Source organism: Trichechus manatus, unplaced genomic scaffold, assembly GCF_000243295.1.
Source record: "Trichechus manatus latirostris isolate Lorelei unplaced genomic scaffold, TriManLat1.0 scaffold00104, whole genome shotgun sequence".
Classification (NCBI taxonomy): Eukaryota; Metazoa; Chordata; class Mammalia; order Sirenia; family Trichechidae; genus Trichechus; species Trichechus manatus.
In genome coordinates this window covers 2,383,932-2,442,963 of record NW_004444040.1, presented here as the reverse complement: position 1 = coordinate 2,442,963, position 59,032 = coordinate 2,383,932, and the positions used below count along the sequence as shown (strand labels likewise).

The 59,032-nt window shown below is 41.6% G+C and overlaps 2 protein-coding genes across 7 annotated transcripts in view; one reads left to right on the top strand and one right to left on the bottom strand.

Annotated features, from left to right (window-relative positions):
• Positions 1-12,202, top strand: part of RNF24 (ring finger protein 24) — an 85,095-nt gene extending 72,893 nt beyond the window's left edge. For all 5 annotated transcript variants that reach the window (XM_023737520.1, XM_023737519.1, XM_023737518.1 and 2 more), the window contains 4 exons: positions 1,264-1,306; positions 3,174-3,215; positions 8,810-8,889; positions 9,700-12,202. In XM_023737520.1, the coding sequence (XP_023593288.1) occupies positions 1,264-1,306; positions 3,174-3,215; positions 8,810-8,889; positions 9,700-9,838 (304 nt within the window). In that variant the 3' untranslated portion in view covers positions 9,839-12,202. The remainder of the gene's footprint in view (positions 1-1,263; positions 1,307-3,173; positions 3,216-8,809; positions 8,890-9,699) is intronic.
• A 7,094-nt stretch (positions 12,203-19,296) lies between these two features.
• PANK2 (pantothenate kinase 2) lies at positions 19,297-49,441 on the bottom strand. Of its 2 annotated transcripts, none has more exons than XM_012557471.2 (7): positions 48,812-49,441; positions 34,078-34,430; positions 30,272-30,525; positions 29,069-29,245; positions 24,893-25,016; positions 23,176-23,301; positions 19,297-19,780 (listed from the first exon to the last, which is right to left on the bottom strand). In XM_012557471.2, the coding sequence occupies exons 1-7, from the start codon at positions 49,068-49,070 to the stop codon at positions 19,730-19,732; spliced, it is 1,344 nt and encodes a 447-aa protein (XP_012412925.1). In that variant the 5' UTR covers positions 49,071-49,441; the 3' UTR covers positions 19,297-19,729. The 2 variants fall into 2 exon arrangements, with proteins under 2 accessions (XP_012412925.1, XP_023593284.1); XM_023737516.1 differs by having other exon boundaries at positions 48,831-48,902.
• Between the last annotated feature and the right edge of the window lie 9,591 nt (positions 49,442-59,032).

The window sequence follows — 59,032 nt, the reverse complement described above, 5'->3', positions numbered from 1 at the left end:
CTATTTCTAGCTTTTTAAGGAAGCGCCAAATCGATTTCCAAAGTGGTTGTACCATTTTACATTCCCACCAACAGTGTATAAGTGTTCCAGTCTCTGCACAACCTCTCCAGCATTTGGACAACTCATTTTTTTTTAATGGACAAAAGACTTGAACAAGCACTTTATAAAAGACAATATCCAGATAGGCAATAAGCATATGAAAACGTTTTAAACATCATTCGGGAAATGCAAATTAAAACTACAACAATGAGATAACAACTGCACACCTACCACATTGACTAAAATTTTTAAATCTGACCTTACCAAGCAGTGGCAGAGATGTGAAACAACTAGAGCTCTTATGAACCACCCATAGGAGTACAAATTGGTACAAGCACTTTGGACCAGGATTTCTACTCCTAGGTGTACGTATACTCAACAGAAATGAGTCTATAATATGTACTCCAGAAGACATGTAGAAGAATTTGCGTAGCAGCTTTATTCATAGTAGCCCAAAGCCGGAAATAGTCTAAATGTTCATCAGTAATAGAATGGATAAATTGTACTGTATTCATACAATGGAATACTATGTGTTAGTGAAAAAGATGGAACTACTGTAACCATATGGATGAATCTAACAAGACATTGTTGACCATAAGAAGCCAGACATGAAAGACTATATACCAAATAATCCATTTATGTGAAGTGCAAAAACAGGCATAGTTAGTCTACAGTGACAGAACAGGATAATGGTTATCTCTGGGGGAGTGGATATTGATTGAGCGGGGACATATCAGAGGCTTCAGAAGTGCTGGAAATGTTCTATATCTTGAGCTGGGTGATAATTACACAAGAGTACATATGTTTTTTAGAAATTATTTGAGCTGTACACCTAAGTTTTTTTGTACTTTATTGGATGTATGTTATACTTAAATTTTTTAAATTTGGGAAAATGTAACATTAAATATTGAAACAAGTAGATTATCAGTATAAAAATATTTGAGCCTTCTTCATTGAAATGCTTGTTGTACTGAGATTTTGTTTTAATGAGATTTCACTAGGAATAATATTTGTAACTTATATTTAGGTAGCATTTCATGGTTCACCAAGCACTTTCTCATAGCATGTTAAGAGATATGTCATCTGGGCATATTCCAGGATAAAGAGTCTGGATTTTAAACCATAAATAATATAAATTATTACCAAAACTTAGCAAGTTTTTTGTTGTTTTCAAGTTGTTATATTGGAAATGTCAGTGTCACATTGCTCGTTTCTGTCTTTTAGGCTAAGACATCAAGCACACAAAGAATTTTATGCCTACAAACAGGTGAGACATTTACTTCAGACTGGCTTTAATCATGATTTTTTTCTTTTTTCTGAAAAATGAGAACTCTGATTTCTGTTCATATTTTAAACGGGGACTGGATTTACTCGTGTTCATTTTAGCATTCCATTTGCCAGTTTACAGTACAAAATAGATGAAATTCACTTTCTTAAGTATTCTTCTTAAGTATTTGAAGGTATAGAAAGATCAGGTGATATAATTTAACAAAGAACTTTAGCTAACATTTGCTAAAGGAAATGCTGCAGCTTGTAATTTTTAAAGTTACTATGGAGTTCATGTACTCCATAAGTAAGTCAATTTCTTACCTCCTTCTCCATTGCAAGAGATACCAGCTCCCACAGATGACCAGCTGTGTTATGGTGATCTCATTTACTCCTCTTTGTACTTCAAATTCAATTTTAGCTCATGTCACGCCCCTATAAATCTACATACTTGGATCATCACTGTTAACACCTACCCCTTTATACTACCCCTTCACTGGTTTCTTTAAGTTAATAAGCTTAGCTTTTATTGAAAACAAAGTGGAATCAGTACTTCCTTCCTTTGTGTCACCCATTAACATTTTACACTGACACCAAACAGTGGGTCTAGGTGTTCCTTAATTTTCTTTTGCCCTAAACATAAAATTATTTTTGTTGTCCTTAGCTTTTTTTTTTTTTTTTTAAAGCTTCAGCTTATTTGCGATTTTAGCCTTGCTGACAGTGATATTACAAGTCCATGTCACCATTTTCGGATTACATGTCTTTCTGTCCATGTCTTTTTTAAATCTGAACTCATTAGCGAGTTTCCTAGCTGTACGCCCTGATGTCCTTGGGTAATCCCCACTCTCTGTCTTCCCCGTAGGTCCCATATGGGATTCATAATCAGAAATGAATGTTTTAGTTTCCTAAGTGAATCTTTTTTGTTTCTTGTCTCAGTTCTATCATCATCTTGACAGCCTACAAGATATTTGTACGTAGGCTAACTAGAAAGTAAAATTGGCCCTGGTAGTCATTTAAAGGATGAAGTTGACTGGGAGAACTAATCAAGTCACAAAACAGATGGTAAACTTGATCTTTAAATCATACTGAATTGGAAATTTATACATCTCTAAGCAGCTGAATGATAGCTTCTGGTTATGACTTCTGAAAATGTGATTTGCCCTCGAAACCATGTAATGAGTGTTAGACACCCAAACTTTAGAGCTTTTCTCCACATTTCACTTGCCTATTTTTTCACTTTAAGATGAAATACAACTCTAATAATCTAAATGTATTCTCAGGAAAAAAAATATTTGTAAGTAGTACTCTGCCCTCTTATCACTGGGTGAAATGTTTTAACTGATGTTTGGTCACCACAGAGTCAGGTTAGGGAAGCACCTGGATAAATTTTAAGCCCATTAACATAGCTCTGGCTAGAGCTGAAGTTTACTGAGGACAGTGATATGTAATAACAAGCAAAACTTCCAAAATTAAGATTGAGTTTACTTTTTAATCTTTAATGAGTTACTAATCAAACCCATCATCCGATGCTGTGTTTTACTGAATCAGAAGGCAATTGATGCCATTTATTTTCCCACCATATTAGCACTTAGTCTAGATGGGCTTGTGTTAACATCTTTTCCCAAAATTTACTCTGCTGTCAAAGAGATTTCAAAATTGCTTTTCAGAAGGATATTATATCATTGCTCAAGTTTAAAAAATGTTGTTAAAATGTTCTCTGTCTCTAAACTGTAAAAGAGATTCTCTCCAGTACTGAATATGAGGGAAAATAAACTACATACACAAAAGAAAAGTATTTATGAATATAATGAAAAATTTTTTAAATCACAGATTTAAATGAGTGTAAGAACATACTTTTTTTCTTGCAGGTTATATTAAAAGAAAAAGTAAAAGAACTAAATTTACATGAGGTAAGTTGATAGAAGTAGAATACTGTGGTATTTAAACATTTTCATTTTCAGAAGTCAAAAAAATCAGGCTTAATAGAATATTTGTGGGTGAGGTCACATAACAGTCGACTGTATGAAGGCCTTAAGAGAACATCATAAGGCCTAGGAGAAGCATAATTCGTATTTTTAATAGGGGTGATGCCAAGTGTAAGATTTCATAGCAGCAGAGATGTACTAACTGTCCATGGCATATGAAGAGGAGACGGATATAAATTAGTTTTTCTACTCAAGATGAATTGTACACTAATTTCACTCTTGAAAATGTTGCCAGTATTCCCTTCTTACAAGTAGCACACACAAGGTAGTGATTACATCACGGGGGTATTAGGGGTGGAGGGTGAGGCAGAGGGATTGAATAGGGGAAGAACACACAGAGATAAGAATCCTTGGCATTGTCTAGCTATTAGGGCAAGTGGTTGGTTCACAGGTGTTCATTATGTTTTTATGCTTTGTAACTTAAATATGCAAATATGTGTGCATGTATGTGTGTGTGTCCTGCTGTACACCTTAAGACACAATCTGTAAGAATTTCTTTTCCTTCTATTCATAGTTTTGCCTCTGACTAAAAACGTTCAGGATTTTTTTTTTTTAGTTTTATCAGCTTTACTATTCTTCCTTCTCTGAGTTTTTGAAACGGTGTTTAAAGGAAGGACTTGGAAATCAGTATGTTGTAATATCTGTGTTTTATATAGCCTAACTGAGGTGAAGCTACATTGCCAGTCCCTTAAAGAGGGTTAATTTGTGAAATTATTTGAATACTAATTAAAAATATTAATTTGTATTATTGTCAAACACTTTGATATCTTCTCCTACTGCTGTTTGGCTCTTTTTCATGTTTTTCATCAAAGAGTTGATATATTACTGTTTAACAGCATTTTAGACCTTCCCTTGGATTAAACTGTGTATGTAAGCAAACATTGATTACTGTTTGATTTTTAGCTTTTGCCAAAAGTTAATTTTGGCGCGTGGCCAAAATCAACATCCAACAATAGAGAGTGTTGCATTTTCTGTTTGATATCTTTTTGATGACCATAAATGAAAAGATTAAATTCTGACATACATTAACAATGTTGAATAACCAGTTTCTTCAGGAACGAAAAGTCTTCCTTAGTGGCTGGACCTGTTAGTTTAGAATCTTTATCCTGAATAAGTATGTTATGTTGCATCATTATGTATCAGAGTTCGTATCACAGCTACACCCACCAATTCTAGTTTTGTTGAGTCTGACCACACTGCTGACCCTCCGCTGTTGCTTGAGAATATAGCTGGGAAAGCCCAACCTTGCTCTACAGCTTGTTTCTAGAGGTCATCATGGGTTTTCCTCAGTTCATTTGGTCCTTTTCTGGTTGCATTTCTTGGTGATTAAACTATTTTGTCAAACTTGTTTTTTGTGTGTGCATTTTTGTAGCTTACCCATACAATGATAAGTAGCTTATTTCTGTGTAAGCACATGGAATTTTAATATGGATAGTGTTATCAGTGAATAATTATAATAGTGAAAAATTAGAGAACAGCTGAATGTTCTTCATCACTAATGGAATGAATAAATAAAACATGATATACTGGAAGATCATCTACCAAAATATTAAAAATTAATAAAAGTAAAGAAGAAATGATATAGTGATTGACACAATTAAATACTATACGAAGCCACAATTAAGGAGCGAGCTCTGTCTGTAAATATGTCAACCAGGATAGATCTCAAACAGGATCTTGAACAAAATGAGTTGCAAAATGATATAAATATTTATATTACATATGTAAACTAAAACACACACCACATTGTTCATGGATGTATATGCATATGCAAAGTATCTTACTGCGTCTTAGAAGGATGCATAATGAACACACTGAGGAGGAAAGAAAAGGAAAAAAATTGGAGGAAGTTAGTCAAAAGGGACATTAATGTTAATTAATTAATTAATGTTAATTTCTGTTAAAGAAAAATATCCTCTCCTAAAACCCATAGTCTTCTGTCTTTTTTCCCCATCTTGTAATAGAGTCATACATATAGAGAAGCTTGTCTCAAGAGAAACAAGACAGCATCAGTGCAAGTGGAATAATAAATGGCATCTGAGGGAGTCTTGGTGTCAAGAGAAACAGAAAGGTGCAGTGTAGACCATAACATAGTAGGCCGTGCAGCCCCTGTGTAAAGGAGTTGCCACAACTCAGCTCTGGCTAATTGTTGTCATGGGGGAATACAGGCCAGTTGTTGCCAGATCTTCTGGGTCTTTTCAAGAGAAGCTTGAGAGTCTTCTACTTGTGGCCTCTGCATTAGTCTGTGATTTATTTGCCATTTGCATGTAGTCTCTAATTAGTTCACGACAGTATTCCCTGCCTTGCTTATGGTGAGTGGTTGTTTTCTCCATCAAATTCCTTTTGCACTTTGTTAAAAATCAAATGGCCATATTTTTCTGGGTCTTTTTCGAATTCTCTATTCTGTTCCATCAGTTTATGTGCCTATCCCTTTATCAATACCTCAGCCTTGATTATATAACTTCATAGTAAATCTTAAAATCAGGTAGTGCAATTCCTCCAACTTTATTCTTCCTTTCCGAAATTGTTTTATCTAGTCTAGTTCCTTTGCCCTTCCATGCAAATGTTAGGGTCAGCTGACTATATCTACAAAAAGTTCTGCTGGATTTTTATTGTTGTTGTTAGATGTCTTCGAGTCAGTTCCAACTCATAGTGATTTTTATTAGTATTGCATTAAATCTGTAAGCAGCTTGGGAAGAATTGACATCTTTACCATGTTGACTCTTCCAATCTATGAGCACATTATGTCTCCATTTATTTATTTAAAACTCTGTTGTTAAATGCATACGCATTTAGGATTGTTATGTTTTTGGTGGATTGACCTTTTTATCAGTATGTAATATCCCTCATTATCCCTGGTAATTTTCTTTTCTCTGAAGTATACTTTGTCTGATATTAATAAAGCCACTCCAGCTGTCTTTTGAATAATGTTTGCATGGTGTATCTTTTTTCTATCATTTACTTTCAACCTACCTATATCATTATATTTGAAATGAGTTTCTTGTAGGCAGCATACAGTTCGGTCGTGTTTTCTTATCCACTTTGCCAGTCTCTGAATTTTCATTGATGGGTTTAGACCATTTGCACTTAATGCAGTTATTGATACGTTTGGGAATAAGTCTATCATTTTATTGTTTGTTTTCTGCTATTCCCTCCCTTTTTCATTCTTCCGTTTCTCTTTTCCTGCTTTCTTTTGTTTTTTTTTTTAACATATTTTAGTATTCCATTTTAATTTATCTTTGTGATTTTTACTTTGTCACTTTGTATAAATTTTAGTGGTTGTTCTAGAGATCACAAAATACATACTTAGAGTCAATATTTTGCTTCAGTGGAATGTAGAAACCTTACCACCATATAGGTCCCTTTACCTTCCCCACTTTGTGCAATAACTGTCATATATTACATCTATATATATTGAAAATCCTGTCAGACAATGTTACCTTTTTTGCTTTAACCATCTGACTTGTTTTAAAGAACTTAAGAGAATAGCTTGTTATATTTACCCAGATATTTACCATTTCTACTGTTTTTCATACCCAATGTTCTGAGTTTCCTTCTGATGTCATTTTTCTTCTTTCTGTTGAACTTACTTCAGCAGTTCTTTTAGAGCAGGTCTGCTGGCTATGAATTCTATTAGTTTGCTTTCATCTGAAAATGTCTTTATTTCACCTTCATTCCTGAAGGATATTTTTGCTGGATATAGAACTCTTGGGTTGACAGTTCTTTTCTTTAAGGACTTTAAAAATGTTGTTCCACTTCCTTCTGCCCTCCATGGTTTCTGATGAGAAATCCACAGTCATTCAAGTTGTTGGTAATGCATTGTTTTTCTCTGGCTGCTTTCAAGATTTTTTCTTCATCTTCAGTTTTTAGCAGTTTGGTTATGATGTCTGGGCACAGATTTCTTTGGATTTATTCTGTTTGGGGGTTGCTAGTTTCATGAATCTGTAGGTCTTTTGCCAAACTTGAGAAGTTTTCAGTCATGATTTCAATTTTTTTTTTTTCCCTGCATTGCATTCTTTCTCTCTCCTTCTGGGACTCCAGTGACAATGAATGTAGACCTTTTGTTTTTGTCTCACTGGTTCTTGAGGCTCTGTTCTTTGTTTTTTGTTTTTGTTTTTTTTTTTTTCAATTTTTTTTCTCTATTGTTGTGATTGGGTAATTTCTATTGTTCTGTCTTACAGTTCTATGATTCTTTTCTATGTCCCCTCCATTCTGGTGTTGACACTCCTGTGAGGGGGACAGGGCAAGTAGTGTCCTCATTTTACAGATGGAGGAACAGAGCTCTGAGAGGCATCATGATAGCAGTGGTCCCACAGCTAGTGGGTGTCCAAGCTTAGGCAAGAAATCGTGATGGCTTGCACCAAGATCCTTGGGGATGGACAGAGATGCAAACAGGGAGAAGTTCAGGCATTGGTCAGGAGACAGAAGTGGTACAGCTCGTCAGTGCAACAGATCTGGGCCCACATCCAGGCCTGGCCACTTATCAATGGAATGGCCTCAGGCAACACAGTTACTTTCCTGTGCTTCTGTTTCCTCAGCTGTAAAGTACATAAATGTGATGACACATGGTGTCCATGTGCACTGCTAAATACACAGGAAGTAGTGGTTGGAACCTAGCATCTGGGTATGAAGGAGAAGGGCACCATCGCCTCCTTTCATGTAGACCTCCTTCAAAGCAGTAGAAGCGAGGCATCCATCAGAGCGCAATCCTGGCCGCATTTGTACATTTTCATAAGTTTCAGTTCAGTGGCTCTTTAATAACTTTTTATATGACAAAGACAGACATGGACAGGACAGTGTCAAAGTGGGAGGACTCAGGAACTATAAATAGCAGGTTACTGCAGGCTGTGCCGTCTGTAGTTTCCATATTGCAAGAACTGGATAAAGGAGAACTCAGTATGTGCCTCCTGGGCATGAGCAGTCTCCTTCTAGTGAGATGCCACACCATCCTGAAGGTTTGGACAAGGCCACCCTTACAACCACGTTTGCTCTTCTGCATGATACCCCAGGAAACTGGAAGAGTAACATTTCTGGTTTTGTAGACGAAGGTGGGGGTTGACTGGCTTACCTGGATGACTCGGCAACACCCTTTGACACCCTGAGTCCAACCTCATGGTCCAAGACTCTTCACCAAGTCTGGGTCCCAGAGTCAGGGGCTGTGCCACTGAGCAGGCAGAGCATGCCCTGGAGAAAGTGCAGTCCCTCTGCACACTGCAGGAAAGTTAGATTATGTTAAACCTACGTTTGTGAGAAAAACCTACATCACTTCTTGGATGCTCTGGAGTAAAGGAAGTTGCTTCTTGCTTTCTGTCTTCTCCTGTCTGCCAACCATCTTTAAGATGTGTGATAGAAAGAGCATGAGACTCTGCTTCAGGAGACGGCATTCCTTTGAGTCCTGTGTCTTTCACTTAATGAGCTTTTTGCGACATTTAAGTCCCTTCAGCTAGCCTGCACTCTACCTTGTGGGCTGGGAGAATACTTAGCAGACACGTTCCCTCACTTGTGAATTTGCCTTTCAGCTCTGTGCAGTGTGTCTGGAAGACTTCAAGCCTCGCGATGAGCTGGGGATTTGTCCATGTAAGCACGCCTTCCACAGAAAGTGAGTATTGGTGTGGAATTATTTGTTGGGACCCAAGTTTGAGGTGCCTTAACTGACTTACTTACGGGCTTTTGGGCAATGCCAGACAAGCTTGGTGACTTTGCAGTTGGTCTGTAATGCAGAAAGTTGGGAGCACCCTTCTCAGCCTCACGAGGTGGGGCATGTATGTGTATGTGATGTTAGGAGGGATGAGGTTGGCCACCACAGCAGCACTTTGGGCAGAGAGCCAGACCACCCCACACCTCTATGGAGCCCAAGCTATTAATAGCTGTTTAGCTGGAACTTTCCAATGAGAGCTTCCATCTCCTAAAAATGTGTTTTAATTAAAACCATAGTTATATCAAGATAAATAAAGTCTGGATATAAATAGTTGCGTGGAGTCATCTCCTCCCCCTTCCTGCAGACATGTTACTATTCCCCCCTCTTCTGCAATCTTGATGCACTTCGTATTTCTATTCAAAAAACTATATTTCTCCTACTTCCCACCCCCTCCTCCATGTACTTCATTCTTCTTTAGGAAGTTGGGCGTGGCTGAGGGTATAGCATGCTCTGCTCACTGTGGCTTCTTAGTATTACCTTTTGGAAGATGGGTGGCTCTGGTTCCTCCAGAGGGTAAAATGCCCTCTACACCTAGTGGTGGAGCTCCTCAGGACCAGACATCAGACTGCTAAACACTTTGGCTGTCCACAGCAGCCCCCTGGCTCTGGGCAACAGATGTGTTCAGTATACACACAACAGCCAAGAAGTGGGCAGTGGGCTGCCACGAGCCTGGGCCTGACGGCTTCCCTCTTATGGTGTCTTATTCTGCAGGTGCCTTATTAAGTGGCTGGAGGTGCGGAAAGTGTGTCCACTGTGCAACATGCCAGTTCTGCAGCTGGCCCAGTTGCACAGTAAGCAGGACCGTGGACTCCCACAGGGGCCCCTCCCTGGGGCGGAGAACATTGTATAGCTCACCACAAGGATCAGACTGTTGCAGGATATGCCATTCGTGTGGAGCCAGGAGGAGCACAAGCAGTCTCTGGGTTGGCTGCTCTCCACCTGAGGTACCAGCTGCCATTTCCTTTGCCTCATGAAGCACTCTTAGGCTAGCCAAGCTAGGAACCCATACATCTGGGTCTTGTGACAACCAAAGCACTCTACCCTGCTGACACTACCCCATGCCAGGAGAAGAGGAGTGGATGAGGCTGCAGGTTTTGTTCAAGAAGCTTCATGAGGGTCTCTTACTACCTTCATTACACTCTGTCTCCCAGACACTTATCTCCATGTCAACGTGAATCTTTACCAAGCAGAAGGGAAGATAAACACAAGTGTTAGAGAAGGGAACCGAGGGCAGGTCTTTAAAGCCACACACCCCACACTGTGGACAGATGCCCTTCTATGCAGACCGTGCATGCCTTTGCAGCAGCAAACCATCCCGGCAGTCCCTGAGCCAAGTAAACCAGCGGTACCTCATCCGAAGCATGACCAGGTGCCAGTGATTGGTGAGGCAGTGCCAATAAGGCTTTTCACGTATGTTCCTTCAATAAGGCCTCCTTGGACCCCAAAGGCTTTAGTCACAGCAGAGCAGCCATGCCCCTCACGGGGCCCTTCTCACTCAAGTTCATGGCACCCGCCATCAAATCAGCTAAGCTCAAAACATTAGACACGCTTGGAAAGTCCTGGTTGGAAGCCATTTCCTCCTGTCATTTCCCCCTCATACTCACCACTGAGGCACCATAGCCAAGTCACCGGTCAGGAACCCCGGCAGGAGGTGGGCCTCTGAGCCCGCGCTGTCCCTGTGTGACCCAGGGGGGTGCCAGAGTGCTGCCCACAGGCCCACGTGCTGCATGGCTCCAGGGTAGCCGCTGGTCTCTGCCCACTGCCCTGCAGAAGCCGCTGTGAGCCCCTCAGGCTACTCCGAAGAGGAGCACCTTCCTGAGAATGGCCAGTCCTCCTGGCCCAGCTAAGACGGGAGGAGGAGGCTGACCCCCTTCCTCACCTTTCTCCCTTCCCTCTGTCCTCCCCGAAGGCACAGGCTCTGCCTTTTCCTTCCCTCTCTTGCGCTGTTTCACTTAAGGAAGAATGCCTGTCACTGACTTTTTAACACTTTAAAGCATCCCAAGTAAGATCCCTCCATAATTCTGAAGCCAGCGATCCACTTGAAATTGTAAATAGTTTCAGGAAGCTCCTGCCAGGCTGCTCACCCTTTGGTGGTACCTAGTCAGTGTTTGGACTTTTGATAACTAATTTAAGTGTCTTTATAGGAGAGAAATGCATGCTGCTCTTTGGCTCTTTCTGTCCAACTTTTCTAGAAGTGACTCAGAGTCCCTTAGGATTCGTGAATTTTGTATAAACCAGCTATGTAAAGCAGCAGTGGGTCAGATAGGAAGTTCTTTCCACACTCCTGCTCTCCACCTCTCTCATCATAAGGAGTGCCTGCCTCAACTCATCCCCAACTGCTCTGCCTCTGCTCCGTCCCACAGTTGTGGGTGGGGATGTTTTTACTCACAAATAAGGTCTGCATGATATGGAGGGAGCTTTGCTGCTCTGTTCATGGCATGTCTCCAGAGATTTTTTTCTGGAATCCAACCTCTGCCATCTTAGAATGGGAGAGGGAACTTGACCGTGGCTCAGGTGGCTGGGGTCAGATGAGGAAAATTCCCATTAGCCTAGAAAGTGCTGGGCAGAATCCAGTTTGGAAAGTTACAGCTCCAGTTGGTCAGAATTGGCTGTTTCCTATGTATGACCTACTCGTGGTATGCCGATTGGACTGCTTCCTAAGCAGGGCCAGGGAAGTGTGGACTCTTTTTATATGAAAGCCTTAGCCTGTTTGGCGCCCATGCAAAGAACCGTTTGTACTCTCCTACCTTCACCTTCTGTCTCTGTTCTCAGTTTGTAGCACAGCAGAGTTGAACGCTGCGAAACGCTCAGTTTACAGGGAAATGTCTTCAGTGACCAGTGTCAGAAGTAGGCTGGCTCCTGGACTAGCCTCCTTAGTGGCCAACCCCCATCATTTTCCATAGAGTGGCCTTGAGACAAACATCACCTCTTTATTATGGGGCTCCAGTAGGAAAGAGAATTTTTTTTTACCTTCAAAGGAGGAGTTCCTGAGCTCTATCCTGCAAATGACTTCAGCTCACAGCTTTTGTAGGACTATAGATTTCGCTTGCAGCTGTTTTCTGTCCCTATGAGTCAGTACCAAATAGCCTCAGCAAGTCCCCGTATTTGTAGGGAGACAAATGAATTCATCTCACTGCGTCAAAGCTAAAGGGAAGCTGTCGTGGTTGATGCGAAACACTAGACCAGAGGAGCACAGCCAAAGTGAAGACGGCTGCTGGAGAAAGCACAAGAATGCGGCCCTCCCCCCTCCCAGGGCCTGCAAGTGGCTACTGCTGCCAGTCCTCGCCCTGCTCCTGGCGCGGCCTGCTTCACCGCAGCTTGTCCAGCGTCACTCTTAGGGGTCCCTGCACCTCTTAGCTACACAGCCAAGTGTTTGCTCCCCACTTCTGGATCCTCCCCTAGGATTTGCCTGCGCATCTGCATCGATGTGGTGCAAACAGCAGGGTTTTGTGTACGTATGTCTTCCTTTAGTTCTCATTAAAATCACAGAGCAGGGTTTTGTTTGAAGAACAAGATCAAATCTCCGTCAGGATTTTTTTCTAAGGAAGGAGTTAGGGATCCCTTTATACTTCTGGCTTAGGCTCAGACTCCTCAGTGAGCCCGCCCCTTTACTGCATCTATCTCGGTGAGTTGCTAGTGACCTTCTGTTAATGTATAGACACGTGGGGACTCTGATCTGCTCTTAGGCCACTGGCTGCACTTCATCTTAAAGGGACTTGAGCAGCTCAAAGATTGGATGTTACATGCTGTGGGTTAGTGGACCATAACTCAGCCCCAGCTGGACTCCCCGGGTGGCTAAACTATTATCTAGTTCTGTTGCAAAGGGGATGATTAAATTCAGCTGGCTTTAGAAACCGGGAACAAAACCTACCTGACTTGATTCCTGGTTGGGTAGGCAGAAGACACCAGGAGTTGTCATCTGGCACCTTCCTTTGCTATAGTGTGATTTGATTAGGCCTGTCCCTGGCAGATACGGGCCTTGTAGCCTGTGGTCACTTAGCCAGGGAGCAGGACAAAGAGAAATGACCAGACGGAGGCAAGTGGCCCCTGGAGAAGGTCTGGGCTGAGGGATACCAGGGGCCTCCCATCGTTGCCAAGTACCATATTCTTGACAAGTTTTGACAAATGAAGATCCTTTTCCCCAGTGCTAACCCATCAGATCCATCTGAGGAATGACTTCGGGCCCTGTTCTTTCCACAGCCCCACTCCAAGCATGTCCTAGCCTGGCCATGCCCTCCTGGGCCACACTCAGGATAACTGTTGTAATTATTTTTTCTAAGAAGTTTTCTGCAAATTACTTTTCTGAAATGTATAGAGGTGTCCCACAAGTTCTGAACATAAAAAGTGCTTGGAGTGCCTGGAATCAGCCCCTTGCCACTGGCTAGCCATGTGCCTTTTTGCAGGTTAGCCTCTCAAGGCCTCCTTTTCCTCATTTACCACCTTACTCACTACCCAGGGATTGTAATAACAACGGCCTTCTTGAGAGCTCTTGTGAGGATTAGCCACACTGTTTAGAGCCTGGCAGGCAGCAGACCTGTGCTCATCTCGGTCTCGGAGAGCTCCTGTTTTCACGGTAGAAACCGCCTCAGCCTGAGAGCCTCCTGGGCCCACCTGGCTCCCTTCCCTTTCCTCTCCTGAGCTCCTGTGTGCTCAGTTCCATCTGCCTTTGCCCACAGTGCATCCTGACTTGATTGCTCAGTGCTGAGCATTGATTTCTTAATTTTTTTTCAATAGGTAATAAATACCTTCACATGGTTCACGAATCATAAAGTTAAAAATCCTCCTTGCATCCCTGACCCCCAGCAAGCCCAGGTGCTCCCTCTTGAGCACCCACTCTTCAGTTTCTTGTGTACCCTTCGAGATCATTTTTATCCATATATACAAGCAAATATACACACGTGTGTGTATGTGCATGTGTAATTTTTCTCCTTTCTTACTCATGATGTGGAGCAAGTATATTCAAGGGAACATTCATGTTCACGTGGGAAGCGCCATCCTGAAAGTCAGAATATCTGTAAAAAGTGAACCCAGACTTGGGGAACGTGTTTGCAATCACATTCCTTTTGAATAAGGCATATTTTTACTGGATTGCAACATACTGGAATTCTAGTTTTCTATACAAATCAGAAACTGCAGTCCCTCCCTTACCCTGTACCACACATGCCCAGCTAATCCAGGTGCATTTCTCAGACTGATCCGCAGGCTCTAGCCAAGAGCAGCAACCACAGCCTCTCTTCTATATCTGAGCAGCCTTTGCAGGAACCTGGACAAGCTGCAAGACTCCCCCGCAACCCTGGCCAGGTCCAGGTGAGAGCCAAGCAGTGATGTCCGGTTGCATCACGGTCTCTTAGGTGAACACCCATGTTTGAGGCAGGGGTTTGAGAAGCAGCAGCAGCTGAATGCTGAGGCATCCTTCAGTTTTGTGAGCAGCTGTCTCAGCTGCTAAGCAAGTGGACGGTGCATCTCCTCAGAATTAACCACAGATACGCCTGAGTGTCAGCAAGTTCACAGGTTTGCCTCTCCCTCCCCACTCTTTATGCACACACTTTTAGAAAGATGCTTCCTGCAAAATTTTCCCTTTGCCCAACTTTCCCATTTGACAACAGAAATTATCCCACCAGTAGTCTTTCCTTGTAGGGGCCCTAGTGGCGCAGTGGTTAAAGCGCTCGGCTGCGAACCGAAGGTCGGCAGTTTGAACCCACAAGATGTGGCAGTCTGCTTTCAAAGATTAATGCCTTGAAAATCCTATGGAGCAGTTCTACTCTGTCCTATAGGGTCACTATGAGTCAGAATCAACTCAAGGCAATGAGCTAGTCTTTATCGAAAAAAAACAAAGAGGGGTTCATTTTTGACCCTAAAGGAGATGAAAGTTAAATGTAAGCTGCTTCCTCCAGGCAGCCATGAGGGAAAGGGCCCCGGACTCAGGCCTCCTCTGGCTGCCCAGTGCCTCACCCAAGCCCATCCTCACGTATGGGGTCCACCCACCTCCCTGGTGTACCTGCCACCCAGAACAGCCCAAGTCTTCCCCTGGATCAAAAGTGCCGGTCGGGCCCCTGACCGGAAACTTGAAATCGTGTGAGCCCCACTCTTCCGTCACTTGTGGAAATCTCTGGCCCTGAGCTAGTGTCTTGCTTTCACTGTTAGGAATTTCTTGAGTAAAGGAGATAGATGCATGTTAAGATGACTGAATTCTGGTAGACTTTGCAGTTGACTAGGAAACGGTCGTGGTTTTTAGTAAATAAGATTAATGAAGGATCCCATATACCATGGAATGTGCTTCCACTTTTTGGAGTGGGAATACCAGGAGAAAAATAGACGGGCTTGTTCAGTAAATGTTATTTTCCAATCCAGCTTTGAAGCCCTAATTGTTGCAAGATGCTAATGTTTTATTCCACTTTTAGACCAAGTGTCAACACTCTTGGCTTACCAATCCAGTCCTCACTTCTGTGGTTCACCCTCCCAGCTCCAGGGACGTGTACCCAGCATGTGGGCCCCCCATGTGGGGATGAGTCTGTGTACCTTGATGACCCTCTCGGCTCCCTGTGTCAGCACCAGCCCAGGTATCCTTCATCTTAGGCCGCTGCACCCTGCTACTCTTCACCTGACCCCCTCCCCAGGCCTAGCTAGAGCGGGGGGCAGGTGTGGCCAGTGTTTAATAATAGAGTCCCTCCTGGCAGCAGCCCAGTCTTCCAAAAGAATGTTCCTGGTGACTGTCATCTTGGGGTCTCCTGACAGATTTTTGCCAGTCTTGTGGTTTAGCCCTTTGGGATTTATTCACTAGAAATTGTATAACTCCTTCAGAAAAGGTTTATGAAATGCTGAGCTTCAGGTTTCATAGACGTGTTTGTACACTAAGAATTCTGCAGCAGAATATTTTTAAACATTGTTTTTGTAAGCTATATTTTTGTATATTTAATTGCTATTTTAAAATTCTAATGCAATTTTTGCTAATCATTCTTGTTTAAAAAATAAAACATGCATGTAATTAACAAAATGTAAATAAAAAGCAGATTTTGAAAACACATCCTGTTGAGCTTGTACCCTTCAACACTCAGGACCCTGTGGTCGGTCACTCACACCCCCGAAGCCTGCAGAGCAGGAGTTGTAAACCCAAGTGAGTGGTTCTGACCAAAAGGGGCCAGTGGCCAGTGACAGGTGATTGTGATGGAGAAGCTTCTGGAGTGGCCCCTGGGGTGGGGCAGGGGCTGGCCTGGGCAGTAAGTGGCCATGAGTACCCTGCCACGGGAGAGGGGAAGGCAGAGTGCTCACACTTGGAGAGCCACGGCATCCGCCTGGCCTAGGCTCTGCAGATGCAGCCTGGACAGACAAGCAGTCTCCCAGGCGTGAACCCCCAAGTGCTCAGGGGTTTTGAAGGAACAGAAGTGAGCTTGGTCCCTCCGTAGCCCACACACCCTAAGAACTCCCCACACCACCACCCACTCCATCCCTGGCCTGGAAATATTCTGTCTGAAGAAGAAAAAAACCTTCTGGCCCAAAATCCTCCTGTGGCCATTGCCATTCTCCTCACCACCCCTCACTTAGACCTGTACAGTTTAGCTTCTGCCTCAGCTTCGGGGAAACTGTTCATCATGACTCTACTACCAAATCTGGGCAACATCTTGAACCTCCTCTTAACTCCACCAGCCTGGAGAGCTCCCCCCGCCCCAGCCTCCTGGCTGCTCTTCTCTTTCCTGTCGGCCTTTTCCTTCTCTGCTCATCTCCTAATTGCTCTCACTCTGCCCTGCTATCCACTGAATCCCTTCGCTTTACCCACCTACATGTACATCATCTTCGGGTCAGTATCTCCAACCCTAATATCCAGATGTCTACTCAGTGTCTCAAATCAGTAAGTCCCAAACTGAACCTCCCCGCCAGGCACGAGTACCCTCATGAACTCTCCTTTCCCTCATCCCTGTATCGCCACCACATTCCACCACTAAACACTTCCCCTCTCCCCACTTCGGGCCATCCACCCCCACCTCAGTTCAGGCGCCCTTCCTTTCTCACTTGGACAATGACCACAGCCTCCTCACTGGGCTCCCTGCCTCTAAGAGGGGGGAGGGTAGGGTGTGACCCTCAGACAACCACATACAAGGAGGGCAGACAGGAAGGCGCAGCTGCTAAGATGGTGGCTTAGACCAGGTGGTGGCAATCACTGGAAATTCAGTTTACATCCATCCCACAAGCCAGAGCTGATGAGATGGCAAATAACTGGGACGAGGCTGTCAGTGGAGGTTCAGGGGACAGCATCTGTACATTTCTATGTTGATAGATGAAGGGCAGGCAGTGTCTGGGCTGGAGTGCAGAGGGCAGGTGACTGCTTAGGATGGTCCAGGATCGAGCCTGAGGAGTGGCAGTATCTGTCTTTAGAGGTGTAGGAGCTGGCAGGGAAGACAGGAGTGGCCGGGGCGGGGGGAGGCGGAAGGAAGGTCTGCAGTGTTGGGCAGAATTGAAGGTGAGCTCATGAAACAGCCATTAGATAGATTAACATGGGATTCATGGGGACTGACCTATCAGGAACCATCCCATGCAGTGATAGGCGGGGCTGAGCACAAAGTGGAAGTGAGGAAATGGAGGCAGCTTTTCAAGAGAAGGAAGGTGAACGGAAGACTGAAGGGGTTGTTACAGTGTCGGATAGACTCAGAATCGAAGCTCTGAGGTCAGAAAGTCCTCGGTTTGAGTCCAGCTCTGCCTGTTTCCAGCTGTGTGACTTAAGCAAGTTTGCTCCACTGGGCTTTGGTTTCCTTCTGTTAAATTGTGGGACTAACAGCACCTATCTTGTAGGATTGTTGGGAGGGCTGAATGAGACGACCCACGTAGAGCACCAGTTACATCATCGGTAAGCAGGGGAGAGGCGGCAGGATCCACAGCAGAAGTGCCTCGGAGGGGAAGGCCTGGATGAGCAAGCCCCCAGCTCACTTTCTTTTTTACCTTCTCTGGAAGCAAGGGAGTCATCTGCTCATCCTGGGGCCCAGAAACGGGACGAGTGGGTGGTGGTAATGTCTTTGGTGGTCCTGGGGGAAAGAGCAGCGGAGGGAGGGACGCAGGACCGAGGGGCCCGAGGTGGCTCAGGCTTAGCCTGCGGAGCTGAGGGCGTGGCAGCAGCAGAAGAGGAGCCATCAGTCACCACCCAGGGGACCCAATTCCCATTCCTGTGGCCTCCTTCCAGCTCTGTGGCCCCTACGAGGCCCCACCTCAGCAGCACTCACAACCCACAGAAGACCCCCTCACCCTGCACCCCAGGAGGCAGCCTCGAGGGTATAGCTCTCATCCCCACCCCCTGGAGTGGGTTCACTCCTCTGCTGGCCCACACAGGCCACAGGTGAGCCAAGTACAAATCAGAACTAAGGACCCAGACAGAGGCACCATGCGTGCTGAGCCTGGGAGCCCACCCCTCCACCTCCTCTCTGAGGGACTCAGCCCTGCCCTCCTATGCCCCTCCCATCCCTCGGATCTTCTTTCCTGGTCCCGCGGCCAGCCCCAACCCCTGCCTCACCAAAGGGCCCGGCACCGGGCCTGCCCGTGCAGAGATTCATGCAAGGGACTCGAGGAGGCCACAGAGCAGGGCCTTGGGGTTTTCCTTCTAGTTCAAAGGCTGGTTTATCCAGGACCTCCCTTGCCTACAACAGCAATGCAGCCACCAACTAATATACAAAAGTTATATTACCTCCAAGAAGGATTTTAAATTATTTTACATAGTATAAGAAAAGGTTCAAAGTAAATCCCTACACCAAGACTCCCATCTCAAAACTTACCACCTTCTCCAGTTCTGAGCTTAGCACAGGCAGCCCCATGCTCAGTCCAACAGAACCAGCCTGCCAGGCTGTCGGCAAGTACTTAAGGCCTGGGACAGCAAGAGAAGAGAGGAGAAGACACCAAGGCCGAGTGCCCTACGAACACCCAACCTGCTCTCCATCATTTAATCACTGGACATCTCAATTCCAGGTTTTCTACTCAGCCTAAAAGAATAACCAGATTCTCTGTAGTCCCCTGAAAACATCACTTCCAATGGCCCTTTGTGTCTTTAGTCTCAGTCTTCCAGACTGTGCTTTTTCTACTAGTTGCTCTTATACATGAGGTCAGTAGCACTCCTCCCCCGTTTCTGCCCAGGGGAGAAGTCTTGTCTTTCCAAACAGACCCTTCCCGGGATTTACAATGTAATGTAAGCTGGAACTGCCCTTCCAAATATTGCTTGTCCAGTTTCAGGTACAGATAACCTGACCATTTAAATCTGCAGAACCTTGGAATAAAACACATTTTTCAATACTTTCACACAAAGACTGAACGCAAACCAGAGTAATACACAAATGATCTCCAAGGCCATACTGACAAAATTGTGATTAGACTACATACAACACATGGTAGCTTGCCATACATTTAGCAAGTTCAAACAGGACACAAAACCACAGTCAGCTGAACACAGAAGAGCTCTTGCCTGGTGTCTCCAGTGAGTGCTGCTGAGATGAGAAATTACACAGCAGATTTAACCGTGTCATACTGAAGGGAAACCTACATCAGCAAATCCTCACTGCTTCCACTTTTTTTTTTTTCAATATATCCTTAGTGGTTACTAGTTTATACTGAATTTTTAAGGATTTATCTTGACAACTTAGAAAAATACACTTGTCCTTTCTTGCTTTGATTCAGGTAGTACACAATCATAAAACTGAATGTCTTTTAAAAAACGAAAGTCCACAGATCCCATTATGGAAGGTTCCAGGAATCCCATCCCAGGTAATGATCAAGGTATCTTCAATAGCTCGAGGAGTGCTCCAACTGCTCCAAAATAACCCTGGAAAAAAAAAACAACAAAACAAAAACAAAAATAAGAGCAATTTTCCTCAGATTTATTTACATTACTATACGATTACAAGTGTTAAAGCCAACAATGCCTAATTCCTGAGCTCCCACAAGGCCAGACTGGAAGCAGGGAGGTACAAGGAGCTCCCAGAATGGGAAAGGGGGTTGGATATACAAGACACTCAACATTCTGGGCATGTCAGACCACTTGATAAGCGAAAAGCCAGAGCCCACACAGGGAAACAACGGGAGCTACAGGTGCTAAGAGGCCAGCAACAGCCCTTTTACCTCTGGAAAAAGATGGTACCCGGGCTGTGTCTTGGGAATGAGGACATAAGAACCAGCAGAGACCTGGAACATTTCCAGATAACTAAGGAATGAACGTGAGATTGGGCATGAAGTCCAATGAAGCCAACAGGCACAGGTCACAGAGGGTGAGGGCCTGACTGGGTTAGGGGTAGAGTGAATTCAAGACTCACCTGAAGAGCGAGATGACAGAAGGAGAGAGGTTTAGGTACTTCCCAAGCATCTGGTGACACCACCCACCCCGAGAACAAGGACACAGGAGCAAGAGATGCGAAGAAGGAGGTTGTGTTCCATAGAGAATGTGGAAGGTTTAGGGTGCCCAAGGCAGCCAAGCAGCTGCTCCCAGCTGGTAACTGGATGTTTGGCTCTGGAGCGGGGTGGAGGCCAGGGCAGCAATGGCACAGAGGCAGGCAGCAGAGGCAAGGATGATGTGGCGGGGAGGGCGCAGGCCAAAGGGGAGGCCTGAGAAACAACAGAAGCTCCTGAAGGGAGGGCACAGGCATGAGACAGAGAAGCAGCAGCTGGAGGACAAATGCCATACCATCTCCAGAAGTCACTGAGGTCAGATACAACCAAGACAGATAAACCAAAAACAAAAAAAAAGATTAAATTTAAAGAAAACAAGACAAAGGCAACAATGATACAAAAACAATGCCAGCATGAATCAGAAAAGAATACAAGGTTTCCAAAGCATGAGCTGCAGTATGAAAGTACTAAGAAAAGGACTGAGAAAAGTACTAAGAAAAGGACTGAGAAAGACTGTGGGAAGACCCTGAGAGACTTGCCTGTGGATTTAGAAGACTGTACTAAAAGTCTCTTAAATATCATAAATGTATTAGCCCTGGTAGTGCAGTGGTTAAAGAGCTCGGCTGCTAACCAAAATGTCGGCAGTTCGGATCCACCAGCCACTCCTTGGAAACCCTATGGGACAGTTCTACTCTGTCCTATAGAGTCACTATGATTCGGAATCGACTCAACGGCAACGGGTTTGGTTTTTTGGGTTTAGTCTGTCTTTCAAGAAAAACTTCCCCAAGAAACATGGCCGAACAAGAGGCTGAAGCCTGCCCTGACTGCCACTATTTCGTGGCCACACCAATCTGTGTTATGACAGGAGGCCAGAGAGTGCAGGAGTGACACAGCTGACCAAGACCCTGCAATGTTCCAAAATGCCCAATCATAGCTGGAGCATACAGCTCAAGGCTGTTCATTTTATATTTAGCTATGTATTTTGTTTATGTGGTTTTCTGTATCTGTGCTTTCTTTTACAATAAAAAAAAAAAGAGAGAAGAAGTTAAGTTTTGAATTCCACTGAAGACCTAGAACCTATTTATCAAGTAAAAGATAGGATACTATAAGCTACTGTTAAGATGAGAACAGTAAAGAATGGAAGAAAGGCTTGAGAAGAATTCATACAAAGCTTTCACAACAATGTTAAGCTGACTTCAGTGTAAGCACAGGAGAAAATTCCAAGACTCGAAGAGCCTAAAATGATCCAAGTTCCATAAATGCAGAGATCAACACTAGAGTCAGAGGCCTGAATGCCAATGGAAATAAAAAATAAATGGACAAGCAATGCGAACCAGAGGAGAAAATGAAGCTAGTGGGCAAGAAGAAAAACTGTAAACACATAATTTCAGAAAGGGTTTATAGCTATTATGATATGAAGATATAAGTGAAAAAAGGGAAGTTAATCTAAGAAACTAATCTCCATGTTCTGCTAGGAAAAGGTTCAACAAGAGGTGGAAATCAACAGGAAGAAAATTCCACTAAGTTATAACAACTATATTCAAAATGAGATTAAATGGGGTTTCTTTTTATTCTAATATAAAGCAAAATAAAATAGGTCAAAGATCGAAAAAAGCAAGCTGTGTATTACAGAAAGACTATGCAAACTGACAACAGCAACTCCAAAGATTAGACAGGAACCTTAGGGGTCACTGGGTTTATGTTAATGGGGAAGGAACAACTCAGAAAAGGAGGGTGAGAATGGTGGCACAACCCGAAGAATGTAATCAGTGTCACTGAACTGTACATGTAGAAACTGCTGATTGGTGTATGTTTTGCTGTGTGTATTCTCAACAACAACAAAATAAAATTTTTTAGAAGAAAGATTATGCTAGCGAAGGGTAAGACAGTACACAATACTGGGGAAGCCAGCACAACTTGTATAAGGAAGCTCCACAGACACATCCAAACTCCCTGAGGGACCGAACTGCTTGGCTGAGGGCTGTGGGGACCATGGTCGCGGAGAACACCTAGCTCAACTGGCATAACGTAGTTTATAAAAGAAAATGTTCTACATTCTACTTTGGTGAGTAGGATCTAGGGTCTTAAAAGCCTGTGAGCAGCCATCTGAGATACTCCACTGGTCTCACACCTTCAGGAACAAGGGAGAATGAAGAAAACTAAAGATACAAGGGAAAGAATAGTCCAAAGGACTAATGGACCACAACTACCACAGCCTCCACCAGACTGAATCCAGTACTAGATGGTGCCCAGCTACCACCGACTGCTCTGACAGAGATCACAACAGAGGCTCCCAGACAGAGCTGGAAAAAAATGTCAAACAAAATTCTAACTCACAAAAAAAGACCAGACTTACGGGCCTGACAGAGACTGGAGAAACCCCGAGAGTATGCCCTCCGGACACCCTTTTAGCTCAGTAATGAAGTCACTCCTGAGGTTCACCCTTCAGCCAAAGATTAGACAGGCCCATGAAACAAAACGAGACTAATGGGGCACACCAGCCCAGGGGCAAGGATTAGAAGGCAGGAGGGGACAGGAAAGCTGGTAATAGGGAACCCAAGGTCGAGAACATGTCATGGGGTTGTTAACCAATGTCATAAAACAGTATGTGTACTAACTGTTTAATGAGAAGCTAGTTTGTTCTGTAAACCTTCATCTAAAGTACAATAAAAAAAAAAAAATAGCTTTTGAACATTACAATCAAAGTTAAACCCCATATCATACAATTAGAAAAATAAAAATGAAGTACTGCAGCCCACTTCACCTCTCCTTCAATGCAGCATGAACTACATGCCCTGTGTAACATAACACATAGCAAGAAATAAGTCAACTTACCTCGTGTTCTGAAAAAAGTGCTTTCAACTGCCCCTTGGACCAGTAATCCAAAGCATATGCCAAAAGTCGCATGGCGATCGTATTAATTCTCAAGAAATTTCCAACAAATACCACCTGGTTAATGTTCTGGGCACATCAAAAAAAGGCATTTGTATTAAATATGACAAACCATAACTACTGTTAAACAAAGTTTTATACTGATTAGTAAAAACAATTGAGAGACCCCAATTCAAAAGAAGGAAAATGGCATGATTAGGCAAATTATATAAGAAACATAATAAACCAAACCCACTACCATCAAGTCAATTCTGACTCACAGTGACCCTATAGGACAGAGTAAAACTGCCCCATAGGGTTTCCAAGTCTGTAATCCTTTATAGTAGCAGACTGCCACATCTTTCTCCTGCAGAGCGGCTGGTGGGTTCAAACCACCAACCTTTTGGTTAGCAGCTGAGTGCTTAACCAGTGCGCCGCCAGAGCTCCTTAAGAAACATAACAGGTAGGGAAAAAAAATCAACCTCACTAGTGATCAAAGAAAGCAAAATTTTAGACTATTAAGTTGGCAAAAAACTGACATTCTACTCTCAACACACTGGTAAAACTTCCATTCATCCATTGCTGAAGATGATCTAAACCAGCACAGCCCTTCTGCAAAGCATTATGGCACTACACATCAAGATTCATAAACACAGTCATATTCTTATCAAGAACAAAAGAATATATCAAAAATAAAATTTCCACCAAAGAACAGCTTCATGCTTAAGATTGCTTACTACGGAGTTAGCATAGGCAAGCAGCCAAATGCCTAGCACTAGGTGAATGACGTGATGTAAAAGAACTCCATCATGAAACAGAGCCATGAAATTTGTATGTTAAGTAAAAACATAAAATGGCAGGTACCAACTAAAACATTAAAATACATAAGCATGGGAAAGGGAACATGCAATAAAGGTAAAAGTAGTGCTCAGATATTTGAATGAAAACATGTTTTTCATTGTTTGATGCTGATACATCTTTTTAATTAAAAATGAGACAATCCCTTCTGTAAAAGGTTTCTTTTCTTTAAGCCACATACCTATGTTATCTATTTAAAAGAATAATTAATTTTAAATGAGAATTTATAAATAGGGATAAGCTATAAAGCTGTACCAACTGGATTCTAGGTCCTCCTTCCCCAAGGGCAGCCCATTCTTGGTTCTTTCATAGCCCTGTACAATGCTGCTTGACCTGAATGCTACAAGGCAGCACTGTAAAGAAGCTGAAAGCACAAAGATGCAGCTCTGCAGAGCTGGAGGTGGAGCCAGGGTGGGCACTCCTCTGCCCGCTCAGTCTTCTCCCAGCTTCAATGACTTCCTCTGGATTCCATCCCAGAGACTCCAGAGCTCAACGATGAGCATGAGTCTAGATTCAGCATCATTACCCATCATCACCACCCAACAGGTCCCATCATCTGGGATACTGGCTACCTTCCTCTACTTTTTCCTCAAAACATACAATTTTACTTCTAGATAGTAGCACTGTTCATCTTCAGGAAGAAAGAAAAAGGCAATTAAGGTTAATCTCATTTAAAGACTTTTAACTTTGCATTGAAACAAACTCTACCCAGTAGAACATTTAGGCACCGTTCTGAAAAGACAGACATGACACACAAAGTGGGGCCCACTTAGCAAGTTCTGCATTTTCCTCAGAGCAACCAAAGAAATCCATGTCCCCTTACTTCATTAAGGGCACACATTCGTGCTATTGAGCCAATGTTGTTGGTGATGGTGATCAAAGTTGCTCTGGCAAGGTCCTCTTTACTGACAGCCTCTCGCTTCTCCTTGCTCATCATGTTTCCAAAGCTGTGGAGGAAAAAAGAAGATTCCTCATTGCTAAAGCAAAGGCAACATAGCCCAAGAGAACTTGAATGTTACTTTACTAGGACAAAACTGACTTCTACACAACATTGTTCAGATCTTCAAATTTTTTATGACAAAACAATACAGCATCTGCTCAAAGAGAAATGCAGCTTCAAGTAATGCCCGCAAGTGTTCTGAATAAGCAGACGGCTTTCCCTGTGGTTGCTACTGAAGTCTAGCTTTGGTACCAGAAATTCACATGTTCGGTAGCAGATCCCACTATAAGGCACCACGGCTCCCCATGGAACCAGGGACAGTTCCAAGAGGACAGCTTTAATTCATCCCCAACTACACAGCTGTTCCACTCAGGGGGTCACATTCACATCTGGTAAATTGCTTTATCAGAGCAAAGCAAAGCATGGACAGCTGAGTCCCAGGGTGAGCTACTTAAAAAGTTTCAGAATTCCATGTAAAGTAAAATACGTCAAGTACTTGCCAGCAGAATTCCTACATTAATAACAACCATAACCAGCAACACAAACTCAAAACCAATCAAACAAGGAAGTTATCATAAATGAGTGAAAGCTGCAAACGGAAAATGAAATCTACAGCACTTACTGCTACTGTTGTGTGGCATCAAGCCAATTCTAACTCACAGCAACCCTACAGGACACAGTACAACCACCCTACAGGACAGAGTACAACTACCCTACAGGACACAGTACAACTACCCTACAGGACAGAGTACAACTACCCTACAGGACAAAGTACAACTACCCTACAGGACACAGTACAACTACCCTACAGGGTTTGCTAGCCTATAATCTTTACAGGAGCAGACTGCCAGGTCTTTTTTCCCACAGAGCAGCTGGTGGGTTCAAATCGCCAAACCTTCGGTTAGCAGTCAAGGGCTTAACCACTGTGCCACCAGGGCTCCTCGCAGCATTTACTAAGTGCTTAAAATTAGTAAACAAACACGTATACATTAAGTGTCTTTTCTATTATTAAAAACCATGTGCTCCAATATATATACAAAAATAAACTGTATTTACAAGCCATTGGCCATTCCAATTCTCTCCACCATCCCCTGCAAAGATAAGGAAACCAAAGTTTAGAGAGGTTCATTGACGTTCCTAGGATCACACAGCTGGCTAGTGGCAGAGCTAGGACTACAATCAATTCACGAATCTTTCTAACTCTCAAATTAGAAAGGCACAAATGCTGTGTCAATACTTCCAAGATGCCCATCAGACTTCCCTCAAAAAAAAAAAAAAAATCAATTGTGTTTCTATATACCAGCAATGAGCAATCCAAAATGAAATTTAAAAAAACAAGTCCATTTGCAATAGCATCAATGAGAATAAAATGGTTAAGAATATATTTAACAAAAGAAATCCAACACTGTACACTGAAAATGACAAAACTGTTCAAAGAAAGTAAGGATCTAAATAAATGGAAAGACATCCATCTTCCTGGATCAAAAAACTTAATATTGTTAAGACAACAATACTCTCCAAATTACTTACAGATTCAACACAATCCCTATCAAAATTCCAGCTGCCTGTTTTGCAAACATTGACAAGCTGATCCTAAAGTTTATATGGAAACGCAAGAGAACCAGAATAGTCAAAACAATCTTGAAAAAGAAAAAAGTTGGAGGAATCATACTTTTCAATTTCAAAACATACTACAAAGCTACAGTAATCGGGACAGTGTGGTCCTGGCATAAGAACAGACATATAGATCAATGGAATAGAATTCAGAATCCAGAAATAAACCCACACATTTCGTGGTCAACTGATTTTCAAAAAAGGGTCGAAGACAATTCAATGGGGGGAAAACAGTCTTTTTAACAAATGGTGCTGGGACAACTATATATCCACACGCTTGAAAGAATGAATTTGGACCACTATCTCATACCATACACAAAAATTAACTCCAAATGGCTCATAGACCTAAATGTAAGAGCTAAAACTATAAAACTCAGAATAAAACACAGAAGTCAATCTTTGTGATCCTGGGTTAGGCAATGATTTCTTATATACAACACCAAAAGCACAAGCAACAAAAGAAGCTAGATAAATGGACTTCATCAAAATTAAATAGTTCTGTGCATCAAAGGACATTATCAAGTAAGTGAAAAGAAAACCAACAGAAATCAGAGAAAATATTTGCAAATTTTTGTATCTGGTAAGGGACTTGTATCCAGAACATGTAAAGAATTCTTACAACTCAATAAAAAAAGACAAATAATCCAGTTAAAAAAAAGAGCAAAGGATCTGAACAGGCATTCCTCCAAAGAAGATATACAAATGGCCACAAGCACATTAAAAGATGCTCATTTTCATTAGTCATTAATCCAATGCTATCAAATTGATTCCAACTCATAGTAACCCTATAGAACAGAGTAGAACTGCCCCCATTGGGTTTCCAAGGCTATAATCTTTATGGGAGCAGACTGCCACATCTTTCTCCTGTGGAGCAGCTGGTGGGTTTGAACTGTCAAACTTCAGTTAGCAGCCAAGGACTTTAAACACTGCGCCACCACGGTTCCTTCTCATTAGTCATTAATCCTGAATACCCGTTGCCATCAAGTCAATTCTGACTCACAGTGACCCTACAGGGAAGTGAAAATCAAAATTACCATGAGATACCACTTCACGCCCATTAAGATGGCTAATACTAAAAAGACCAACAATAACAAGTGTTGACAAGGATGTGGAGAAATTGAAACACTTATACATTGCCGGTGGGATTATGAAATGGTATAGCCACCTTGGAAAACAGTCTGTCAGTTCCACAAAAGGTTAAGCAGAGTTATGAGAAATGAAAACATACGTCAACATAAAGAGCTGTATGTGAACATTCATAACAGTATTCATAATAACCAAAAAGTAGAGACAACTCAAATGTCCATCAGCTTGATAAATGGATAAATAAAATGTGGCGCATCCACCCAATGGAATATTATTCGGCAATAAAAAGGAATAAAGTACTGATTCATGTTACAACCTGAATGAACCTTGAGAACATTATGCTAAGTGAAAGAAGCCAGTCACAAAGGGACCACATATTGTATGATACCATTTATCAGAACAGGCAAATCTACAGACGGAAAGTAGGTTAGTGTTTGCCAGGGACTAAGGGTGAGGGAAATGGGCAGTGACAGCTAAGGGGTACAGGTTTCTTTCTGGGATGATGAAAACCCTCTGAAATTGGATTATGGTGATGGTTGAATAATTCTGAAAATATACTACCAGCTGCCATCGAGTTGATTCCAACTCATGGAGACCCTACGTGTAAACCCTGTACTCCACAGGGTTTTCAATAGCTGATTTTTCAGAAGTAGATCACTCAGGCACGAGAGGGTAGACCTGAGCCACCCTTTCGGTTAGCAGCCGAGCACACTAACCATGTGCACCACCCAGGGACTCCATAAATATACTGTTGTTGTTAGGTGCCATCGAAGAATATTAAATAAATATACTAGAAACCACTAAATTGTACACTTTAAACCAGGGCTGTAGCCGGTTCGTTCTGGTTCAAACCCCTGCTGAGAACTGCCTAACAAGTTCCCAGGCAATTCTAATGCTGCTCGTTAGGGACCAATTCTGAGAACCACTAGTAGAGCAGTGGTTCTCAAAATTTATTATACATCAGAATCACCTGGGGACGTTATTAAACTGTAGATTCTGATTCAGTGTATCCGGGTGGAAATGCAAATTCTTAGCAGGACTTCGAACCAGAATGAACTGGTTCAAAGCCCTGCTTAAACAGATTACTCTTATAGTATGGAGCCCTGGTGATGCAGTGGTTAAGAGCTCAGCTGCTAACCAAAAGGTTGGTAGCTCGAATCCACCAGCCACTCCATGGAAACCCCATGGAGCAGTTCTACCCTGTCCTATAGGCTCACTATGAGTCAGAATCAATTTGACAGCAATGGGTTTTATAGTATGTGAATTAACTCAATAAAGCTGTTAAATATTAAAAAAAGAGATATGCTCAATATTTAATATTTTATTCCTGTAAATTCTAGAGCATACACACTCCCTTACCTCGAAGCCACAGCCCAGCCTGGCAGTCCAAATCTCTCATAGTCTCCTCCATAAATGTCTCGCACTAGTTTATCCACTTTAGTGCTATCTCCACGAGATGCCATTTCCAGAGCTTCTTCAAAAGTGGTACAGCCAGTAAGAAGACAGCAGAGACCAAAAAACGTTCCTCCTCCAAGACTGGGATTAAAATGAAAATGCAGTATTATAACATTAAAAAAAAAAAAAAAGGCCGATCAGTGAAATAAGAAGGTAACATTTATGAAGCCCAAAACCATATTCATATACCAACCCAGACCCACCAAATCATACCATTGCCACCAGTAAGAAGTCTGTGAAAAGACAGTAACAAGACGCTTGAAGACAAATACATATTTATGTGAGCCAACAAGCAAAGTGGCAAAACGCAGGGCCCGACTCCTGGCCCTTGTGCCCAGTGCAGTCTAGGTGTCTGCTGTGTGTGAGGAGCCTCAGGGATGTGATCAGCCCATTACACCTGGGGTCATGCTGTCATCTCCTCCCTTACTCTCTCCAAGCTCATGCACTGAGTCATTCTCATCCAAGCACCTTCTCACCCTGGTGCATCAGCCTCCTCTCCTTACCACAACCCCTCCATTAATGTGTTTTCTCCCCTAAAATCATTCCTCTTATTTTTAACTCCCACGTTTGAAAATGTTTATCCCATTCCCCAATTCGTTTTTCCTAGTGATCTCTGATCCTTGAACCAAAACAGATTCATTCTCACCTTCCACCTTCTCCTGCTCCCAGACTACCCTTCCCCATTTTTCTATTTATCAGCACCTCAACTTCTAGATCTCACACCATGTATTGCATGTGTGTACACATATATAAAATCTGTACAAGTTTCAAGGTGGGGACTTTGCCTTGCCTTCTCCTCATTAGATACTACCTAGTAGCTTTAGTTACTCTGTAAACACATATCACAAGCTATCTAAGGGCAAGGATATAAGCTCAATGAGTCTGCTGATATTTTATGAAATAACTATGGTAATGAAATCTTGAGCATCAGAGGTTAAAGTAGGTCATGAAATAAGAATGTTCAAACAGAAACAACATTTGTTTGCATAATCCCAGAAAAAAATTAAACCTTTTACATTAAGTTTAAGAGATATTAATACCTGAAAATTCAAGTTTTAACCCATTATATTAAGAATAAACAATGACTTTTTTATAAAAGAGACTCACCTGGTACCTGTGACCCGCTTGTAATTATCTTTGGAATATACTGCTAAGATGCTAACTCCTGAGCCAATGTTCACCAGAAGCAGAGGGTACGGATTTTTCAAATCAAACGGTAACTTCTGACATTTTTCAGAATCAGCAGGATTTTCAAAGTAATAGCACGGTGACCGTCCATTGAATCCAACTGAGTCAATATATAAAATCCCTTTTATTAAGCAATCTAGTTCATCACATTTGAGAAGCTGAAGATCACCTATCTGTAATGAAATAAGAATGTATTCAGACATTTTAACAAATAAAAATTCCATTTAAAAAGGCATACCCTTCTACATTAAACAGACCAAAAAAGCACATATGGATGTGTATTATTTGTGCATGTTTTCTAGAACAGATGTGGGGATAACAACCATAGGACAGACTGACAAGACTCCTACTCCCACAAACCCAAATACATACACTCTACATACAAACCACAGCAGCGGCTGGAGAGATGTGTCAAAAAAAAAAAAAAAACAAGTGAGCTTTTATCAACTGGTCAGCTGCTATTAGGCAAAATGAGGTGGGTGCCCAGCTGAGGTCACATCCTTATCAGAAAGCAGACTTTAAGAAATCCAAGTGACGGTGAGCACACGGTGACATATGGTGGGAGCCACAAGGACTCTGACATCTGCCTTCTAAAAGACTATCTTCAATGCTATGGGCAGTAGCAAAACACGCTACACTTTATCATTTAATAACTTGAAGCCAAAGGCTGAAGTGTCTGATTAAAAGATAAAATTTTTGCTATTTAAACTGTTTACAGTCTCTTGGGAAGGGAGGGCATTTTAGCAGGATCAAAATTTAAACCATTTTTATCCATCTAATTCTATTTAAATAATTAATAAAGGAATGATTAAAGTACTGTTCCTATTATGGAACACTGTACAATTAAGAATAAAGAGGATCTCTATGTACTAAAGTGGGAAAAACTCTAAGACGTGTTAATCAAAAAAGGTGAGAAACATGTTATAAAATACAATCCAATTTGCCAATTTTTTAAAACCGTGTGTTTATACGCATATATGTGTCATGCATAGAAAAGTATTAAAAGATACATACTCTTAACGGTGGTGACTTTGGAGAGATGGTAAAAGGAACTTCCACATTTCACTCTATGAACTTATAACCTGTTTGAATGCTTATAAACATATCTACTCAATACAAGTGGTAAGTGTAAAGATGGCTCAACCCCTAAAGCACCTATTTACGGCCAAGTTTAGCCCTGTAGGTTCTCCCCCTTATGTCTAACTCAATTCCCGTATGATTACACTTGGTGCCATCACGTCAATTCCGACTCACAGCAACCATACAGAACAGAGCAGAACTGCCCTATAGGGTTTTCGAGGAGCTGCTGGTAGATCTGAACTGCCAACCTTTAGGTTAGCAGCCAAACTCTTAACCACTGTGCCACCAGACTCCATATGATTATACTTACACTCAATTTATTCTGATTCACTGCAGAGATGATAAAGTTAATAGGTAACTTCATCTCAATCCTTAATTAATTTAATTCATCCCTAATTAAGAATATTAAGTCATTGAAAAAATGGGGGAAAAAGAGGGGATATTAAGTTACCTCTCTACTGACCACACCCTACCCCCTTAAGTGTTCATAACTGTCCTGATTTCACCTAGCCTTGCCTTCCATGCCAAGATGAATTCAATGTTGACTTCCTGAATCTTGACTCTCAAATTGCTAACATTTTAATTCAATTTCTGAGCCAAATCATTTTCCAAGTAGTTTTTTGCCATTATATGTCAGAAAACCAATTTCTCCTTTTACCATTCCCATAATTCTTGTTATCCTGAGGTGTCCTGCTGTGCTGTTTTCCTAATAACTCTTAGAGTGGTTGATATATTTAGATGACCAAATTCATATATAATTTCACTAACCTAAGTTACTCATAAAGTAAGTGTAGCACCAACAAGCAAACTCAATATAGTGTGAGAAAATCTAATTTACGTTTAAAAAGAACAGGGTAAACTCAATATTTAAAACATATTTCATGGTGGTTCATTAACTATCAGTCACTGCTAACACACAAAAAGGATATGCTAGGAATTTAATTTTCATACAGTTTTCAAGGATAGATGGTGGTAGTGTTTGCCATCGAGTAGATTCTGACTCATGGGAACCCTAAGTGTGCCAGAATAGAAATGTATTCCATAGGGTTTTTAATGGCTGGTATTTCTGAAGTAGATCAACAGGCCTAGACTTGAACTGCCAGACTTTTGGTTAGCTGCTGAGCACATTAACCACTGCACCACTCAGGGATTCAAGGTTAGAGCTGGTGCATAATATGAGAAACCACAACAGCCTAAGAATCCATTCCTAAGGTATAAAATCCACTTTGCACCCTTGTCTCAGATTACCACATAGCCTGAAATTCTGCTAACAGCCAGCATGGTTTTCAAATATGTTCCAAAGGGGACTTCTACAGAGTTCTGAAAATAGAGGTTTTCTCCCTTACCTATCAGTTACAATCCAGAGTCCACTATGAGGCTTCCACAAAGGAGGAAAACCTTTCCTCCTGCTACCTCTCCCTTTACTCACAGGTAAAAAAGAAATCACTGAAAACCAACAAGCAAGAAAACTTCAAGAAAAGGATATAAAACCTTGTTAGATAATATTTCAATTCTATAGTATGATTATTATGGTGGGACAGTGGTTAAGCACTCAGGTGCTAACCAAAAGGCCAGCAATTCGAACCCACCAGCCACTCCGACGGAAAAAGATGTATCAGTCTGCTTCTGTAAAGATTTACAGCCTTGGAAACCCTATGGGGCAATTCTACTCTGTCCTACAGGGTCACTATGGGTCGGAATCAACTTGATGGCAATGGGTTTGGTTTTGGTTCTTTGTTTATGAGAGAAAGAGGAGAGAGAACAAGAAAAGAGGATGAGGTCACAAACCATACGATGACACACAGAAAAAAAGACATGTGGAATAACAAAGACAGACTCTCCTTTGAACTAATCTCATTTGGTAACATTACAAACATGGTCAATGAAGACATTTTAAATCTAAATCTGTATTGAAGCCTCAAGGTCACTTGTAAGTCCTCTCACCCATCCCTGTATCTACTCCCAAAGGAACGAGCCTAGCCCCAATGCCTTGCTCAGAGGTGTCCACTGAACGAAAACAAAATCAAGTGCCACCTGGCACTCCCCATCTGGGGCCAGACAGGATCTAAAAACTTCTGTTAACAAGTGTACAGCAAAGAACACATCAGAAAGCACTCATAGAGAGGTTGGCTCTGCTGTCAGACTAGCCCTGAGGGCTGAAAATCACCGCTTTTGACCAGAGTTCCTTATTCTTTTTAATTAGTGAACTTGCCAGGAAACAACTAAGTGGGTCAAGAGAAATTATGTGACAGACAAGAGATTGGAAACAATTTTATGACCTGAATGACTCATGTTTTAAAATTACTGTTCAATCTTATTGTTCAAGATTTAATGATGTTGTTCTTAACAGGCAGTTCCTTACTCTGCTTATCCCAGACTCACTTTAAGTTTTAACAATAAAACAACAAAAAGCTGTTTTTAGTGGTTCTACTTCTCATCAAAACATCTGAAATGGGCAAAAAATAAACTATACAATGATCTCTACATAGTTAACTCCTGATTATCACTATTTATATCTAATCTTAATTTGATTCAAGAAAATTCAAGTTCCATTAGAGATGGAAATGATTTCACCAATCTTGCTATTGGTATTATTTTTAACAATCAGATTATCATAAATTGTATATAAGCTAAAAAATGCATACTGTGAGAAAATCCTGCTCAAATTTGTACGCTCCACCTCCAGTGGCACAAAAGACAGTGTGGAGACTTGAGAAGTTTTTATCTCTGCCCATTTGAATAAAAGCAGGCATGTCATGAGTGGGAAAGCGTATAAAGTGCAGATTGCCTTTGCGTCCACACAGAGTCAGGTCCTTCAGCTCAAGGTGTACGTCCCGGATGCCTGTGGACCCATAAGCCACATTGGAGGTCAGGTACTTCCGAATGCTTTTAAGACTTTCCACTTCTTCCTCTTCTTCTTCAGCAGTGATGTCTTTGGGTTCAAAATAAACCAGCTTGACCAGGGTTCCACCAATATCCAAGCCAAACCATGGAAAAACTAAATGGGGAAGGGAAAAAAAAGTCAGAATGGCTTTTTTCTAAAAACTATAAATTTACACTTACTAGATTTGTATTTAATTCAGATTCTGTGGTTTCCAAGGGATATAATTACAAACAAAAAAGGCTTATGGGAGAAGAAATATGAATTCTGTCCAACTTGGAAGCATATCTTTAAAAAAATTTTTTTAATTTAAAAACTAGGACAAAGATCAAAAAGAAAAATACCAGAATTACTGAGTCAACCTAACCCTCTTATAGACAAGCCCCCACTGCACTATAAAATATTAAATAAAACTGACCAACCATGAACCTCAACACTGGAAAAAAAAAACAGAAGATGACAATCTCCATCCTTCCTGCTGGCTTAACAAAGACTTTTCAGAGCTCATCAACACATCTTGAACTGGGCAAAAAATAAACTACATAATCTCTATATGGAAATTCCCAATCCTACATATTTCCAATGATCAATTTTGCTCTCAAAACATGATATCCTAAAAATAAAAGGTTTCCATTAACTTTAAGATCTGTTCACAAAAAATCTTTTCCAAAAAACTGCTTTAGGAGATTAGATCAAGATGGACTGCATAGACCCCCTCCCACCCTAAATTCTAGAAATGACTAAAGATATAGATTTGATATATTATTCCCTAAAATAATTCTGAAAAACAAGAAGTGATACTATCAGCAGAACTAGACTGATAGAGGCCGTAACTGTCCAAACAACAATAGAAAAAACTCAAACCTGCTGCCTAGTGCCAATTCCGACTCATAGCTACCCTACAGGACAGAGCAGATCTGCCCCGTAGTAACTGTCCAGAACTCTCAAAAGAGGAGTGCTATAAAAATTGGGAGCAGCTATAATGGTAGGGGGAGTGAATAGGGGTGCTCCATCCAAGCTGTAGATAGGAGTGGCTGCCATGGGGAAACAGGAGTAGGTTTGGGGCAATCATGGGCCATCTGGTAGGCAAGTCATGTGGTACAACTGGGCAAGCCAGCCACTACCCGCTATTGACTCACTCCCCATCTCCACCTCTATAAAAGCAAATTCTTAGTGAGCACAGGTATTTGAATCAGAATGCACCAACCCAGGTGACTGCTATTACCAAGAAGTAATGGGGAGCCCTTATACCCCATACCTGGCTACACATCCCATCTCTCTCCTATAGTCCATCCTGACAGACAGGTAATCAGAAATTGCAGCCACTATAAAGATAATCATTTTGCAAACTAGAATCACCAAAAAAGAAATCAACACCTTGAAAATTAGGACCCAAACATCTGAAGACAAGAACTGTAGGAGCAAACAGAAGACTTAAAAAAGGCAAAATGAACTACAGCTATACACCTAACATGATGAGGAAAGAAGTCTTGCACCAAAGGCTACATACTACATGATGTCATTTACATGAAATTCCAGAAAATGAAAACTAATCATTTTGGCATCTGACAGAAAGCTGATCAGAAGCTGGGGCAGGGAGGGAGGGACAGGCTGCACAGGGGCAGAAGAAAACTTTCAGGGGTAACTCAAGTCTTGATTGTTGGGGGGTAGAATGCAGAGATTTCATGAGTGTATGTATCTGTCAAAACATATAAAATTGTACACTTTAAATAGATGGCATTTACTGTATGTAAACTGTATGTAAAAACCCTCAGTAAAGACACTTTTATAAAAGGAAAAAAAATGATTGCCAAAATAAAACTCCACAGACGTATTTAACAGAAAAATGGGCACAGGAAGAAAAAGTGAAAAACAAAGCTAATGTCCCAAAAAAAAAAGCCTCTCAAAAACTCCCAAACAGAGGTCTTAAAAGCTAGTAAGTGCTAGTAAGTGGTCCCAACCCACCTGGAGTAAAGGAGAATGAAGAACACCAAAGACACAAGGAAAATATTAGCCCAAGAGACAGAAAGGGCCACATAAACCAGAGACTTCATCAGCCTGAGACTAGAAGAACTAGATGGTGCCCGGCTACCGCCAATGACTGCATGAACACAACAGAAAGTCCCTGATGGAACAGGAGAAAAGTAGGGTGCAGAACTCAAATTCCTGTAAAAAGACCAGACTTAATGGTCTGACTGAGACTGGAGGGACCCCGGAAGACACGGCCCCAGAACTTGGCTCAGAACTGAAACCATTCCTGAAGCCAACTCTTCAGACAAAGATTACACTTGACTATGGGACATAAAATACTCCTGAAGAGTATGCTTCTTAGCTCAAGTAGACACATGAGACTAAATGGGCAGCTCCTCTCCAGAAGCGAGATGAGAAGTCATAAAGGGACAGGAGCTGGCTGAATGGACACAGGAAATCCGGGGCAGAAAGGAGGAAGGAGTGTGCTGTCACATTATAGGGAGAGCAGCTGGGGTCACATAGCAGTATGTGTATAAATTTTTGTATGCGAAACTGACTTGAACTGTAAACTTTCACTTAAAGCAAAATTTAAAAAAAAAAAAAAAACCTCCCAAATAGAAAGTACACATAAGGATCCAGCAATCCCACTCTTAGGCATACACCCTAGAGATCTAATAAAAAGGACACCGACAGACATATGCACACCTGTGCTCACTGCAGCGTTATTCATAATAGCGAAAAAATGGTAGCAGCCTAAGTACCTTTCAACGGATGAAAGGATCAGCAAAATCTGGTACATACATACAACATACAATGGAATACTACACAACCATAAAGAACAATGATGAGTCCACGAAACATTATAACATGGATGGATCTGGAGGATATAATGCTAAGTGAAATAAGTCAATCACATAAGGACAAATGTTGTATGATCTCACTTTCATATGACAAGAATAGATATATATATACAGAGACCAATGTTCATTGCTGGTTACCAGGGACGGGGGAGGGGGGGTGCAGGGAAGGAAAGGGAATAACTCTCCAGATTGTAGATACTTGTTATTTTTGGTGATGGGAAAAGAAGCACAGAATGAGCACAGCTTGACCAAAGTATATGATGCCACCAAGAAGCACACAAGAGAAAAAGGATGTTTGTGCTAAAGAATATAACATATATAATTTGGCAACAACACCAACAATAACCAAAAAATATGTATGGTCACATATATATGTATACAGGTATACACATGTATGGTTAGGTACATGTGCATACATGTGTGCACAGACAGAAGTATCTATATGTACATGTACATACAGATATGTGTGTGCAGACTTATATATTCACAGAAGACACAGTTACAGACACTTCTCAAACACCTTCCAAGGTTGGTTTTCTAGGTTTGAAGGCACAGGACCTTAGTTTCATGGGACAACTCAGTCAATTGGCATGATATAGTTCACAAAGTTCATGTTCTGTATCCTAGTGAGGTGAGTAGCGTCTAGGGTCTTAAAAGCCTGCAGCAACCATCTAAGATACAACTATTGGTCTCTATTCATCAGGAGCAAAAGAGAAAACAAGGAAACCTAAGTCTCAGAGACGAAACTAGTCTTCAGGACTAATAGCCTACACAAGCCACAGCCTGAGATCAGAAGAACTAGATGGTGCCTGGCTACCACTACTGATCGTTCTGATCAGGGCCAGAATACATGTACCTGAATAGAACCGGACAAAAATGCGGAATAGAACTCAAATTCTTGAAAAGTCCAGACTTACTGGACCAGTTGGGACTGGAAGACTTCCTGAGACTATCACCCTGAGATATTCTTTAAACCTTAAACCAAAACTATCCCCTGAAGTCACCTTTTAGTGAAACAACAAACTGGCACACAAAATAAAGGATACTGCCCATGAGTACATGCTCTGTAAAAACCATCTATATGAGATCAAAGGTCAACAATCACTCTAAAGGGAAGATGAGAATATAAGAGGCAAGGAAACTACAGCACTGGAAATGGAACAACCAGAACACAACTAAAGAGAATGTTGACACTCTGTGAAAAATGTAACCAATGTCACCAAACGATCTGTATAGAAATTGTCAAACGGGAGCCTAATTTGCTGTGTAAACTTTCACTAAAAACACAATAAAATATTAGTTAAAAAAAAGAAAGTAAGAAAGAAAGGTAGATATATAGAACATAGAACCAGAAAGTCCAACATCTATCTAATGTGGGTTCAGAAATTTCCTGGTAGGTCAGGGGGCACAAACCATCAAGTTGAAAGGACCAGTAAGTGTTAAAAAGAATCAATTAGGAAAGAAGGGGGAGATTTAGACACATCCTATTGAAATTTCAGGAAATCCTAAAAGTTTCCAAAGAGGAAAAACACAATTCCTACAAAGATGTGTGAATCGAATAAAGGTAAATATTAGACTTCTCAACAGCAACATAGATGCTGGAAGACAATGGAGCACTAGTTTCAAGTTACACGGAAAAAGATTTTGAAACTTATATCCAGCCAAACCAGCTTTCGAGCAGGGGTGCAAAATACAGAAATTTTCACACATGAAAAGGGCTCAACGTTTGCTACTCAAAGATCTTCTCTGAAGTAAACAGTAGATGCACTCCAGCATAATTTTTTTTAAAAAACAGAATCCATGAATAAGATCTGAGCTATAAGAAACAATGATAAGCAAAAGAACCAGTGCATGCTGACTTTTAGAAAAATCAGCCATCTGGAACTAAAAAACTTACATGATTTCAACATAGGAAGTCGAAGAGGGAAGAGAAAGGGCAGGGAAGTGAAAGCAAGTGGCAGTTCTGTCTTGCTGGGGGAAAGAAAGAAAGATACAGACCCTGATTAATCCTAAATATAATAGAGAAGTTTCGTTTAAATGTGTCAAAAATTTACAGGAGAAAAGAAAAAGAACATACGACTTTCAAACCATTGGGAAAAAATCAATCCGTTCAAAAACAAAGGAAAAAGGAGAAAAAGTAAGTATAGTAAATACAAAACAAAAAATGACAGGAAACACAAAAATGTATCAGTAACCACAAGCAGGTTAAATTTCTCTTCCAGACTGAAGAAGGAAATTCAACTACATGCCGATATAAAAAAGTACACCTAAAACAATACACGTAAACTGTAAGTAAGTAAATGGTAAAATATCCACAATGTAATCACATCATAAGAAAAAGTTAGATGCTTTACAATGAAGATGACTTTCAGTCAAAATTACTCTTGTCAAAATCTTAAGCACCTCACAAAGACCAATATACCGGATGAAGCAGCTGGCTTACATTCAGAAGCCATGTTACAGTGAAATGCATACCTTACATTTCAAGACCAGCACTACATTTAAAAAGGGGCTATGCTCACATTAGGAGAAACACCTGTCCAAACAGTGATCTGCAAAGGAAATAAGATTCATAACTTTCATCCCTATACTCACTCTCAATTATATAAGTCACTGAAACGGTGGACAGAATCACTGATACCATTTACTTAACTGATTTGCCAAACATATACTTGAATTTCGGGGGCTCAAATAAACGCAGACAATGCTACTTCACCGGCAAATGTTGAGATCAAATACAACACTAGCAGACAAAACAGAATTTTTTAAAAAAGGAGTATGTCATGTGCACAAGAAAGTATAACTGATAAATATAATAGTCATGATCCTTATACACCTAACACATGCTTCAAAAAATATTAAAAAATAAGGACAAATTCACATATCAGTGTGAGAATGATACAGGTCTCAGAAATATGTAGATCAATTACATACACACACACACAAAGGTATACAAAGGATTTGCATATAGCAGCCAATAAGTTGTATCTGTTAAACACAAACAGAACTTTCTATCAAAAAACAAATACTTTCCTTTCTAACACCCATAAACCATTGAGGAAAATTAACTGCACTACCTTAAAGAACCTCAAATACCAAAGAACAAAACAAACTACACTCACCAAAATACATCAAAATGAGAAATTAATCCAAGAGACACAAAGAAATAAATTTATCTACCTGGAAATTTTAAAACCCAGATCTATTGACTCTGAGATTAAAGAAATAAAAACAAAATTTATTTTAAAATGAATGACAATGAGAACACTAGATATTAAAACCAACAGGCTACACCCAAGATGGTATTCAAAGGGAAACTTCCAGCATTAAATGTTTACTAAATTTACTCAAAACCAAAAAACTTTCAGCCTTAATAATTATTAAACTTACAGCCAAAACAAGGAAGCCTGAATGAAAGGGAATATCACATGTAATTTAAAATGCCAGAAAAAAACAGACTCAAAATAAACAGACGTTATTAAAGATAAAAAGATGTAAATGAAAATGAGCTCATAATCATGAAAAAGCCACATCAGAGTTGATCAATAAAATCAAGTCTAGTTCATTCAAAAAACCATTAAAAGAGACAAATTTCTGGTAAGTATAATCAACAAAAGGAGAGAAGATACAGCTTTTCTTAAAAAAAAAATACATGAAAGAGTACATAATCAGAGACTTTTAAATAAGCCAACAGTATATATAACTTTGTAACAATAAATTTCAAATGTATACTAAACAGCAGTACAGAGAAAAAAATTCAAGTACAAAAAGTGGTTCAAAATGAAAAGCACTGAAATTCTGTTAAAAGAAGTCAAAGATCTACCACTCTTCCATTCTCCCCTCCAAAAAGCACCAGGCCCCAACAGTGGCCTTTGCATTGACTCAGGGCGACCCCATGTGTCAGAACTGAACTATTCTCCATAGGGTTTTCAGTGGCTCATTTTTCGGATTCATTTTCGGGAAGAGAATATTAAAAGGAATTTTTCCTTTATCTGCATTATTTGAAATTTTTGTGTATTATTATTGTACTACTTATAATTTTTTAAATTTTGAAAAATTCTCTTTAGTATTTTCAGCCTGACACTTACTTGCAAATATTTCATCATTTTTCTTTCGCATCCTCTGAATAAAAAATAGGTCCAGAACTTAGGGTTGACATCTAATTTTAGTACCTGTTGGAACCCTGTGGCACAATGGTTAAGCATATGGTTGCTAACCAAAAAGTAGGCAGTTAGAATCCACCAGCCGCTCCTTGGAAACCCCGTGGGGCAGTTCTGCTCTGTCGTATAGGGTCGCTATGAGTCAGAATCAACTCAATGGCATGGGTTCGGTTTTTGGTTTTGGTTTTTTTTTGGGGGGGGGGGGTATCATTTGTAAGCCTTTCCAATATATGCAATACCCAAGAATGGTTTTCACTCTACAAATAAAACATGTCACATCAACAGGACTGGAATCTAAAGGCTTGGACACATCTAAGACAAATGAAATATTTTGTAATGCATAATGCAAATTAAGCCTTCCTCAGTTTTATTAGCTGAAAAAAATAACTGAAACATTAATAAATGGCTATTCTGTTTTAAACCATCATCTATTAACAGTCATGAACTGTATTAGGTACTTGACTACATAAGCTTATTTAATGTTTACAATAAACATGCAAGGTAAGTATTATAATCATCCCACTTTTAGGAAACTGAAATGCAAAGAGCTTAAAAAACCTGCCCAAGATCACAGTCAAAAATGGTAGAGGCCGACTCAAACTCGAAATGTCAGACTCCGAAAACATTTTTAACGATTATCTGTACAAACCTAGGAGCAGAGAATACATGCTCTTGGCTAATAAAAAATAAAATTAAAAAGCAATTTAATAAAATTCACATACTCCAAATAAGTAAAGAGGATCAACAATACATACAGAAAAATAGAGCCTTAAGCAAAAATAGTTACTCATATCCTTGTTATAGTCTTTTAATGCTTTCTGGATTTTTCTCCATACTACCTATCAAAACATTTAAGCACCCAAGAATTGAGAGGTACGGGAGGTCCGTTAGATGTATGTTCTTGGCTGGCTAAGGTTAACTGTTTCCGGCCACATAATTCCATTATTTCTAAACATTCAGCCTGTCCTAAGGGGCATAGATTATTATCACTACCTGTGAGACTGCAAAATACTGTAATGTTATGAACACTGACAATCATTCCAATTCTTATTTAAAACACTATGGAAAACGGAATTCTTACTATATCGTCACACTCCTTTTCTCACTGCTAGGAGAACGCCTATTTAGTTTATCACTTCTAACTAGTGAGACCTTTCATTAATTTTCACAGGCATTTCAGTCTGTTCACATATTTCCTAATATTAAGACTAACACCTCCAAAGTAATCAGTCTAGACAATTTATACTTAGTACACATTTTAGAAAGAATTTAAACTCTCCCTCACAGCATTTATGTAAAACCACCTGTAGCGCAATGCCCGTAATAGGTCTCAACTGAAATGCTTTCCAATGGGAAATACAGTCTATAAAAGGGTTCTCAATTTTCCAACATTTTGAATTGCATCTTTACCAGACCACATGTGGTTAAGGTACTGCAAACCCAAATCCTTAGGCTGGCAAGGCAGCAACATCTGGCCTCACATTACAAGAATCAGTCTTATTCCCGAAGTAAGTTTTAACTCACAGACTACTTATATAATACTATGTATTATAAAACCAGTAGAGTCAGTACAAAATTCTACATTTGGGATATAAAAGCAGAAAGCCTACCAAACTACTAAAAAAACTGCAAGATGGCTTTCACGTTTTCATATCTTAGTTGTTACCCACACAAGTATCTGTCTCACTGACAAAACGAAAAAGAACAGTGCCTGAGATTAAGGACACCCCGAGTTATGAACCTGAGATATGCTCATTAGGTTACAAACTTAAGACTATGGAACACCATTGCCTTTTTTTTTTGAGGGAAACCAAATCAGGTGCCATTGAGTCGACTATGACTAATGGTGACTCCATGTGTGTCAGAGTAGAACTATGCTCCTACTGTTTTCTTTCTTTCCTTTTTTTTTTTCCTTTGGTTGCTTTTGTTAATGTTGAGAATATATACAGCAAAACATACACCAATACAACTGTTTCTACATGTACAATTCAGTGACGCTGATAACATTCTTCCAGTTGTGCAACCGTTCTCATCCGCCTTTTCTGAGTTATTCCTCCCCCATTAACACAAACTCACTCACTGCGCCCTAAGTTACCTATCTAATCTTGAGTTGCTGTTGTCACTTTGATCTCATATAGATAGTTCTTAAAGGAGCATAATGTTCAAGGCAGACATTCATTACTCCTTAAGTTAAACTATCATTTGGTTTCAAGATTTCACGGAATATTTCTGGTTTAAATTTTAAAGATTATCTCAAGGCAACAGTTTCAGGTGTTCATCCAGCCCCCATGGCTCCAGAAAGTCTAAAGTCCATGAGAATTTGAAATTCTGTTCTTCATTTTCCCCCTTCTGATCAGGATCCTTCCACAGAACTTTTGATCAAAAGCCATCCTTACAGAAATGGAAAAATCAATCCTCAACTTTATATCGAATGGCAAAAGGCCCCCAATAGCTAAGGCAATGCTGAAAGAGAACAAAGTAGGAAGACTCACACATCCTGATTTTAAAACATTCTACACAACCACAGTAATCAAAACAGCCTGGTACTGATGTAACAACAGGCACACAGACCAATGGAATCAAATTGAGTCCAGAAATAAACCCACACATCTATGGTCAACTGATTTTTGACAAGAGTGCTAAGTCCAGTTGCTGGGGAAAGAAGAGTCTCTTCAATAAATGGTGCTGGAAAAATTCCACACACAGAAAAAATGAAACAGGATCCAGGCCTCACATCATACACAAAAACAAATTCAAAATGGATTAAAGACATAAATGTGCAAATTAAAACCACAAAATCTTAGAAGAAAATGCAGGGGCAACACTGTCAGGCCTAGCTTTCAACAATGGATTATCTAATATTAATAATAAAAGCAAAAACCGCAAAAGACAAAACAAATAAATGGGACCTCATAAAAATTAAAAACTTTTGTTCATCAAAAGCCTTTACCAAAAAAGTGAAAAGACAAGCTTCCAACAGAGAAAATATCTTCGGAAACCATACAGCCGACAAGAATCTAATAACCAAAATATGTATAAACCTTCAAAGACTTAATAAAAAGACAAATAACTCAATCATAAAATGGGCGAAGGACTTGAAAAGACATTTCACAAGAGGATATTCAAATGTCCACCAAACACATGAAAAGATGCTCAGTGTCATTATCCATCAGAGAGATGCAAATCAAAACCACAATGAGATACCATTTCACTCCCACTAGGATGGCTAAGATAAAAAAAAACAACAAATGGTGAGGATGTGGGGAAATTGGAATCCTTATCCACTGATGGTGGGAATGCAAAATGGTAGAGTCATTGTGGAAAACAGTATGGTGGCTCCTCAAAAAACCTAAAATAGAACTACAATAAAAAACCAAACCCGCTGCCATCAAGTCAATTCCAACTCAGAGTGACCCTATAGGACAGAGTACAACTGCCTCATAGGGTTTCTAAGGAGCAGCTGATGGATTCAAACTGCCGACCTTTTGGTTAGCACTAGCAGCCGCAGTTCTTAACCACTGCGCCACCAACTGCCTCCTTTGCCATGAGATCAGAAGAACTAGATAGTGCCACTCTACCATTACTGAACATTTTGATCAAAGATTCCATAGAAGAATCCTGATCACAAACGGGGAAATGCAGAACGGACTTCCTGGAGCCAGGAAGGTCAGATGAACCCCTGAAACTACTGCCATGGGATAATCTTTAAACCTTAAACCAAGAAGCCCTGAAGTTTTCTTAAAACCAAACAATAGTTTAACTTAAGGAATAAAAAATGTCTGCCTTGAGCATTATGCTGCTCTTTTAGGAACTATCTATATGGAATCAAATTGACAACAGCAACTCAGAAGATTAGATAGGAAACTTAGAGGGCAACGAATTTATGTTAATGGGGGAGTAACAACTCAGAAAAGAGGGTGAGAATGGTTACACAACTGGAAGAATTTAATCAGTGTCAGTAAATGGTATGTGCAGAAACTGTTGAATTGGTGTGTTTTGCCGTGTGTATTCTCAAAAATAACAAAATTATATATATTATATGAAAGAACAAACAAAATATATACTATATTTTTACACAAATAATGTGCACCTTCTGCATTTGTTCACCACTTGGCAGCCTCCCCCGGTATTTTCCTAAGCACACCATGCTAATTTTTTCACAGTAACATGTAGAAGTGGATTGACATGGTGGCAGCACTTGTGAGGGTGCCTTGTGGGGGGAGGAGGGAGGAGGGAGGAGGGCAAGGCCACCAAACAAACGCAGATGGCATGCGTTATTTGTGTAAAAATATAGTATACAAATAAAGTTCAGTAACACCATTACTCTTTTAAACGAACAATTAGAATAACCATTCATTTCACTCCTGATAAGGGCCTCTCCCAACAGCTTGCAGTCTGTTATCCTGTTCCTTCTATCTCCTTTTAACATATGTTTAAGCAAAATATTTTTAGTAACATACATCTCTTTTTGCTTTGTCTCCCTAGATAAACAGAGGGCAGGACACCAACACTGAACAACCATGTTATCCAAATGCATGATTCATACATACAGCCCACTGAAACCCCTAAAATAACCTACTGTACCATTTTACACTGCTGCATAATTGGATTATTTTTAGGTCCTGATTAATGCTTTACATTTGTTATACATCTAAATGAGAGGCTGTATTTACTGTGGTTTCATTTAAAGTTGACAAAACAATGAGTTTTAAAAAACATCCTTTTCCATTTTGTCTCTCAAAAATAGGATACAAAGCAACATATCTAACTCCTCCCTCCCATCCCAGCTCCTAGTGGGCAAAACCAAAACACCGAAAGGTAAGTAGATTCCAACTTATGGTGACCCCATGTGTTTCAGAGTAGAACTTCACTCCCTATGGTTTTCATGGCTGTGACTTTCGGAAGTAGATGGCCAGCCCTTTCTTCCAAGGCGCCTCTGGGTGGGTTCAAACGGCCAACTTTTCAGTTAGTAGTCAAGCACTTAACTGTTTGCACCACCCAAGGACTCCAGCGGGCAGCCCATCCTGATTTGATTTAAAATGATGAAGGAAAAAAAAGAAGAATGAGAAGTCTGTATCTGATAAAAGGCAGTCTCACAGGGCCCCAGCACCAGTTCCATTCTGCCAACACTGATGCTGCCCAAAAAGCCAAAGCAAAGCAATCTATTTTCTAGGTCGGTATTGCCAAGCTACAAACAAAAGCTTTCTTTTTTACGCTAACGGAGGTTAAGGATATTTCATGATTGGCGTAAGAGTCCACAATCAGCAAGTCTGAAAGATCTCCCTGGCATTCTACAACATGCTTAGTAGTTATCTTCAAAGATCCACCTCATCCCCCACACTACCATGGAGCACTCTGATCCCTGGGTTCCCAATGCAGGCACATCTACTGCACATCTGGGGCCCTTAATAAATACACATGATCTCTTGTTACATGAGTGTACGTATTTGTTAAAACTGTGCCCTTTACTGTATGTAATTATGCATCAATAAAATTTTAAAAACAAAAAGGTTTTTTATTTTGCGAGACCTGCCACATGCACGCGTGTGTAGGGAGTGAGTGGGTAAAAAGCTTCTCATAACTCCATCTGAGAAGCACTGCTCTGGACTACATCACTTGTACCTTACTCCATCCATCTCCACTCTAAAATGGAGAGAGTCAAGAACCCTGGGTCTGGAGTCAGACATCTGAATGAAAACCCAGTTCCATCACTTACTTTACTTACAACATGCCCTCAGACAAGGACAATTTCACTGAGCCTGTTTTCCTCATCTTGACATTGGGGATAAAAACTACCTACTTTGCAGGATAATGGTGAGACTTAAATTAGATGTTCATAAAATATTTGGCACAGAGACTAACGCAAAGAAGTAAGCACTCAGAAAGTAGGACTATGTTACCATTATTAGCGTCTTCGTTTGCATCACTTTAAATCAATTTTTATTTGCCATTTCTCTCAGTCCTGTGAGATATAACCCCCCAATCTAAAACTTTTAAAGAACTTCTTAGACATACACATGCGCAGCCTCATCCCTAGTGATTCTGACACAGTAAGTCTGGAGTGAGGACAGGTTTGGGAACCACAAATACACCACCTACGTCAGAGGTGTGAGGGCTAATGAGTTACTAAAACTCTTAGAAGGATGTCTGACACATGCAAACACCCGAAGTACAATATCTATTAGAATCTTTGTGGCCAAAAGCCACAAACGGGGCTATGTGGCCTTGATTCTTACTTGCTGAATCCCTGGAATTTACACCCATCTCTGATAATTATTCTACAGTACAAAACCACGAAGCCTACAGTATTTTGCATCACTTAAAATTCAGGTGCATCTCAAAGAAAACAAAAACCCGGTTAACTGACTCAAAATATCATAGATTGAGAGTGGACTGTTTTCCAAATCTCTTTTGAGATGGGAAAAGACAAAAGAATAAAAAACTCCCAAACTTTTCATAGCAAAATAGGGCTACATTTAATCATCCAAATCATATAAAAGACACTGGCTCATTCGTTGAGGCACGTTTGCTATTCAATAAAGACTTCACACACATCCTGCCATTTTCACAATCTGCATTTAAATAAGTTGCTTTCGTAAGACAGAAATCTGGCAAAATAAAAAATAAAATTTTTTTAAAAGTCGAACCATGTGTAAATGACTATACTGTAAACCCTACATTTGAGAATCAAAGACAGTTAATATTTTCAACAGTAGCAATGGCTACAAAACAGAGAGGTCCTAAATAAAAGGGCAGAAAATATTTGGCTGGATCACAAAGCAGAAAAACAAACTTAACAGTAAAATGGAAAAACCGATTCTCTGGGAAGAGCGTGTCCAATTCCTAATGCTGGATTCAGGAAGATATCATTTTCCCTCAACAGAAAAGCCTTAATACCCAGAGTGCTATAGTCCTGAATCGAAAACATCTGCAAACAGATGGAAGGAAAATAGAGTATCTGGGTGAGAGATGACCCAAATTCTCATAAGAAAAGCAGCTAAAGCTTAGAGGTCCACAGAGCATGGAAACCAGTTTTAGGCCTGAAGCAACTTAGGCGGCAGTTAAATACTTCCAGTAAGCCCTAAATCTTCTAATAAAAAGAATTACACGTCATGAAGACTCCTTGGAAACCCACGGAAGACAGACACTGGGGATTCAGGATTTTAGGGGAGAGGAGGCGAGCGGAGGAAATGAGTCAAAAGACCTTCCAGAGGTTAAAATCATGTAACTCTCGGGAAAGAGAATACTCAAGGAGCTAAGACGGAGGAAGGGTCCTGGAGAAAGGCCCTCCACTCTTGACAACAGGAAAACACGGGCCAATGGACGCGTGAACTAGGCGGGGAGCGGGGCCAAGGGCCCAAACCCTCGCGTCTGGGGGACCCGAGGCCTCGAGCCGGGTGTTCATCCCACGCACCAACCTGGGACCACCGTGCGGGGGCAGTGTTCCCGCGCGTTAGCGCGGGAAAAACGGCAGCCGAGGCGGGAAGGCGCCCCGCAGGGCACTTACGCGGCCGCTTCTTTCTTACGCTTTCCGCGCGCTGGCGGGAGACCGAGGTGGGGCCGCTGTAGGAGCCGGGCCGGTTCCGCCTCACGCCCTCCGCCGAGGCTCCCGCCGCGGGCTCCGACGCGCTGCTCGCCCGGCGTCGCAGCGGCTCCCGCCGCCGCCCTTCGGGCCCCTCGGGCGCCGGCTCCCCAGCCGACGAGGAGGAGCTGGAGGCGGCCCTGCCGTGGTACTCCATGGGCGCGCCGAGCCGACACGCTCCCATCCGCAGCAGCCTCCACTGCCGCCCGAGCCAGCCCCCCAGCGCGGGCCTCCTCGTCGCCTCCTTCGCGGCAGCCCAGCCGGGGGAAAGACGCACCCTCGGTCGGCCGCCTCTTCCGTTGCGCCAATGTGCAGCAAGCCAATCCGAGCAGGGGGGGGCTGACCGAGGACCTCGCGTCCAATCGACTCCGTGAGTCGAGGCGGATCGACCGCGCCTCTGTCCAATGGGAGGCTCCTATGGAGAAGAGAGGGTGGTGGGGAGGGGACCCCGGCTGGGCGGAGGAGAAGGTGGTGTTGCTGAGGAGAGAGTGATGGCGGCACCGCCCAGTGGACGCGTGGGTGGAGGGGCCCGCGCCCCCTTCTCCTCTCCCACCCGCCAGTGTGAGTGGCCAGGTCTGCGCCCCGGGGTCCCAGAACTCTCCTGGGACTCCACTGCGTGCCCCGAGTCCCTCCCCCTTTACCGGCCCGCGCCCTCCTCCGGCCCAGCGGTGCCCCCGCAGCGTATGGCCGCCAGTCGTTGGCAGACGGAAGGGCTTGAATCGCAGCTGACCTTAGCCTTTGTCCCTCGGCCTGGGTCCGCAGCGGCCGTGCAGGCTGCCTGCCTCTCGGCGCTATTTTTTGCTAACACCCTTCCCCCTCTTCAGCACTGCCACCGTCGTGTTTGGACTAAGCCCCCTCCATACCGCCTGCGTTGGAGAAATGTTCCCAGTACCAGAAAGAATGAAAGGACTAGGGTTGGTCTCCATGGCAACTAAAAGAAGAGGTGGGTTATGAATCCTTAGCCACCCTCCTATGGTGAAGGAGGAGGTGTGGGAGCCCGGAAGCAGCGCTGGCTTTTTGAAGGAGAGTCTACACCTCCTTTCTGTATGGTGCACTGGGCCACATAGAAGGATTTGGTGACAGCCTTGGAGCTTGCAGTTTTTATTTTTAATCGTCTTATTTCCTTCTCTTTTGGGAAGAGGAAATGGACGTCTCCAGCCCTACAAAAAGCCTACCACCGAAAAGCTCTTGTTCCAAAAATCCCCTTCAGCCCGTGGCTACCCAAACCTGGAATGATCCTCTCTGCTCTGTACCTCCAAGGCGCTCCCTCACTCTGTCAAGTTTAACAAGACTATGGCTTATCTTGCTTGCTAATCATTATTTATTTTATTGCTAATTATTATTAAGTGCCTACCGTGGGAGATTGTCATGTCCTGGGGGGAGGCCTTATTTTCTTTACCTCTCCGATAGTGACTAGTAATAGCTGGTGAACAAGAAAGATGAACTTCTCTTGCTGAATAGAATTTCCATGTTCACTCCAAACTAACCTCCCCCACTTACTGTCCGAAGAATTCTGAATACCCTGTTTCCTAACTCTGGAAACTTCATCACCTGCAGGAAGCTATCTCAGATAGCCAAGAACACATACAGCTACTCCTCTGAGTCACAGTGCTGAGCATTACCTTTCTTTCTGCTGCCTCCTCCTCCTCCCCCCACAAAAAAAAAAAAATGTGGTCATGCTTGACCTAAGGGAGCTTCCATCCATGTCTGTGAGGTCTGGTGGATCATCCTAAAGAATCAATCATCTTCATCATCCCTTGGCTGCCAGGATGAACCCCAGCATCAAAACACAACTGAATTATGTGTAGTTTTTAGTTTGCAGAGTGCTTTCACATCTCACTTATTCCTCACAGCAACATGGACTCCTAAGAAATGCAGCTGCTCTCTGCCTTATATTAACCAAAAGAAGGCATGGATTCAATGAAATTTCAATAATTACTCTCTCTACTGTATTTATGAACTTGCTAACAGTCTGGCTATCATTGAAGTTTATCTAAAATAACTGGTGAAACGTAGTAATGGCAACTAAGCAAGATGTTAATAATCCTAAGTAAAAAATGCAAATAAATTGAGCAAAAGAAACAAAAGAATACATACTGTATGATTCCACTTATATGAAGTTCAGGATTAATAGTGTTAGAAGTCAAGAGAAGTGGGAAAGGGAAAAAGAAGTGAGAGGGTACCAGATAGGCTTCTAGAAGGCTTATAATGTTCTGTTTCTTTGATCTAAGTAGTGGTTACGAGGCTGTGTTCACTTTATGATATTTCATCAAGGCATTCACTTATGATGTATGCACTTTTCTGTATGTGTGTTACTTAAAAACATTAAAATGAGAAGTTGAAGATTTGCCTTGGAGCAAAATAAGGTAAGACTATGGTTAAGCTTAGATTTTTTGTTTTCAAAAGCTGATACAGAAGTAGCAATTGAAAGGTTTCCTTTCACCATGGTTATTATAATATTTTATAGGGAGAGCATTATTAAGTTCTTTATCACTTCTCTTAGTTATTACTTCTGTCAGCATTACTCACCCTTGGGGAGAAACCATCTTTCTGGTGTATACACCAGAATAAGAAGCACAGGGGCATGGTAAGCATAGTATTTCAGAAGAACTAACCAGATTCTAAAGGAATGACCTGCAAATCTAGAGCCATTTCAGTGTCAAAACATCATACGAAACACATCTATCATATTAGCTACCTGTTACAGGGTAAAAACATCCGAAAACTTAGAGGCTTAATACCCTGATAAATAATGTATTAGCTCAGTTTCTGTGAGTCTGGAATTCGGGAGTGACTTAGTTGTGTGATTCTGGTCTCTCATGAGGTTGCAGTCATTTTAAGGCATAATGGCCTGGAGGATCTATTTCCAGGATGCCTGATTCACATGGCTGGCAAACTAGTGCTGGCTATTAGTAGGAGGCCTCAGTTCCTCACAGCATGAACCTCTCCATAGGATTGTGCCATACAGTGAATTACTTAATATAGCCATTCTAGTCATAGTCTTTGGAACTCTCACCAAATGACAAGGTAGGACTATGCAGATGAGGTGCTTTGGCCCAACAAAGGGATTGTCTAGCTTGCTAATAATGTAAATAAGGTGCATGGCACCTTTGTGGGGGATGAGAACGTGCAAATAAGGTGTATGGAACCGTAACGAGGGAACTGGTAAGTTTTGTCATCCTGCTAGATTTAAAAGAGAGTCACTCCCAGAGCAAGGAGGGACCTGACTACCACCAAGAAGAGACGGGAGCAGAGTGTGTCCTTTGGACCTGAGATCCCTGTGCTGAGAACCTCCTAGATGCAATACACAGAGAGAGCAGTAATACCAGAGACAGCGAGAGAGGATAAGAAGCAGCAGCAGAGAAATGGCAGCAGCAGAACCAGGAGATAGGCAGGAGACAGCATGGTGGGCTTTCTGCCCCACAGAACAAGACAGTTACAGTGGGTGTGGTTTTGCCACAGGGTGAAAAAGCTGAGTGCCTTCAGGCAGGAGGCTTCCTGGCAGAGTGGGGTGCCTCCAGGCACTTATCACCAGAGCTGAAAGAGCTTTGTAACACCTGACCCAGCAGGGCAGAAGCCAGGCCAGCCCAAGGGACAAGGGCCAGGGAGAGGCCAGGCCTGCCAGCGGCAGAGCTGAGAAGAGGTTGTCCTGATGAAGTACTGTATCCTGAATTCTTCTTGAGCCTGAATTGTAACCTGTTACTTCCCTAATAAACCCTATAACCGGGAATATGGTCTGTGAATTCTGTGTGGCCATTGCAACAAATTATTGGACCCAGCAGACAAGTGGAGAGTGCCATGGGAGGGACAGTTGGTGTCAGAATTGGTAAAAAGGTTGGAGAGGAGGTATGTCTGACCTCTGCCTCATAGCAATCAGCCTCGGGCTGTTGATCTTGATTCTCCTTCCCCCTTGGGAAGTTAGAGGGGGTCAGAAACCTCCCCGATGCCATTTTTACAGGTTGCTTAAGTATTCTCACAACATGGCAACTGGCTTCCCCTGGAGTAAGTGATCCAAGAGAGAACAGGGTAGAAGTTGCAGTGTTTTTTATGATTGAACCTAGGAGGTCACTCTCCATCATTTCTGCAACATCCTATTATTACACAGGTGAGCTTATTCAGTGTGGGAGGGTACTACACAAGAATGTGAATACCAGCAGGGAGATAATCACTGGGGGCCATCTTGGAGACTGGCTACCACAGTCTGCACTCTGGCTCCCAATGGTTCATGTGCTCATCTCTTCCTACTCTCTAAGAGCCAGGTGACAGGGTTTATTTCACTCCCAAATAAACCCTTTCTGAGTTTCCTTAACTGTTAAAGTAGAGCGACATTGGAGAATAAAAATTAAGGTATAATCACAAAAGTACAAGGCTACAGAGGTTCACAGACCAAGTTCTTTCGCCATTCACTGAGCTTCATTGGTGCCAGGGAACATGAAGAGTGTAGATCAGGTCCCTTTCAAGCACAAGACCTTTTTTTCCAAGGTGCAACTTGTAAAAATCTTGCCTACTGTCTCTCCCAAAGGACAAAGATGTGAAGAACGTGAAGATCTTAAGCCTCTAGACACCCTTACAAGCCCTGGGTCCACTGGCAAGAGGGATAGAAATGTCTGTATTATGTGCAAACATACACAGAATAGCTAGCATATGGCATTGTGGTGTCCTCGCCATAGCTCATAGGCAAGATGAAAGCATTGCCTGCTTTACAAATAAGTCTCCACTTAGTATAGAAAGAAAATTCAAGATGAAATATGATGAGTTTAGGACAAGTCAGAGTTTTCTAGGTCTGGAAAATCCTATTCCTTCCCAAATATAGAAAAGGTTGAAAATTTTATTTTTAAGTTCCAGGCCTATCTTTGACTAAATATCCCTGATTTGGGTACTGTTAATGTCTAGATAAGCACTAGTGTGTTCCCTTTAATAGTTATTACTCAGAAAAGCAATCTGTGCCCAAATAAATTAGGTAAAATTAAGTGCAACTTCTCAAAGCTTTCAATATGCTGAAGGGCATTGTGAGTCTCCAAGAGGGGGCTGGGGTATATGGCTATTTTCCAAATGTATTTGACCATGCAGCCCTTTTTTCATGGAACTTTTTCCTGAAACACACTTGGAGAAATTCATTTTAGGGTATAAAAATTACATGCAACTCTGTTATAGGCAAGGAAAAGTTGGTTCTTTACATTTTGAAAGCTTGATGGCTAGTGTGATCGTTAAAGTTGTGTGTCAACTTGGCTGGGCCATGATTCTCAGTGGTTTGGCAGTTATGATGTAGTTTGGCAGCTATGTAATGATGTAAGACCTCCATAATGAGATCTGATATAATGTAATCACCTCCATAATAAGATCTATTGTGAACAGCCAATCAGTTGAAAGGGATTTTCCTTGGGGGTGTGGCCTGCATCCAATATAGGTGAACTTCTTTTTTTCATCACTGGGTATTTCTTTATTTTTATTTATTTTTTATTGTACTTTAGATAAAGGTTTATAGAGCAAACTGGCTTCTCATTAAACAATATACATATTGTTTTGTGATATTGGTTGCCAACCCTACGACATGTCAACATTCTCCCCTTGTCGACCTTAGGTTTCCCATTACCAGCTTTCCTGCCTTCTTCTGCCTTCTCGTCCTTGCCCCTGGGCTGGTGTGTCCATCTAGTCTCATTTTGTTTTATGGCTGTCTAATCTTTGGCTGAAGCGTGAACCTCAGGAGTGACTTCAGTACTGAGCTAAAAGGGTGTCCAGGGGCCATACTCTCGGGGTTTCTCCAGTCTCTGTCAGACCAGTAAATCTGGTTTTTTTGGTTTGTTTTGAGTTTTTTTGTGAGCTAGAATTTGTTCTATATTTTTCTCCAGCCCTATCCGGGACCCTCTATTGTGATCCCTGTCAGAGCAGTCGGTGGTGGTAGCTGGGCACCATCTGGTTCTGCTGGACTCAGTCTGGCGGAGGCTGTGGTACTTGGCAGTCCGTTAGTCCTTTGGACTAATCTTTCCCCTGTGTCTTTGGTTTTCCTCATTCTCCCTTGTTTCAGATGGGGTGAGACCAGTAGAGTATCTTAGATGGCTGTTCATAAGCTGTTAAGACCCCAGACACTATAGGTGGACTTTCTGACAAAGCTCACTGGCTTTTGCTCACTACGGATCCTGCAGCTGGCTCCTGTTCATCTGACCTCCGGTTCTTGGGACCTGAGCTAACAGCTTACCTGCCGATCTTGGGATTCACCAGCAACCTGTGAGCCATAGGCCTGCTGTCTGAACTGCCAATCTGTGTTCACCAGCCCCTGCAGCTACGTGAGTCAGGAGAAGCCTCCAGCCTGACCCACAGACTTGGAACTTACCAGCCTCTACAACTACGTGAGCCATTTCCTCAGTATATATATATATACTCTTCACTGGTTTTGCTTCTCTAGAGAACCCAGCCTAAGACAGCTAGTATCATCATTTTTACTCCCAAATAAACCTATTTGCAAAAGCATCTGTTTTCTGAAAACAAGTTTGTCCTCATTTCTCTGAACAGCTCCACTTTCCTTAGTTCACCTAATGGTACTGTCATTTCTCTTGCCCTCAGTAACTTCATTCTTCCCTCTTATTTACCCCTTTCATTGAGCCTAGCGCTAGTCAATAGAAATACAATGCAAACCACATCCGTCATTTTAAATTTTCTAGTAGCTACAGTAAAAAAAAAAAAAAGCAGGTGAAACTAATTTTGATAATATATTTTATTTAACCCAATATATGCAAAATAATAACACATCAACATGTGGCACTAGTCACATTTCAAGTGATCAATAGTCAAACGTGTCTGGTCGCTATCGTATTGAACAAAGAAGCTCCAACCAGTAATTTATTTCAGTTGCCTCTTCAGTGTTTGTCCTGCCTCCAGTTTCTCTACTCTGCAGGCCCACTGCTGTCAGTCAGTCTCACCAAAGCATTCTATTCATCTCTCTCCTCTGTTTACAAGGTCTTGGTGACTTCTTTGCCTACAGAATAAAGTCCAAACAATTTAATATCCAAGGAGCCCCACCATTTAGCATCTCATTACTTCCCACTTGCTTGCATAACATGTTCTCGCAAAACAAATCTCACAGTTCTTCAAGTAAGCCTTGCTCTTACCCAACTCTGATCTTGGCTGTTTCTTTGCCTCTACATGAAATTTCTTTCCTCTACATTTCTAATTGCCAAAATCTAACCCATCTTCCATGGTTTAACCCAACTGATGATGTTTGGTGCTATCGAGTTAATTTCAACTCATAGTGACCCCATATAACAGGGTAAAACTGCCCTATAGGGTTTTCTTGGCTGTAATCTTCGTGGAATCAAATTGCCAGGTCTTTCTCCCACAGAGCCACTCAGCAAATTTGAACTGCCAACCTTTTGGTTAGCTGAGCACTTAACCGTTCCACCACCTGGGCTCCTTAACCTAAGTGATTCTTCCTCCATAAAGTCTTCATTGATTACCACATCAGATTTGTTATATCACTCTTAATGGCATTCATCACATACTTCCTTGTCTTAAAATTTTTGGTGTATGTGTTTTATAATCCCAACGAGATTATAATAGCTATTAGATCTTCCATCTTCCTATTCCCCACAGTGCCTTTCACAGAATAAGCATGCGCGCGCACACACACACGTGCACACACACACAGTGTGTTGATGATTGATTATAGTGGAAATAGCAACTTTGGGATCCTTTAAATACCAACATCTTTGTAGTAGATAATGTTTGATATCTTCCTAGCCCAAAACCATTCCCTTCTCCCGGAGAAATCCCCATACCTGTCTATAAAGGTCCCAACAGCCATGTTTGTACCTCATAACCCCACCTACTTGGAATGGAGGTTGACTTCTCAAAGTATGATGCCACATCCCCCCTGTGGGCAAAGAACCAGAAAAAGCTGATCTGCAGAGAGATCCAAGAATAAACAGATGCACAGAGCAAAAACAGAAAAACAGACTGTCAGCTCTCCGAGTCCTGGTTCCCTCCTTTCCTGGGCTGAATACATTCCTGTCTTTGGGTTCCATGGATCCATCCCTGTAATATTGTAATAAATTTCTCTTTCTCTTTTTTGCTTAATCTAACTTCCATTGTCTTCGGTTACTTGGCAACAGTCTTAATCAAAACAATCATGATGGAGACCAAGCCCTCATTATCAAAGCCACTTATCCTGTCCTCTCTTATGATCCAGTACCTGGAATTATAACTTTCCTACCATAAGGGTTCAGAGTCCATTTCTCAAGGATCCTCAAATTTCAGGCAACTAAAGAGGCTACAACGTACGAAGGAAGAATAGTCTACATTATTGTGGCAGATGGAGTTGTCTCCAGAACTTGCCTTACCTACGTTCCGTGCTCAGAATTCCTATCCATGATCATATTCGCTGAAAGAGAACACCAATCTACATTAATGAAGGTGTGAAATTAGTCAGTTTAATGAAATACTGTTTGTATTACTCTCAAGTACCCTCATACATTGACTTTAATGAATATGAAGTGTCATCAAGAGGCCTTTATATGAATAGGTGAGGATGCTTAGTTCTTAGTCATTGATGTTTGCAGGTTAGTGGGGTGCTATTCTTAGTCATCAATGTTTGCAGGTTAGTGGGGTGCTACTCAAATTCTTCAAAGATATTTTGTTACTTTAAGTAGACCAAACATCCCCGTGTCCTTCATCCAATAATTATCACAGCAAAAGCAGTTTTCCTTGGCTCTTCCCTGCCTCAAAGCCTTCATATCTGCTATTCTTTCTGCCTGGAGAACTCCTTCCCCCACCCCAGGGCACCCATCTTCACCCTCTATTTCTTTGGCCCTTTTCATGCATGGGTCTCAGCTTACATGTTCTCTCCCTTGGAGAACCCCCTCATTACCACTCTCTCTAAGTAGATGTTGTTTCCCCTCCCTACCCATCCCCCAATTATTCTTTTTTTAATTTCCTTCCTCTCCACTCTAATCTACAGAGTAGAAAGAAACGCCTGGCAAGCTACTTCTGAAAATTAGCCAGTGAAAACCCTATGGATCCCAACAGAATATTGTCCTATGATACAGTGCTGGAAAATGAGCCCCCTAGGTTGGAAGGCACTCAGAGTACACAATGAAGTCAAGCATTTCAAGGATCATGAAGATGGTGCAGGACCAGACAACGTTTTGTTCTGTTGTACATGGGGTCCTCATGAGTCGGAGCTGACTCCACAGCAACTAACAACAACTGCTACTCCAACTGCATTTTTAATCAACTTTATCGAGGTATAATTTACTATATATAATAAAGTGCATTTATTTTAAGTGTACAGTTTGATGAATTTTGATAAATGTATACAACAGGTAGCCATTACAATCAAAAACTTTCCCAGGACCCCAGAAGGTTCCCTGCACCCCTTCCCAGTCATTCTCAGGCAGCCACTAATCAAATTTCTATCTCTATAGGCTGTATTTGTCTTTTCCAGGGTTTCACATAAATGGAATCATCCATTATATACTTTTTAAAAGAAACTTTACCTGTTTATTCTTGATCATAGTTTCCCTCAAAACCCATTGCCATCAAGTCAATTCCAACTCATAGCGACCCTACAGAACTGCCCCACAGGGTTTCCAAGGAGCAGCTGATGGATTTGAACTGCCGACCTTTTGGTTAGAAGCTGAGCTCTTAACCACAGCACCACCAGGGCTCAAAACCAAACCCATAGCCATCAAGTTGCTTCCAACTCATAGCAACCCTATAGGACAGAGTAGAACTGCCCCATAGGGTTTCCAAGGAACAGCTGGTAGATTGGAACTGCTGACCTTTTGGTTAGCAGCCGTAGCTCCTAACCACTGTGCCACCAGGGCTCCATTATAGTTCCTTTCAAGGAACTCAAAATCCTTTTTCTTCTTCTTACTACTTCTGGGCTTGCCTCAGGAGGAAAACAGCTGGGTTGTAAGCACCTTGAAAGAAGGAGCTATAATTTTATCATCTTTTTATTTTTATTGGCTTTTTATTTTTTATTTTTTTTATTGTTGTAGTTTAAATGAAGTTTACATTTCAAGTTAGTCTCCCATACAAAAATGTATACATACATAGTTAGGTGACCCTAATTGCTCTCCCCATACTGTGACAGCACACTCCTCCTTTCCACCCGATTCCCCATGTCCATTCAACCAGCTCCTAACCCTCTCT

Excerpts from the sequence above, each read along its gene's own strand:
- PANK2 (XM_012557471.2), bottom strand. The coding sequence starts at position 49,070 with ATGGGAGCGTGTCGGCTCGGCGCGCCCATGGAGTACCACGGCAGGGCC. Across the intron at positions 30,526-34,077 it reads TTGAGCAGGATTTTCTCACA|ATAGGTGATCTTCAGCTTCT; the intron begins GTATGCATTTTT and ends ATTTCATTACAG. Across the intron at positions 23,302-24,892 it reads GAATGTGTGCCCTTAATGAA|AACATTAACCAGGTGGTATT; the intron begins GTAAGGGGACAT and ends TGATGTGCCCAG.